Here is a 71,889-nt window from a genome sequence, read left to right as displayed (position 1 = left end):
CGTTTGGCGCGATTCGCGACGCGTGAAACGCTTTTGGTGTGAACGCACCTTTAGAAAGAGGTGTATGCAATCCCGTCGGAGCTCCGTGGACGTATATAACCTAGAGACCGCCATTCACTTCCTGAGGCTGCAGGTTAAAGACACCACCGAGTGTGAGGCTCGCTCTAAAGAGTTAGAGAGCTCTCTTGATTTTAATAGGGTTGAAGCTAGGAGGCTGAAAAAAAAACTCAGCAAGATGGACGACGCTCTCCACAAACAAAAGGAAGAAGCTCAGAAGACTGGAAAAGTACCAGGCGTCCCGCCATGAGCAACGTGAAGCAGAACTTAGGAAGGTCGCAGTCGCAGAAGGCTTGATTAAGGCAAAAGAAATGCTGGAGACTGAGCGCCTCCGCGTTAAGAAGGAGAACACCTGAGAAAAAGACAGCCTCCTTTGTGGCTCAACTAGAAAAGGAAATAAACAACATTCTTGGAGCTTCTTCGAGAAGACTGAGCAGCAGCTTAAGAGACATGGCGTTATGTGGCAGGATGACAATCCCTCCCTCCCGACAAGGAGCAGGAGTGGAAAGAGACAGAGAGGTTCCAGTTGGAAAGTCGTAAGAGCCAGTTCACCCAAAAGGAGGAGGAAATGTGATATAACAGCTCCAGAATTCCAGGATAAGGAAAGAAACAATGGGAAAATAGAGATGGTTGTTGTTTCAAATCCTTTTCGAAGATATGCTTCACCGCCACCGGCACTGGCACATGATCAATTTCAGGTAATTTCAATTAAATTTAAATCGGTTAAGCCATGTACTTTTAGCTGACAGTAATGTTGACTTCAGCTAGCTAACGTAGTCTGTATGGCTAATGTCATTGCATCATATCATAGTCATTTTTCAGCTGAGACAGGTTGGATGGATGGACAGACAGACAGACAGACAGCTAGATAGATAGCCCAAGTACCGTTGGTATATACAGTGTATATATATATATATATATATATATATATAATATGTAGATATAAGCCTATTCTCCCTAAGCTCCGCACATTTAACATTGTTCTTTATTTAACAGTTTTTCTTTTGCTCCTTTCCCTAAACCAGCCCAGACCCCTGTACTGCAGGATCAACTTGAGCGTGCCTGTCCTGGACAGATTTTTTAATGACCAGGACACAAGGCCTGACTTTCGGCTGAGCAGGGAGGCCCTGGCACAGCTGCTGGGCCTTCTGCCACAATTGAGACCCTGGTGTTTCTGTTCTGGCCGAGTGGGGCTTCCTACATAATGGTCGCCAGAGTGTTTGCGATGCCTCTATCTACTGTCCATCGCATCGTCCACAGAGTCACTGAGGAGGTGGTGGCTAGCTCATCATGTCTCATTCTAAACTCTATGCTCAAAAATACAGAAAGGAGTGGGAATCAAACCCTGAATTCAAAGGCTGGTTAATGAGTAAAAAAATGTATTCTGTAATAAAGGCTGAAGCCACGATGGCATTAACTATTGCCGAACACTGTTCCATGCTGCCATGTGATCACATTGGGGAAGCATGTAAAGCTGCTTTCTCAGACTCCACTGATGCTACTCACTTCAAAATGCACAGGACAAAGTGCACGGAAATGATGAATGGTGTTCTAGCACCATACTTTCAAAAAAAGTTGGTCACAGCATCCATTACAATTATGCACATTAGGTGATGACGACACCTTTTAGGACAGCCAATAGCTACTTTCCTTACTGAGGAGCAGGATGGTCCAGCAGCTGCGGCTGTGTGTATCTCACTCAAGCTTGGAATACACACATTTGATAGGCTGAGTAGCCGCTACTCCTGCAAGACTGGATGGGAGTGATATTGATTTTGAGTGCTTTTATCATTGTGTGTATGTCTAGGAAAGGGTCTGAGCCTTGTGCAGTCTCAATCTGAAATATTTAATATCTTATTGAAGTGGGCTAGGGTTAGACCTGTGTCACTGTGGTTTTATGTTTTGCCCAGGGACTTTGTTACCACGGCAGGCCTGACGGTAACAGTCAAACAGGCCAGGAAGAAATGGAATAATTTAAAGGACAAATACAAGGTAATCTCTGCTTTGTATTATATACTGAGATATACGTAATATGATTCCCCAAAAAGAGTAATTTGCCAGGCCAAATGTGAAACCTAACACAGACAACAGGGAAGCAGTGGGTGTTCTTTGGGACTGTGAATACATTCAAACAGTCAGCTTCACAGTGTAGTAAATAATACTATACTTTCCGGAGCTTAGGGACCCTCCAACAGGCAGAGGGGTGGAGGCCGGTAGTGTGACTGCTGCCACCTGGCAGTGGTACAGTGTTATGGATGCTGCACTCCAGGGGCAGCACTCAATAAGTCCGCCCCCGGTCGTTGCAGCTAACCTGAAGTGTCAGTGCACCGGCCTCTGCCCCTTCTGAGGAAGAAGCAAGAAGCCAGCCCACCAGGAAGAGGACCAAGGACAGAGAGGGTCTCCTGGAGTATTTGAAAGAGCAGGCAGAGAGGGATGAGGAAAGGGAAAGAGAGGCAGTGGTGAGAGAAGTTTTCTTATCAAAATGTTGATGATTACAAAGGGGTTACACCCAAATATAGTCTTTTGATAAAAGGCTTAGGCTAGAATATGTAGAAAAGAGCATTCATTATGGTACCCTTTTCTAATCTTAAATCAAGTTATATTGAAGAGCTTTAATAAAAGTTTGATAGTATTCAATGTTGATCAGTGTTGTGAGGTTTACAATGCCTATTTAAGGTGCTCTTTTAAGAACTTTTCAGCATTATTGCTCAGTTTGATACAATAAATAATGAAAAAGTACGCACAACATGCCTTGTTAAATTCACTCCCTCCCCCATTCAATCTGTTTTAGCCCCCCTCGCTTTCTGCAGTGTATTTACAATGTGAAATGGGCTTTACAATTATTGTATAGGCAACAGCAACAGTCCACAAAGCCAAATGCATTAGCAACACATATCACACGCATACATTAAAGTCTGGGAGAATGTTTAAGTTTATTTTGTATCCATGCCGCAGCACGCTACAAGCTAGCAAGCTAACGCTACAGCCTAACCCATATCATGTGGGCAGCATGAAGTAAAACAAATGGTTATAAGTTCAGGTTTGCTTTATTAAAATAGTCAACATACTTAGAAAGTATGTGTAGCGTAAAGCCTTGGGTTTATCAGCCCGTTCCTGACGCTCTGGCTTCGCAATTAAGTCTTGCCTGTTCTCTGGCGATGCAGTCGAAGCTCCAGACTCTAGATTGTAAGGACTTGTGCATGCCTTTACAGCTGTAAGCAAAATTTCATATTTAAAAGTAATGTATAAAACTGCCCGAATTACGATGTCCTGGAAGCGTATTGTGGCAGCAAACAGTCTATATAGTTCTATATTTCTGACATTTCGTTCAAATATGGTCGAAACGTGAACGAAATAGTCGGTGAAAAAACTTATTTTAAACATCACCGTATTTTAAACGTCGAAATGCTCACAATAAAATATGGAACAAATAAATATGTAGTCGTAATAACACATCGGTTTCCACATACAAATTAAAATTGGTTAACCCATGTACTTTTATCTAAAAGTAATGTTAACTTCAGCTAGCTAATGTAGTTTGTATGTCATTACAACTTCTATAATTTGATATTTAAAATTGCTTTACTGTAATCTAAAATAAAATCAGTCATTTTTCAGCTGAAACAGGTTGGATGGATGGACGGATAGATGGACAGACAGATAACTAGATAGATAGATAACTAGACAGACAGATAGATAGGTAACTAGATAGATAGATAGATGGATATATATATATAATATAAAGATATAAGCCTATTCTACCTAAGCTCCCTACATTTAATATTGTTCTTTATTTAACAGTTTTTCTTTTCCTCCTTTCACTAAACTAGCCCAGACCCCTGTATTGCAGGATAAACCTGAGCATGCCTGTCCTGGACAGGTTTTTCAATGGTGCGTTCACACCATTCGGCGCGTTAATCACATCATTTGCACCGGCGGGGACCATTTGTGTTCATTCGCATGAATCGCGCCAGATAGGGGGCGTGGCTTATCGCCCTGGAAGCCGTTCAACTGTCCGCCATTTCTTTCCACCATCAACCATGAAAGGAATAACCACTATTGCTGCTTTGTACTTGTTGTGGAAGTCCCTCAAACATCGGAATGCCAAACGCCGTCGTGTCAGGGTTCATAATAGCATCCGTAGGCACACACAGCTCGGTGAATTTCACCGACTTCTCCAGGACCTGCGTCTGGATGACTGCTGCTTCCAGCGCTACATGAGGCTAACCATTAGCCAGTTTGATGAGCTCTTGGCTCGGATTGGTGCCAGGATTTCTCGGTTGGATACCAACTACAGGCGTTCCATCTCAGCTGTGGAGCGCCTGTCCATCTGTCTGGACAGGTATGAAACTGCGAGTGGCAGTTTCATAAAATGAATTCATGAAAAAATGAAATAATTCAGGCTTTGTCTGTCTGTCCACAAGACGCGAAGCAAGCCACTTTAAATAGTTTTTCTGAACTCCAACAATACTCAAAATAAGGTAATCTTAATAAGGCATAGATACGGCAGCCATTTTTTTTTATACCCATATCCACATACTATGTAACTTATTATGTAAACTCACCAGCATTTAAGATGTTTATTATTCATGATAGCAGCGGTGCAGTCATATCAATAAAAAACTACTTATATTAGGACCTACAGTATCTTCAATATAACTCAGTTAAATTGAATGTTTTTCTGTGCTGCAGATATCTTGCTACTGGTGACTCATTTAGGACCAACAGCTGCAAACTGCTTCTGTGTTGGGGTCTCCACGGTCTCCAGCGTTGTACCAGATGTTGCCACAGGTATTTGGGACTGCTTTGTGGAGGAGTTCATGGCTGTGCCCACCACAGAGGAGTGGATGTCAATTGCTGTGAAGTTTGAGGAGCGGTGAAATTTTCCTCTCTGCTTAGGAGCACTGGATGGAAAGCATGTTGTCCTCAAAGCCCCTGCTAAATCCGGATCCCAGTTCTTCAACTACAAGGGAACCTTCTTATTAGTTCTCCTGGCAGCTGTGGATGCGCAATATTGTTTCCGGCTGATTTATGTTGGGGGCTACGGAAGAACCAGCGATGGTGGGAGTCTGGCCAACTCAGCTTTTGGTTAAGCTCTAAAATCTGGCACCCTCAAACTGCCTGCTGACCACCAAGGACTTCAGCCACATTTGTATTTGTTGCTGATGAGGCCTTTCCATTGAGAAAAAACCTCATGAGGCCATCCCCCGGCATCCTTCCAAGGGAGCGCCAAATCTTCATTTACCGTCTCTCCCGAGCTCGGCTGGTTGTGGAGAATGCCTTTGGGATCCTTTCTTCTCAGTGGAGGATGTACAGACGTGCCATTGAGGTCCACCCAGAAGTCGCAGAAAAGTGTTTGAAGGATACATGTGTTCTGCATAACTTCCTACAGAAAACCACCAAAACAACAGCAGTGAGCATAACAATTGGACAGGTGGAGCCACTGCCAGATCTGGGAAGAATTGCTGCCAACAACTCAACAAGAGAGGCCATCGGGGTGAGGGAGGCCTTCACATCCTACTTCTCTGCTGAGGGAACGGTCCCATGGCAAGACACCATGTAATGCCCACGCATATCCAAAACGGCTCTTTTAAGAGCCACCCACTCATTATTATTGAGCAAACCTCCTGGAAATATTACTTAATATATGAAGTAGCAGTGTGTCTAGGGCTGCAACTAACGATTATTTTAATAATCGATTAATCTGTCGATTATTTGTTCGATTAATCGATGAATCGGATACAAAAAACAAAAAAGCATTAATTTCCAACCCTTTAATCAAAAACAGAGCTGACAGTGCACATTCACAGAGCAACACATCTTCACAAAGTGCACAGACAGGTTGCTCGAACATCCCTGAGCTGTTAAAGTCATTATTTAAAAAAATAAATGGACTAATATCAGGAGTGGGGTTCAGCGGGTTTACCCACGCCTCTCAGTGAAGGGTAGACACGCGCTGATCCATCAGTGAACGGCTTTCAGGCCGATAAGCCACGCCCCCTCTCCGGCGAGTCCAGCGATGCACACGAATGAACACAAATAGTCCCCGGAGATACCGGCCGCGTTCATCGCGTGCATTCGCGTTCATCGTTCAATCGTGAAGAGGTGCGAACACCAAACGCGGTGAAGAGGTCCCCGGCGATCGCGTTTCCTGGCGATTGCGACCAAACGCGATCGCCGGCGCGAATGACGCGAAAATAATACAAATCGCGTAAATCAACTTCCGGTGTTGTCATGGCAACGTTTATGCGCCGGTCAGCGTCAGCTACAGAACCGGAGTCCTGTTCCGTTATTCCTGCTGCTGTGAACACTCAAACATCTCCGCCACTTATTGAGTGGCATAATAATCGCCGACACAACGAATCGATAATGAAATTCGTTGCCAACTCTTTTAATAATCGATTTTTATCGACTTTATCGATTCGTTGTTGCAGCCCTAAGTGTGTCCTTCACAATACAATCATCCTACACTATAATGTACTATATTCAGTGCAGTGATGGGTTGTTATAAAAAAAGGCACATATGGTTGTATCCTTTGTTTAAGAGTTTTCTTGTAAAACTACAATAAATTAACATGAAATAAAGTGCATTTATAAAAAAATATAAATAACAAAATAATTATTATAATAATCTTATAATATATGATTTTTATACAACAACCATAAAAATGCATATATAAAACACGTAATAACTTTTTTATATTCCTGGTTAGTTCCCTGGAAAGATTGTCCCCCAGACATTTACTCCAAATGTTCCAAATTCAGCACCAGAGTGCTGGCTTCATAAATTAATTTGTGAATTTGGAATTTAAAATATTCTTTTTGTTGGGGTGGCAGTCCGAAGGTGGGAGTGCTGGTGGAGCAGAGGAGGCACTTCTAAAGGCCTCAAGAATACGCTCCTCTACGTTCCTCTCCCTGTATGAAATGGAAACAACATATTTTGTGAAACTATTGCATCCCATCACTACAATAGCTTGTAAAGTTAATATTTGCAATAAAACAATTTTATAACTCAAAAGTGCATCTCGGGATATGCTGGGCCGCGAAGGATACATCAGTTGTGTCCTCCGAATCTCAAAGCAGAAGGCCGCATTCGTCGGCTGCATTTGAAGGAGTCTTCGAAAACATGAGAAATGGAACAGCCTAATCGCAGCCGCTGTGACGTAACCGGTCTACAAATGCAGCCTCCAAAGGATGCATTCCCCGAATTGAGACACACCTACAATCTACCCTGGCTCCACATCCACTCTTTGCCAGATCATTGTACAACCTCATTGTTTGGATCACCCTCCCGGTTCCCCAGTCTGCCTATCTTGCCATGTCCTGCCCGGTTTTCACCCTCGCCCTCTCGTCCTCGGATTCCCCACTGTTCCTTGACAATTTTTCATTTGTGTCCACCTTGAATCAAACCCTTTTGTGTTCACTCGGTATTCCCTGGTTATGTCTGCTTTTGGGTCCGCTACCACACTTTGTGACAAGCTAGACATTATTGTGATGTTCCGGACCTTTGCATGAGAAAATTCTCTCTAACTGGACCCCGTTGAACTTGAATTGAATACCCCTGCTCTACATTGTGCTAATATTAGTATATCTTAATTGTAGAGGTTTACAAAGAAACCACTTCCACATTCTCAGTTGAAAGCCATTATTGCAAATCCCGGTGAAATATATCTAAACGTGAACGTTAAATCGTCTTCAAATAGTCAGTGAAAAAACTTTTTAACATCTTTTAACATACCTGCAAAGTCATAAGAGGTGAAAAAGGTGATAAGCACCCGAATCCGAAAACCTGTCGAGGGGGGTGCGGGGGCATGCTCCCCCGGGAGAATTTTATTTTAAATGAGCTTTAAAATGTAGCATTCTGATGTACTTTGAGAAGAAAATTAAGTGATAAGACACTATTTACTTTAAGCAAAAAACTAATTATTAAAACTAGTTATTAATCAGTATTTCAGCTCTAGTTGAACAGCTTAGCTTCTTTCTTTTTTTTCAATCAATATTATTATTAACCTTTATTTAGACAGACCGATTTCTCATTTTCAAAGGTTTTAGTCATATAACAACAAAGATAGCAAGAGTAGCGAGAACCATTGCCTGTACAAAAAAAAAGTGATAGTTTTCATGGGTAAAACCTGTTACTGTATGGCTTAATATTAATGGGCTTCCACTGTTACTGTAAAGCTGTTAGAATTGTGGCCTATCTTCTATTTGCAATTCATATGCATTCAATCCAGTTCAATTATTTAAGTTAAAATTATATTCTACTCTGGCTAAAGTTGCTTATCAAGAGTAAAATAATAGCTGTGATTTAACTGCAAGCTTCTAATCTATACACACCTCTGCATTAGCAACCCGCTGAAATGAAGGTACAGGCACCTTGACACTCTCATTACTTCAGGGCCCTTGGGAGCAACTGCACTTGGGACTGGAAGTACACTGGCTGTGGTCATTACAGTGTACACCTTTTGCCGGTGCACTTCTGTCTGGCAGTGTGATGAGAGGGCATGTGAGCCCTTGTCGCTGTAGTCTATCTCCTTGGGGCAGAGGCTGCATTTAGCATACCCTGCCATATACATTTTTTTTAAATACTTTGAGAGCCGGAAGCTGTACTGCTCTCCCTTCACGTCTTTTTTGACCTCCACCTTTATCCAGCTCCACTCACATCTCAGCCCTGCGTCAAGCTGCGCTACACAAATAGCATCTTCTTCCTTAAGCTCTTTGACCACATCATCTTATCAGTATTTGGGCCTCATTTTTCGTAGTCATAAAAGTTATTATAATCACGAAATCGCCTCATTCTACTTTGAGTTAAAAAAAAAAAACCTGCAACCAGATCCGCCGGTGTTCCGGTTTAACATTAATGAGTACCTGCATGAACTGAACTGGAACACGAGGGGTTGCAGGTTTCATCACGTTACTTTTTTCGCGTTTTTTAATTTGCGATAATAACAAACGTTAACAGTCAACATGCAGTGGACGTTGGCCTTAACCCAGCAAGTCTGTGACTGTAATGGTACATAACGTAACTTAAACTTTAACGGAGGAAAATTAAGACTGTGTAGACATCTTAACGCTGATTGTCCAAGACTCGACACGTCACATCAAATATGTTTTATTGCAAAGATCACGACATAACCTTTCCTCCTTGTCTCACTCCAATTTGAGAAACGCTGGCCGGCTAGTTGCCCCCAGGCCCCCCAAAAAAACCTCTACACGATTCACGTGGATGACATATTTTAATTTAAAACGGCCGAAAAGCGACATGGTTGCAGGTCTGTTTTTAACATCACCGTCTCAAAATCATACGCTCAAAAGGTTCACCAACAGGAGGTATGGGTTTGAGAGGAGCAGGTGGTACCACTTGATTAGGCTTACCACCAATTTGGCAAACTCTACAAGTTCTACAGAACTTTGCTACGTCAGCCTTTACAGTGAGCTCGATGAAATCCACGGAGCTCCTCCGGACTATGTTATTAACCAGACATGACGGCGTTTAGTTTCCCGTGATATCTGGGACTTCCACAACACGTACTAGGCAGAAATAGAGGTGATTTTTTTCCACAGTTGATGGCGGACAGTTGAACAGCTTTCAGGGCGATAAGCCGCACCCCCTCTCCGGTGCGTCCAGCGCGATTCACGCGAATTAACACAAATAGTCCCCAGCGAGACCGGCGGCGCAAATCGCTTTTGGTGTGAACACAGCATTATTGAGTGCCGTAATAATCGCGTGACACAACGAATCGATAATGAAATTCGTTGCCAACTCTTTTAATAATCGATTTTTATCGATTTTGTTGAGTTGTTGCAGCCCTAGTCCAGACTGATACAAGAGAGCTGACTGTCGCTCTTTTCAAAATGTGATGATTCAAATCGTAAGCTAACCTATAAATTATCAAGTGATATTAAGAAAGCATGTCATAAATTAGCCTACGTCTCAGAGTTTAAAAATGAATGAAATTGCCAACATGTTTTGAAACATTATGGCTATATATCTTGCTTAGCAATCGGTATTTCCAAACAGAAGTCATCCCTCTTCCAGGGAACTGAAAGCACACTTTAATAGAAAAAAATAGTTTCTAATATTAATACGCCGAATAAAGTACACATATAATAATGAATAAACATTACAGGGGAAAAAGTATAATGGTAAACCCATAGGGCTCATCCTATAGGCCAGGGGTCCCCAAACTTTTTCCTGTGAGGGCCACATCACTGAACATATCGTTTGACCTAGGGCCCGATTATTGGGGGGGGGGGTGCTACGTGCGTGCTACTCGCAGGTGAGCGACTGTTGCATCGTGCGCGCGGATCGGGGCGGAACACCGCCGTGCGCGATACAGAGAGCAGGGGAATTGAAAACGCGCGACCATGTAGTGACAGACATGACATGCCAGCGTGTAAATAAATTAAGCACAAGTACTCGTCCTTCAAGCTCCCGTCTCTCGGCTCTTCTACTTCTTCTACTTCTACAGGGTGCGCGCATGACAGCTCTCATCTCGTTCGCCCCCTGGTGGTTGGCTGATTCAGGAAGCGTTTGATTTGATATGTAGCAGAGCACGTATTTTAAACGTCAATATCGCAGACGATCATGCTCATTTACTCGTGGCAGCCAAAATCTGATCGCGATTAAAATTCGATTAATTGTGCAGACTGAAAAAAAATCATAATGCGTCTCTGGTATTGTTCAGGGGGCCGGACCAAATGTGGAGGCGGGCCGCATCCGGCCCGCAGGCCGTAGTTTGGGGACCACTGCTATAGGCATAGTTTATGTGTGTTATGTGTATTATTTCATCACTGCTGAGGACAAAGCCTCCAAAGCTATATTTTAAACCCTCATCAATCCACTTATGTGTGGAGGTGGTTATACTATACAGAGCAGCCCAGGGTGGTGGCCTGGGAGTTTGACTGTACTGGTGTGAGACCAGCGTCAACCAAAAAGAACGTACTGGCCGCAATTTCGGACGGGAGGTCGGTGGCCAAAATTAAAATTTTTGAGGAGTTTGACACAAAATGTAAGGAGGGGCGGTATGCAGATGCGCTGCATACAGATGTATTCCATGACCTTCTCCAAGATAGATGCTGTTCTGGTTTTTCTTGTTGCTTTGAACAATAGTAAGTATTGGAATACAGACTGAGGATTTTGATAGCGACATGCTTACCTGTCAATGTTTAAAGAAAACATTTCACACAATCGTATTTTAAGAGTTAACCAATTGTATTAACAAATCAAGTGGCTGCACTCGTGATTCTTGCAGGGAATAACATGTAGCCAATATATTCAGTTCATTTGTATCTTGTTACTTTAAATACTATTAATTGTATATACTATGCAGTGAAGTCTGTTGACGTCTACAGTAAAATGAGATGTGATACACTGATACACATTAGAGAATAAGTTTAGTTCCTGATCTTTGTTGCTGTGGAGCTCTGTTGTTATGGTAACAGATATTTCACATTTCAAACTGTTGTTTACTTGACTAGTCTACATACGATTAAAGTAATACCACTACATACATTGTATTCATCATTTCCAAAGGCTTCTCAAACAAAGATGTGTATGTTTAGTACAGAAATGATGGGAGCCATTTGTGGACTGTCCATCACGAATACAAGATTCAATCCAAGATTATGAATTTAAAATGCAGAAAAGAGAGAAGCGATATCTCAATTGAACCTCAACGATACTACCGGTAACATCGGCGTGTGTATATATTGCGATGTCTTCGGGCAGTAGAAGCCATACTGTCAACATTTCTTGCGAAATGTTCTAGTTTGAGCTAATCTTATGCAGCAAGCTTTAAAATGGACAACATTTTCTTCCTGGTGACCATGCCCTCGTTGCCATCTTTGCATTTTGCAACCTAACATGGTAAATACATACGTATTCTGAATAAAATGTTTTTTCGGACCAAAATGTTACAATTAACTTTCATGAAGGACAACTTCCTGACAGAACAACGTCGTTGTAGCAGCCTGTCTATCACAAGATAGCCACCCCCTAAAGCAGTGGTCGCCAACCCGTCGATCGCGATCGACAGGTCGATCTCGGAGACTTTCCCTGTCGCTCTCCAAAATAAAATTTAAAAAAAGAAGAAAAAAAAATCCTGTGCTTTTATTTTGAAGGGGATTTTGTCTGCAGCCTGTCTGCTTATTATCTCCGCTTGTGTGCACGTCTCAGAACGCGCAACTGGTGGGCCCCACCGAGGCGGGTCTATGAAGCAGTTTAGCCAATTGCTGATTAAAGATATAAATGAGTGACATACAATTTAGCCAATCAGCGTCTTCAAATAGATTCAGAGTGCGGCCAAAACGATTTGGCCCCAAGCTGCGCGTTCTCGTCAGGAAAAGTCTCTACAGGCGAGCGCCAGCGCGAGCACTGCTCCTCCAAGACCCGTTTGAGAGGAGAAGTTTGGCGGAGATTCTGCAGTTAAAGAGCTGATCCCAGATCAGCCTGACCTCACAATCAGACAGCAGACTATCGAGAAAGGGAAGCAGAACATGAAGCTTCTCTACTAGCTGTACCAGACAGGTTTGGCTAGCTGGATGATGTCATGCTAATAACCTATTTAGCTTTTTAAAACAACGGGGACAGATCCAGCACGGACAGTTAGGGAGTGAGGGATGAGGAGGTAAGGAAACATGAGAACACCAGGGTAGGGAGTGAGGGATGAGGAGGTAAGGAAACATGAGAACACCAGGGTAGGGAGTGAGGGATAAGGAGGTAAGGAGACAGACACCTCACAGACTGCCTCAGACTGGCTGTCTGTGCTTATGAGCCGAACTACAAGACACTCACAGACAGTGTTCAGTCACAGCATCACACTGACTTGAGTCACATGACTTCTGATGGCATTGTGATGGGACACAGAGCTGAACTGCACTTACATTAGTTGCACTGACTGAGAATTGTGTCAGTGTTGTGTTGTAACGTCAGTTGATAAATACAACAGTTAATATTGGTCGTTCATCCATCCTGCTCATTGCAAATGTGTTTTTTCTTGTTCATATTGTGTGCGGTTAACAAATAATTTCCTTTTTATGTTGCACTGAAATGAAGTCATTTAGTGTGTTCTTGGTCACATCAATTTGAAAGCTGGACCAAAGTGTTTGATTTCATTCAATTACAATTAGGCCAAATAAAAAGCCTCAAGTTGTAAGTACAGTCTGGACAGTCTTTTTCTCTCAACGCCTCAATAAGTAGATCTTGCCGGTCACCAAGGCAGAGGTCAGGGATCTTGGGCTTAAAAAGGTTGGTGACCACTGCCCTAAAGCATACCCTGCTTCATGGTTTATTTGAATATTTTTTAAATGGGACCATATTTTACTAAATGAACATCATGCTGTATGGAAAAACACTTGAAACTAGCGATTGAGACCATAAACTCATGTTTACAATGTTTACTGAGGGAATAAATCAAGTGAGTCTTTTTTCCATCTATACAATCAGAATTATTTCTGCAACCAGAGGAGTCGCCCCCTGATGGCTATTAGAAAGAAAGCAGCCTTAACGCACTTCCACAGGTTCAAAGCTCGATGCCCCCCCACCATAAAACTTATTCCGGCACCACTGCTCATGAAAGTCTAACTAACATGTGCTAAATGGCTAAATCTGGTAACAGTTATTTAGCTTGCTGGCTTAAGAGGTCTTAAAAAGAGACATTATGAAATGTAAGCATAGTCATAGAGAAAAACAGATTTGGGGAGAAAAGGGGAATTCTTTTTAACCTAAAAATAAAAGTGATGAAATAACATTTTGCAATGAGTAGAGTAATTATATTTTCTTAAATGATTTCACAATTATTATTATTTTTCGGATATATTTTGCACAATTTCTCCAAAAATAATTATGAATAAACTTAAGTTTATTCATAATTATTTTTGGGGGTCCATTTTGTCCGTTGAAAAGAGCAAGGAAGGCAGAATGGAAGGAACTTAAATCAAAAGGTAATTCCCACTTTCTTTATTTCTTTGTAATGCCTAATCCACCACTTAAGGTTGAGCTGCAGTGAATCCTCATTGACATTGAGACGTGTTGACAGAATCTGTTGCTTCTACGGTGTTTAGATCTATTTTACACTGTCTGGTTTGGACGTGGGCCAATACAAGCATTATATGAAAAGTACTGAGGTTCAGGAATTAGTGGAGGCTTTTAGGGTTGCCTCACTAACTGTGCTGGCCTGAGTTCACGGGGGGGGGGGGGGGGCTCTTGAAGGGCTCTTGAAGAAGATTATTATTCACGTTAAGTGATTTGACTCCTTAATTTTGTATAGACACCCCATAAACCTCCAGTTACTCAATCTGTTGCTTCACAATTCAAACTACAGCCAGGAGTCAGAAGGGGGAGCTGCAGTGAGTGGAGCACCCGTTCCCAGTCGTGTCTCAAGGACACTTTTAAGCTGAGTCACTGTGTGTGTGCGTGTGTGAGGACATGGTCTCAATAAGTACTCTGTGCAGGCTTATGTGACATCATATCGTGAGAAAAAATAAGTACGGTGAAGCCAAAGACATGTTTGAACTTATTTTATTTCTGTCTATCGCTTCCACCTATAGCAGACAAGGCTAATAGTTTTCATTCCTGTGCGGGAACTTGTCAAATAAGAAAGACAAAAACAGACAAATGAGTGATGTATTGAACTCGGACAGACTAAAGAAGTCCATCGGCTGACAGTTAGTGGCAGAGAAAGCGTTTCCTCCCATCAAGGGTGATAAACTGTGTCCTTTCCAGGCAGCAGCAGCACCACGTGCTGGTGACAGGTGCAGCACCTGCTGCTGCTCAGAGTGCGTCACCCACTTACAGCGAGGACATCGCAAGCGGGGGAAAGGAGGAGCTATCAAAGAGACGGAGAGCACAACCGCATTCTCCTCTGAACTGATCCCAAAAAAAAGAAACGGGGAGAAAGAGGGGAAACTGTATCAGGACTCTTCTTTCTTCAGTCTGGCCACCTTGCTTGCACACACAAACACACACGTCTCCAGCATTGTCCACCACGGAGCACCGTCACGACTCATCTCTCCGTCTGGAATCAGAGGTGAGCCCTGGCAACCTTGGCGACAGTCGCCGTGTCTCTCCAGACAAGCTTTTGACATCACACCGTCCGCTGGCGTTCCCTCAGCACAGCTGGCCCGGACCAACGGTCAAAATGAGGAAGGGGTTCCAGAGTGGTGAAGCTCACACGGGGTATCAGCCCGGCGGCGAGGAGAGAGGGAAGGAGGTGTGCGTTGAGAGGGGGGAGAAGGAGCGGCGGCACAGGAGGGCCGAGAAGAAGCTGCTGGCTTTCTGGATGTCCTTGTCCCACAGGACCTGGACACTCTTCAGGCCCCGCGAGAGACCGGGCTTCCAGCGGTCCGCCTCAGCCGCCCGGCTGCTGAAGAGTGAGGCATGAGGAGGGAAAGTGTGTGTGTAAATGTGTGTGTGTGTGTCTATGTGTGTGGAGGTCTGTAGCAGAGTGTCAGAAGAGGCCTCACAGACCTGCTGTCAAGTGGACCCGTGTGTGTGTCTCTCTTAATATGTGTGTTGTCCATTTAAGTGGAGGAGAGCAGCTTCCTCCACCTATTCCACCATTTGTGTTGCTGCCCCGCCAGAGCTGGAGTCACATGTGAAGGGCAAAGCAAGCTTGTCGTCACATTTATTAAGCAAAACTTCAGTTTTCAGCAAAGAACTACCAGCTGTGACTTTTTGAAGATAACTTGGGAAGAATCTTCCCTCTGTCCAAATGGATTGACTATCTCAAATCAGCTTGACGGATTCAACAAAAACAAAGGCTTGGGGGCTGATTTTGGCGGCGGGGATGGGTTAACAGGGGATCGGCCATGGTGGTGACCCATCTCGCTCTGGAGCTGCGTTTCCAAGGGAAGAAGCTGAGGGGCTTCACGTGCAGACTGACCCGCTCGGCCCACGGCTTACTGCCAGAGAGCTTGTGGGTCATCGCAGCCCAGATCCTGCTGCCATACCTGGTGTCCGGCCTGGGCATGGTGGCGGCCGGGATAGTCATGGATGCAGTGCAAGTATGTGGAGAGAAAAGCAAAGTGTGTCTGTGCGTGTGAGTTTACATGGTTGTACCAACATTAGTTTTCTTTTTGAGTCTTTCGTTGTTCGATGCAAGACCGGTATATTTGATTCTAAAGAATGAATATGATAGGTGTTGTTTTATGATCACCACTTCCCATAGGTACAGTCTTTCATTTACCCTCCAGGCGGAGGCAGACGAAGGGTGAATGTGATGCTTATGTGATGAATCTGTTGTCTAATAGTTATGGAAGATTCTTACCAAAAATATACAAAACAAGCACTTGAGAAATGAAAGAGAAATCACAAAAGTACGGATATAAAGATGAGAGGATTTGTATCTATTGAGTTTCCTAGCCTTTGGCTAAAAACTGTGAAATTGAAGTCTGATCATATCTGGCCTTTTCATTCACAGAGAAGACATGACTGAAACAACAGAGCCTACAGGACGCAGCCGAGCACACAGCAGTATCAGAAAGAGAGTCGAACAGATCAGATAGATCAGAGCCCCCTCATTGCTCTCTCCCCGTTTAGCCTCTTGTAAATACCTCACCAGCGGGTCAGCCAGTCACTAGTCAAAGCATAGAGAGCTGTCAGCTCGAGTTCCATGGGTGGAAATACGGGCACTTATCAAATCAATCAGCACGCACATGGTCAAATAATGTAGAAATGATCTGCTGCATGTGAGAAGCAGCGTGAAACGTGATTAGCCATTTGGAGCATGTTTCAATTCATAGGCACCTATGATATATAATATTAATACTGTCATTTCTCATAAATATGCAATAATCAAAATCAAAGTTTTGAAAATATATCAACCTTAGCTGTTATGTATTCATGTGTGACAGATGTGATTGGGTAAACTCAAGCAAACAAGCAAACGGGTAACGGGTACTTTTAGATAGCATGTTACAATGTCGTTTTCTTATTTTTGTAAAGTCATAGCAAAGTATAACTAAATGATGTGCTTATTGTTCATAAACTATAAAGAATATAAATAAACTATAAAAAATGTTCTTATAAATGAAGAATTTCTTATTTCCTTTGGTATTGTTGTCATATACAGAAATGCAATGATGATTGCTGGATAACATGTATGTTGATGTTGGCCAATGTCAAGTCTCTATTTGATCACGTGAAGAGACGATATGACATGGCAGCTAGTCCTGATAGCTCTCTACCCAATACAATAGCCTAAGGAACTCATTCAACTGTAAAATCCAATATATATATATATACAGTATATATATATATAAATATATATATATATATATATTTCACCCTGTGTGTGTGTTTGTGTCTGGGAACAGAAGGTGCATTAAAAGACCGCTGTGGTGTTTTTCAGCACTGGGAGGTGTTCAAGGACATCTCAGAGGTGTTTATCTTGGTGCTGGCCCTGGTGGGGCTGAAGGGGAATCTGGAGATGACATTGGCATCCAGACTGTCAACAGCAGTGAGTGGAAACTCACGCACACATGTACAGAACACACACTCACACACATGTACAGAACACACACTCACTCACACCAGTCGCGGGCCGTCAGGGCTCTCTGCTGGCCTAAACAGAATCACAAAGTTATAGCTATTTTATAATTTCATATTTTTTCTTAAATACATTTAATTTTTTCTTATATGTATTATAAATTATACAAATATTTTTCCCATTATCTTATTTTCTCATTGCACAGCTACTGTGCTCCTCAGTTGTTCTGCTTCCAGTGCAGCTTGTTTTAAGTAGAGCTTTTATCCAATCAGATTTCACCTCTGTGTCTCTAGGTAAGAAGAGAGGCCCCAGGCCTGCAGACTCACCAGTGCCTCCATGTGCAGGTTAAGTGAATGGGGACGATATTGTTGATTGACATAGTCTTCAACCAATCAGATCTTTAATTTAACATTCTTTGACGCGCCAGAGCGGCTTGCAGGCCTACAGCTACGTCAGCATTATTGCAGCTCAGAATCCAGGTGCAGCTCTGCCACAAGGTGCATAGTGTGCTGTGATTGGTCAGTGGGCGAGCACGTGACTAAAGTGAAACTTATGCTTGCTAGCAGAACTCAGGTTGTAGCAGTCAAGTGGAACGATATGGAAGAAATTATGGCAAATTATGTTTTTTTTTACCTAGCTTTGTATTTTTAACATCAAATGGCGGAAGGAGGAGGAGAAACGGATTTAGTGGCAGAGTTACTGGGAACGCTTTTCTCAAGAAGGACATTTCCGAACAAACTGGACATAGTAAGAAATGACCCCACAGCTAGCAGCCCTGACCAGCCAGGAAAAGGATTTGTATGCAGCGTCGGAGAAGCGTTGCACATGTTATGGCTGTGAATGTGTTTCATTTTAACTGAGCGTCGGTACTTTTGGAGAGACTTTGGGATCTACAACTCAACGACCACGTTCGCAGGGAAACAGCTCCACAACCGCGGCCCGCCCTTCACCGGTCCACGGCCGAAGACGACCACCGAACTGCGGCGGAAGACGGACAACCGACCGGCGGCGGAAGACCGACGACGACTGGCGAAATATAACTGGGGAGGCTCGACTGTCATCACTGGCGTCGATGAATGGAGAAGGACTTCTTACTGGAACTGATGTACTGGGATTAAACTCTTTGTCAACAAAGAAAGGAGGATAGACAGCATTTGGTAAGTGAAGTTTGTTTGTTTACCTCTATAGTTACTACTGTTCATTTGTCTATCGTGTCGTTTTTATGAATAATATTTGAATGGCTCGTGCTGTGTGGTGGAATGCGTGGATCCGCTGCAGGTCTGCTGGATTGATTTGTTGCTTTGTTGTGATATGAATATATGCGACTGCTCTTGTGAGTTTGTCATTGTGTTACATTGATTTGGACTATATTGTCTGTTAATGACGCAGCGTCCCATCATGCTCGTATTCATGTATCTGCACTCTGCATTTCGTGTTTTGTATGCTAGGTGTTGAGCTTCATGTAACATTTTATTTCATTTGTCAAATGTTGCAGTGTTATGTGAATATGCGGCTTTTACATGAAACAAATAATAACCCGTAGCTGTGACGTCATAATGAGGTTATTAGAAGTGTAGAACAGCACTGAAGACCCAGGTATAAAATCCACAGCCCGCCACTGACTCACACACACGTACAGAACACACACTCACACACATGTACGGAACAAACAGTCACACACACACCAGCAGGCAGAACATATATTGAATATTGAACTGAGTCACTGAGTGAATGTTTACTCAAGTGGCAGCCAGTCAGAATCCCTTTTTTATTTTTTGCTAAATTCCACTTCACAGTAAATTATGAAAATGTAATAATTTACATTTAGTCTGCATTTCTTTTTTTATTTAAATTATAATTTTTTTTAGCCCAGAACAAGGTGTCCCAGCCGTCCCTACCAACTGTCCTAACCATACTAGGTAGGCCTACTTTTTTGCACACATAGCAAAATTGTGCCTTTTACATTTGGGTTTTGCTCTTAAAAAAATGGATAAATTGTTTGCACCTGTATCTGTTCAGTGATTACATTATTTCCATTACTACTTAAGTATTCTGTGAGTAATGGAAGATCACTCAGTGTCCCAACCAACTCCACTCGCAATTAGTGACCATTCTGTCTCCCAGATTTTAAAGCCAGTTCCACACAAACCATAAGCTTAACGAAGCAAGAGAGAGATGTAACTTCAGCATCCGTCGATAATGAATCATTATCGGTAGCACAGCGAGCAACCTCCTGACTGTAGCCTGAGTGGTAATTGCTCATTAGCTGTGCACCCTGTCGACCAATCGGGGCATTTGTCAGGGTTACTCTGATGTGATGTTGACAAGCGGTGGGAAATACATTTGCACAGGGACACTTGAAAACAACTACCACGTGATTGAGAAATGTGATTATGTGAACCCGTTTCCGTCCACAGGCCAATACGGGCCAGATGGATGAGGCTCAGCAGCAGTGGAGGATGGTGCTCTGTAATCTGGCTCTGATTCAGGTGACTCTCCATCCTGTTGATAACACACTCCATTACGGCTTTGCTGGCGTGATAAAATCGTCCTCTCACTTCATTAATGCATCTCAGCCAATTAAAAACACTAGATGACAGTTGGAGATGGTGTCCAAATGGTAGCTATGATAAGTTAGTCAAGCACAAAGAAAAAACATAATTAGGCCGATTCTTCCATTGCCAGCTAGAATTTCCTTTTTATTACTTAACTACCAGTTGTACATGCAGCAGGGTACATATTTCCTGTGTTTTACTTTTAAGACATTTCACCAATATCCTGTGAGGTTTTCAAATTAGTAGGCTATTATTTGTCTATATTTTTGGGTTCTGTAGGTGCAGGGCCATTTTGATATAAAAGTATCTATAGTGATGCGCCATACTGTGAGAACCACGCCCACCAGAGGGGGAAAACAATGTGCAACCGAGGGTTGAACTGCTAACGCTAAATGCCTGAAGCTAGCTATCCGGTAGCTATTTAAAAACATTAGAGTTCATCATGTTAAAGGAATGATTAGTTTAGCATTAGCACTATATGTTTACCACGGGTGCAGCTGATATCTAAAATGATGACGGGATAGGACAAGTTAGCTGTTAGCGAGCTAATGTTCGCTATGTGTCAGCAAATTACTGTAGTAGTTAGCTAAAACACATGCAAACATAATAGCCAACTGCGTAACATTCTGATATATAAACCACTATAACACATGTTGCATACTATCAAAATGCTTTAGTTAATTAAGAAATAAAGTTAGCTTAAAATGGACATTTGGACCAAATGCTATCGTTAGGCATATTAGGTGTCTGTATCTCCCCCCCCGGTTTTCAAATTCCTCCTGCCTGTAGCCTCAGTTTTTATGGGTTCAGCAGCTTATAAAAACTTAGTTCTGGGTAGTTTACCCTGTTGGTTGTGCATCCCACCACACAACAGCTTTAGGCACCTTTCTGTTGGCTGCTAGCAGACATAAGTGACAAGGAGGCACCTTCAAACAATACAAAGTCACTGGAGAGTGACAAATTGGTTGGGCAGGAGTCAATTTCACTTTGTCTCTATGATATCCAATACAATTCTGTAATTCTGTAATCAGCATTTTATAATACAGACTTGGGTCTTGAAGGAACAGTGTGTAGGATTTAGGGAGTTTTATTAGCAGAAATTTAATATAATAATTATAACAATGTTTTCATCAGCCCTGCAGTAGTCTGGCGACCTGTTCAGGGTGTACCCTGCCTTCACCCAATTGTCCGCTATGTTGCATCGACATGTTTCTACAGTAGCCCAGAACAGACAAACCAAACACTGGCTCTAGAGAGGGACATTCATGTTTTTACTTTGACTGAAGGCAGCTGTAGTTCTTATATACACTTGGAAAGAGAGGGTGAGTGGAGGGGTATTCAGTTGGATGCAACCTTTAACTTCACCACAAGATGCCACAAAATCCTACACACTGCTCCTTTAAAAATGTCTTAAATAATATGACATTTTGTTGATTTGGTTTGATTTCGTATCGAACACATATTGTTTTTCCATTTTCCAATCCTCTCTTTTATCATCTTACTCTAAAATTTGTATTCACTTGTTTTCTGTTCCCTCTGGGAGTAAACAGATACAGCAGATACAGCAGACATATAATGAGATGCATACTATGGATAGAAGAATGAGACTCACCTGACTCATCTTTGCTGTCCTTGGTCCGCAGGTCCAGGCTACAGTTGTGGGCTTCCTGGCAGCTGTTGCAGCAGTGGGTCTTGGGGGTCTGACCAGGGGTAGAGTGGATGTTATCCAGGCGTCTGTCCTCTGTGCCAGCAGCGTCACCACCGATTTCATCGCTGCGCTGTCTCTAGGTCAGAATAAGGCACAAACATCAGCTGATACACAGAGTACAACGTAGAGGAGGGTAGAGTTTGTGAGCTCAGTGTGTTGTTCAACTTCTTTGTCAGGTCTGGTGATGGTGGCAGTGATTATTGGATCCAGGAAAGTGGGCATTAACCCAGATAATGTGGCCACTCCAATCGCTGCCAGCCTCGGAGACCTCATCACTCTGTCTCTGCTGGCTGGTGTGAGCAGCCTCTTCTTCTGTTACAGAGGTCAGGGGTCACACATTACATCAAGAGAGTTCCTCAAGGAGGGTGCAATCAATCAGATTCTGTCATGCAAAATGGTCTTTAAAACAGATAAAGAGCAAAAGATTATCAAGATTTTTGCTTCTGCAAAGCAACAGTACCATTGTGGTTAAGGAGTATTAAGGGGTATTCGGCCAGATGAGGGCAGCATAGTCCACCTTTGATTCTGGCAAAAGTCTGCTAGCAGACTGCAGCAGGAAATCTCTTAAGACTTTCATCATCTCTGTCATGGAATCTCTTATTCGCTGTTTGTCCCAAAATATTCAAACTATTCAAGAACCGATTTCTATATCATGTGAAGAGTGTAATCAAAGATTTTTACAGATGTATTCTGGGCTACGTTGCTCTTCAGACACATGGTACCTGCCTCCTGCGGTGTGCGGATTCTTCCTGCTCCTTATCCCAGCGTGGGTCATTATTACCCGTCGCTCTCCGCCAATCACTGAGGTCCTAAAGTCCGGCTGGCAACCAGTCATATTGGCCATGTCCATCAGCAGGTGAGTCGATAGGGTACCCTAAGAAGGTCCAGCGATTTCAGAATGGTTCTTCCTCTGATCACAAGTGTTTTCAAATATTAAAATATATGTTCATTTAATTTAAATAAATCAGTAATGTTAGGGGATATTGTTATTGTATGTTTTCTTCTTTCCAGTATTGGTGGACTGATCCTGGATAAGACAGTGAGCAATCCAAACTTCGAGGGTATGGCAGTGTTCACTCCAGTCTTCAATGGTGAGTGGAAGATGAAGTTCACTGAACTCTTAAAGTTATAGTACAAGAAGGTTTTAACTGGGTATGAAACAGAATCAATTTAATACTGATGCCTCTATATCCTACATAAGCAAATTAAGACCATCAGCGAGAAGATTGGTTATTTCTATATTATACCATAGTGCAAATTCCCTGCAAAATAGAAAATAAAAAAGTGATTTATGGCACACAAAAGAGCCAGTGTTTACATAGTTTGACAGTGATTGGTACGCTAACTGGTTAAAAGGAAGCAGGAAGAGATTGTGTGCCCTTTTTTAACGTAATATTTTAGGGTTATGGTGGCTGATCCAAGTTTCCTCTTTCTTTCAGTCACTCCTAAAACAAATGCACACGCTAGCCAGATCAAGACTTCCACGCTACAAGGCGTTGGTGCTCATGGGAAATGTGGTCTTCATTTCTGTAAAAAAAGACTACCGCTTCTGTCCACAGGGGGTCACCAAAACAACACAAAAGGAGAATTCCTTGGAGTTGCTCTGAACTCTATTTATCATATATAAGCAGTGCATAAAAAGCAGTGGAGGACATTCTACTTAACTACAAGTTGCATATGTCAAAGTGCTTTAGCCTAACTTTCAGAAATATAGTTTGTTACCGTTAAATAATAATATAATACTGACAGAGTCCACTCAGCATAATCAGTACTTTTAGTTTAGTAGTATTTTTTTCTGATAATACTTTTTTTTATTTTTACTTGAATACTATTTTAAATGCAGGACTTTTACTTGTTATTGTATTTTGTAATAGTATTTTTAAATTGTGATTTTACTATTTATACCTGCATGTGCTTAAGTACTCCTTAAGTACATGATCCTTATTTTAGAGGCCTCGAGTGATGAAATTAGGATGGTAGCTCTGATTAATTTTGCCTCAGGTAAATATTATTGTGGATATAATCCCCTTAATTGAAGGGGAAACAATTTGTGAAATTTCTTCTGCGTGCTTTGAGCAAAGAAATGAACGCTGACATGTTTTCCCGAAGGAGTAAGCAGAGCTGGGATTTGGGGTTATGGTTTCAACAGCCTTAATCTTTTGAAGAATGACATTTAAGCTTCATAATTAGCTTAATTATTATCAGTAATGTCAACTGGAAATTGTCGGAGCATGCGGACGCCCAGCAGCTAATCCCATTAGTATTTAAAAGGGCCTCAATTTGAGCTATTAATCAATCATGACGTTAAAGTGCTGCTGAAGTTAAGCAGTTCCCCCCCCCCCCCCCCCCCCCCCCCGTCAGAGGAAGCTCAGAGAGGCATATAGGGCCAGATCTTTACTGACAGAAGTTAGCTGCCCACAAAGCAGCATACTAAGTAGAGAGCAATAACAATGGTCTTTACATAAACCACAAGCCTGATCAGAATGCCAACTATGCATTCACTGGCTCCTGTTGCATCTCTGCCAGCCCCAGTTCTACCAAACACTCCTGCATGGATTTGCCACCCCGGTACAGGAAGTGAATTTGCATTCCAATTCAGCGCTCTTCCCTCTTGGCCTGTTGACCAGAAACCACTAGTGTAAGAAGAATTCACATCCTTTGCCTAAGTAAAAGTAGAAGAAACATAGTCTGAAAATACTCCCTCACAAGTAAAACAATACATGTTTACTGTATTTACTCATAATGTCTTCTTTCAGTGTGTTATATTGTTATAGTACGTTCTATTATGCCGTTCTTATGACGAACAAATACATAGCATTTTAGTGTTGTAGTTCGTCAATCGGAGCCATTTTTACATACCTGATATACGACTGGGTAGATTGTAGTATGGCATCATATCATGTAAGTGTATCATATGTTTTTCTTTATATAAAATGTTAATCAGCAAAGTGACTAGTAGCTCCAGCTGCCGGATAAATGTAGTACAGTAAAGAGTACACTATTTCCCTCTGAAATGTATTGTAGATGTATAAAGTAGCAGAACGTGGGAATACTAAAGTAAATTGCTTCAGTTAATTTCTACTGTAGTACAATACTTACTACATGTATTTTCCTGCACCGCTAGAAGCACTGGTTTTGTCTAAATGATCCATGGGCTTCAAGTTTCTGCGAGCCAAGAGGTTTTGTTCTGCACCTAATGAAACCAGCCTGAGGGGTGAGCAGTGTTGCAATGAATAGCACAACATCCAAACTGCTTGTTCCAAGCCTTCAGAGGGAAAAAAAAGAGACGCTGTGATCAGGGATAACTGCTGGATAGATATCAAGCTAAATTGCTGTTTGGACAGTGACTCATTTTTCCAGAGTGTTTACCCTGATACTCTACAGTGACTTCAGCCTCTCGTATGACTGCAAGATGACACATCAGCAAATACAAAAAATGCATGCTGTAAAAATAATAAACATGTTATTCGCTGGAACATATTTAGATTTTTTTTGTCTTGGACAACAAGGCCACTTACTCCACCCGCCACACTGCCATGTTCAGTTCAATCTTCCAAGCTCTATTACATGTTTATTATGGAGTTGATCAGTGCTACACTTTTCCATGTCCGTGCAGGTGTAGGGGGAAATCTGGTGGCCATCCAGGCCAGCAGGATGTCCACCTCCCTCCACTACTGGAGTGTTCCTGGAGCTCTTCCATTTATAATGAGGGAGAACTGTCCTGGACCCTGTGCTACCCTCTGCTCCTCAGGTAACACAAAGAAAACAATACACGTAAAGGTGCCGTGTGCAGGTGTAGCCCTTCACCGGGAATTTGGAATCAGGAAATAATCACCAAGTCAAGCGTGTGACAGTATTATTAATGCCACATTAATCAATATTTTTTATATTAATGAATGAAATTAAATCTGCAACACTGTCTGCAGCTCTCCTGGGCTATTTAGTCAGTTTTAGCTAATCGTTTTGTTTCCAGCAGCAAACTTTAGCAAACTAGCTCCACAATAAACAACTATACGCAGCACCAGACAACAGCTCCATAAAGCTAACGGCTAGCTGGTGAATAATGTAGCGTAACATTTAGCAGCTAACAGTATTTCTCCCAAGGAGTTGATGGAGACCAAAATAGAGCTAAACAGAGAATGAACGTTAATCTGGAGGCCCGAGTGGCCAAAATAAAAATAAAAATATATATTTATGGCCTACTGCTTCAATAAAAAATACAGACAACTGTCAGGAAAACTAGCAGCCATCTTTAACCTGTGTGTTTGACCTGGTGTGACCTCAGGTTTGAGTTGTAGAGAATCTCCTAGATTGGTAATGACATAAAATAGGAGAATGTGGTTCCTCTGTAAATGAAAATAGAGCTGAAGCTGTCAAAGCGTCTCGCACTAACAGAAGGTGGAAGGAGTAAAAGGAAGAAAACAATAGTACTTCCTACTCATATAATCTCTTCAGTAAAGCCGAGGAGAAAAGACTGTCAAGGAATAGTTTGACATTATGTGAATAGTGTCCTTAACAGACACCAGCAAACAGCAAAAAACCTTGAATGTTTCTAAGAAAGAGAGGAACATATCTTCAGAACTGATAGGCTATATACAGCTTGTTACTTCTCTTTCTATGTTTATCTAGATGTGAACTCCAAATCAGCCAGAGTCCTGATCCTTTTCGTGGTGCCGGGTCACCTCCTCTTCCTGTACATCATCCACTTCCTGCAGGGAGGCCATACTGCCATGACGCCCACCTTCATCGTCTGCTACCTGTCTGCAGCTCTGCTTCAGGTCAGATGAACCGATAAAGGTTTTGTTGCTCATTCTGCCAGAAAAAAAGTGCAAGTTTCACTCCAATCTCAGATTACGCTCATTGAAAACACATCCATCCTTTTTCATTATCCAGGTGTTGATTTTGCTTTACGTGGCCAGCCTGATGGTGCGATGGCTGTGGCGGAGGGGCCTGGATCCAGACAACTTCTCCATCCCCTACCTCACAGCTCTGGGTGACCTGCTGGGGACTGGTTTCTTGGCTCTGAGTTTCAGACTGATTATGTCGGTCAGTTCTACTGGGACTTGAGTTTGACACAGACACGCGGTGCTGCCCACCCTGACTGTGCTGTTTATATGCAAGTGGCTGAAACACACTTGCAAAACTCATTGGATATAAGAAGGAAAGGGAGGGTTAATGAACACATGAGACGTATGGCGTTATATTTGTGCCTCAACACTGAGCGTCCAAATGGGACAGAAACCTATTCTTTTTATAAGCACACACATTTTATTTTGTTGACGGATTAATGCACAAAGAATAATGTAATTTGACCAAACAAAGAACTATTCTGTGCTCAGTAAATGCATTTGTCTGTTTGCTGTAACAGTATAAGGGCACAGTATAGCCTCTCACTCATTCCCCGCTCTGTGTCCTCTCAAACCCCTTGGACACCTGCTGTGTCTCTCTCAACATCTCTGCTCAAGGTAGCCTCAACCGGACAGAGCGTTACTGCGTCCCAGCAGCAGGTAAAGGCAAATTCAGCTAGCTAGCTTACAGCTAAAGTACAGTTTGGACATATAGTGCTGCAGGGATGACGCATTTTTGTAGGCTAACAGAAGTTAGCATCGTGCTGGTTCCCTCCACAAAAAGCCAATGAGATGTTTCCATTAGATTTGTGATTATTGCAGGAAATTGGCTCAGTGGCTAACAGTTTATGATACTGACACGTTTTGTTCAGCAAGATAATCTTCATGAATGAACACCACTTTTATAGTTTCTGAAGCATGAATGCAAATGCCAAAAATAAAGAACTAATGTTAGGCTACAAACAACCTTCACCTCATAACCACTAGGCTAAAGGCAGAGTAGTGTTTGGCGTGATGACGTTTAGTTTTTAGCCACGTTACCAACCGGCTTTTTTAAGAATGAACAAATTCACAACTACAATATTTACTAACTGTCTTCAATCCGATTGTTAGTAGGGTGACACTGGGGAAATGGTAGGGACATCATTAAAGCTGTTTTATTGTGTTGGTTACATAGCTAGTTTGAACATTTATAAAATTCTGCTCGTATGCTAGTCTACCTAGCTATCTAGCTATCTTGACAGGTTAATAAGCTGGCTGACAGATGGATGGCAGCTAAGCCGTCACTAAGCTAGCTGCCTAACCTCTTATTTGCCAGCTTCTCAGCAAAGGCATTATAATCAATGTTTCTTTTATTTTTTGAAAAGGTGCTCTTAAATATTTAGACTTAGCAGCACAACTGCATGTACAAGATGTAAGGGTAAAAACCTGAGTTGAGAGTAATAGCTAGCTGACATGCTAATTACTATAAACCAGCTGATAGCATGCCATTCAAATGAGATAAGGCACACTGACCAACAGTCAAACGTCATACATTAGATTTTTTTGATTTAAAAAAGGTACAGAAGTTTCTTGCAGAGGAAATTAGTAAAACAGGTCAACTTTGTTCTGAGATTTCTTTGTCTGAAAATAATTTCTCTGCAAAATACAATTTATGTGTTTGAAAAAAAAATGTTTTTCTCTGCTCAAAATATCCCTTCGAGCTCAGGATTTAGACACAAATCTAACATCGTACTGTAGATGCGGGAATGAACAAAGAGAATTGGAAACAATGTGGCTCAAAATAGAAAGAGTTGGACTTATTTTGCACTCACACAGCTCACGGTGGTCTGTAGTTGTACTGATCATTGGGGTTGCATTGGTCTCAATACCACGCAGCATGACTCTGTAGACACAACACCCACCTAAAATAGATACAAGTGGGATAGCATAGAACTACTGTACTGGTAGCTGTTGACACATCTGTACACCTATTGTTATCTCTTAATGTTAGAGGGCAAATGATTGTATTAGGCAATAATTACATATAACCGTGTAAATGTATATGAACACAAATGAATGCTGCACCGTCTTGATGAATGATAGATTTGATCTTGTTTATTTAGGTTTGTGCCTTTAGACCGTGATATGCCTTCAGTTTGCCGTTTCTACTGGTATTTATTTGTTTGTGCAGCACAGTGCCACCGAATATAGCCCGCTGTACTTAACTGTCTCCGTGTTAGTATGTGTTACAGGTATTGACAATATTTCTTTGTGCTCTTTTGGTGAACAAGTGATTTAGTATGCATCTCTCTGTTTGGGGCATTTTCAATTGTTTGATATGCACTTTTAGAAAAACGATTGTCTTTTCTGATCATGAAATAGCATCCAACGATGGTAACAATTCCATGTTCGCAGCGACATCAAGCTTAACTGGACTTGTCTCTGACATTTTTAAGAACTTCTAGATGACAGCTTTGCAGCTATGATTTGTAAATGAAATAAAAGACTGGCATGCAAGTCGCAATTGCTGTATTCTGAAAGATATCTGTACAGTGTCAAGTATCAGGAATGCTGCCTTTATCACCGCTCCAATATTCAAACCAATAAACAAACTCTCGCTGAAATGCATTTATTTGAAAATTATGAGAGAACCTATGGATCTATTTTGGTTTGTCTGACTTTGCGGAGTCAGCAATAACAGAATAAATAAAGACAATGTCATTGTTACACAAAAATCTCTTCCTACAGCACAAAAAAAATAAACATAGTCACAGTTTACAAAAGTTGTCCTCGTCTGCTGAGGTCGAAAATAAGACATCCGCTGTCTGAACACGATGTTAATACTTTCATTCAGCTACTGCAGATTACATTTATCGTGTGAAGTACACTTTTGAAACAGCAGATGGCGAAATTAAATGAAACGGTATTTCACACTTTCAAAGGCAGTGACCGACGTCCGCTGGATCACCATTTACAGTAAAATATAATTTGCCTTCTTTCGGCAAAGTGTCACTTTGTGATGACATGTCCTCTCCTGTTTGTATCTTCTGCAGAAGTTTTTCAGTCAGTAAAAATCGATTCACTTTGGAGCTCTAAGCAGTATACATCTTCAACAGTATCAGCAGTGTCAGTAATAAGGCCTGCACAGAAAAACAGCTCAACAACTTTTAGAAGTCCAGGCTCCACATGTTCAAGTCCAGTCCGTGGACGAGCGATGTCCCAGCAACATCTAAAACGTGAGGTAGGCTGGTATTGAGTAGTTGAAGAGCAGGAAGTCCATGCGATAGAGGTTGTACAGCTTCTTCTGGTAGAAGGGGCTGATGTTGTGGAAGAACTGGGCCGCCATGTCTCCGGTAGTTCTGGTGCTCTTGGATGAGGCGGGGAAGCTGACCTGGTCCTCCACCCCGGCCAGCTGTAGCACGTAGCGGGAGTCCTGCTCCAGCGTCTCGTATTTACCCACCACGTCGTAGTGGATGAGGCAGGGGTGGCACAGCGAGTGCACCCGCTCCCAGTGCTCGTTGAAGGGCTCCTCGCGCTGGGTCGACGGGTCCACGAGGTAATACACAAACTCCTCGAAGGAGACGTCGTTCCCTCTCTCCAGAGCCTCCGGCTGTGGGTCCGGCCTGTGCCGCCGCACAATCTTTGTGCCGTATCGTTTATGAAAGGCGGTATTGTAGCTCCGCGTGAATTTGTTGCGGTACGCGGACACCAGCCGCTCGAAGGGCTCGCGCACGAAGACGAACTTCAGGTAGGAGCGCAGGCGCTGGTTGATCTGCGAGGTGGAGTACTCCGACAGGGTGCGCAGGTTTCCCGGGATGTGGGCCTCGTTGGCGGGGATCGCCAGTGGGTCTCGGAGGGACCCGGTGACACCCGTCAGAACCATGAGCACCCGCTTCCAGTTGGTGCAGGCCACTTTGGGGACGTAGCAGTACAGCAAGCCGTGCTGGTCGTCCACGATGACGTGCTTCAGGTCCTCGGGGATGAGGACTCTGCGTTTGCGGGTGTAGGAGCGGCAGGCTTCTTCTAACACCTCCCGTCGGCCCTGATGGATCGCCTGTATTGCTGACTCCACCTACAGGGAAAAGGAAAATAAGAATTAAACATGAAGTACTAATTATCAGTAACAACCTGAATCACTAGTCTACTTTTAAAAGGAAAATTCCGTAAACTTGCATTCTCTAATGGCCAGCAGGGGGAGACTCCTCAGGTTGCAAAGACATGAGAAAATGACTCTACTTCTCTCTTGATTTATTACCTCAGTAAACATTGTAAACATGAGTTTATGGTCTCAATCTCTAGTTTCAAGCCTTCTTCAATACAGCATGATGTTCATTGAGTAAATGATGGTCCATTTAGAGTCAAACAGACCATAAAGCAGAGTATGCTTTAGGGCGGGGCTACCTTGTGATTGACAGGTCGCTGCTGCTGTGTACGGCTTCTCTACATCAATCCTTTGCAGTCCAAATATGATAACTTGATATGATATATGATAATAATCACTGGTTGCAACAAACCAAGATGGTGACGGGAGAAATCAAAGACAGCGATGGCCAAAATGCCCAACTCAAGGCTTCAAAACCACAAGTCCACAAACCAACGTCGCGACGGCTTTGTCCACTTCTTATATACAGACTTTGAGTGGATCTCAGGCCTGGAACACAGGGAGTTGTAGTCTGGCCTCTCTTAAAAGTGCTACACCCACTTAGCATTGCACCATTGTCTTTTCTATTCCACATTTTATTCTTCCTGATAAAAACATGCAGCCTACATTAACCGTAATGCAGCTGAACCGCTGACAGTTCTATCGGAGATCCTGTTGTGTTGTGCTGGTAGCAGCTAATGTAGCCTGGAGCCGCTAGCTTCTAACAGAGATGAGGAGCATGCTACAGAGGTCTGGTAATCTCATGTCTTTTTAACTCCACACCCCAAAATCTTTTGTAGTCTCGAGCCTGAACCAACGCTGACTTAAGTGACATCCCTTGAGGCAGTTCATCTGACTTCACACAGCTCCCTATGGAGACACTAAGGGCTTTATATGACTTTGTCACATATGCAGTAGTACTCCCCGAGACGTGTAAACAGACTTTGATCAAACTCTGTGGATTTTAAGCAGTTGCGACAAGAGAAAAGCTCATGTAAGTTAAGTCAGCCTTTAAAAGTTAGCCAAGTGGAGCAGACACCCTGCATATTGCCAAGAACCTACTAAGTTCCCAGAGTAATTATATAGACAGATACTTCTCTAGGAGGTCTTAACGTCTGCATCCTGCCTCGATAAAATCACGGGTCAGCCGGTTCAGCTTGGCCTCCTCGTGGCACAAACGCTTTATTTACTCCTTTCATTTACTCAGCCTGGCTCACCACTGCAGCGGTCGGAGCCCTGAGTCTCTCCGTTTGACTCGGTGCCCGACACGATGTGTGGCTCTGTGTTTAGAGGCAGACATTGGATCATCAAGGATACACCGGGACCGGGCCAAAGACTGGAGCGCCCACACTGACCCCTCTCGCAAGCAGCCTGCTGTGTACTACTTTACAACACTCTCTGAACTTTAATCCCTTCATGTGAGCAATAGGCAGGATTCTGTATTTTTTTTCCGAGGATATTAAAGAAGCCTCCAGGATGCACCACAAGACAAAACATGCCATTCAAAGAGAATGCCAAAGCCTTCTTGAGAATGTTGAGCACATGCACATGGGTCAAATGTAGCGAAAAGCTGCACTTGAGCCATGATTCACAAGGAAATAAAATCCATAAATCCTGCTTGCCCTGGAGTATAGTCTGTGCAAGACCCTTTGAAAGCAGTTAAAGAAAAAAAGAATCGATTTGAAATGAGATTAAAGAGCACTCAAATCAAAATGTACAAAATGTGACAGTTTTATTTGTCTGTTTTGGTTTAACGACCCAAACTTTTCCATTTTAAATTCACTTTCATTGTTCTCCTCAACATTGTTTTCCGCTGCAGCAGCTGCTGTAATAGATCCACTGCACAGGACCAGCCCAGCACCAAACGGCACAGACTAGTGAACACAGCGGAGCATTTAGCAGCTGAAGAGCCAAATATGAGAAAGGAGAAAAAGCTAAAAGAAGAGTGGATATTGGACTTCATTTCATTAGGTGGCCAGCAACATGACTCCAAATAATGAACGCTGCTTCTGGTTGTTTTGCTGACATAACCAATGAGATTATCCGGTGATAACATGGTCACTTTTTTATCTACAGCGTGTTCCGCTGTCCCAAAGTAGCCAAAAATATCAGTGAAGCAACTGAGATGCGAGATTGGAATCTGAAGGGATACATAGGGAGGGGGGGGGTTTAAGTGGAAAGTAAATATCACAAGCAATTAAAAAGTGAATGATGCCTGCTGGAGCTGGTTTGTTTGCTGGCGTGCACACCTTCCTCCTCCTCCTCCTCCTCCTCCTCCTCACAGGGAGATTTAACTGGGAGCAGCTGTTGCAGCCTTGCAGCTCTGTGCTCTGCGGGTTTACAGATGGAGGGATAAAGGGACTATTTGGAGCCCCACCCAGGGGCGTTTTGTCTTCTTTAAACCCTCTCATTTTCAAAAGCTAACAGTCATTTTGCGCGGACAACAAAGGCAACTCAAAACATTTGTTGATGTTGAGGAGTAACAAATGTGCAATTCCATCTATTTTCCCCTTTTCCCGTCTCTGCCAACTCGTGACAGACGTGGAAGTAGTGTATTAACATGATGTCGGCTGATCGGATTTCTAAAAGGAGTCCAGAGGCTTGTATAAAGTCAGTAGTGGTATATAAAATCTATACTTTTCTCATAACTTTCACTCCCAGTGAAACTGTATCTTTAATGGTCACCTTGTGCTCTTTAGGAGGAGCAATTAGACCAATCAAACATTCATCTCAACATTCCTGCCTCTGCTTCTCCAGTAAAATCTGTTTCTCTCTCCCTCCCTGATAGCTGATGTTGGATAGGACAGTAGAAATCAGCAAAACAAGGCTAACCAGTATAATTCACCTGAACTGTCAGTTTGTCAGATCATCCTTCTCGTAGCCTCCACAGACTTACACTCTATGCTGTACTATACAATACTGAGGTCACTTGGTAATCCATTCTTTATGTGCCCACAGTAGACAACTGCTCATGTCATTGTTTTTTATGAGCCTGTATGTTATCTATACATGAGAAACATGCTTCTCTTGCTCACATCAAAGGCAGCTCTTAAATCACGCAGCTCTAAATTGTCTAAAGTCAGACGGTGCCCGTTCAAGCCAATAAATCTTCCTCAATAAATGTCAGAGGTGTAATTCAACAAAGATGGCTGACCTTTGTTTACATTCTTTCTGCCAGATGAATCAGAGCAACTGTACGGATGAAGACATCACAACAATTAGGGACTGTTTGTGTATCACACACTTAATTATTAATACATTTTTTTGGAATGAGTGCTAACGGAATGAGTGCTTAACACCCACCATGAACTGTACGCTTACTAATAGTTCATAGTACAGCTTACATTAATGAAAACAACTTACCCCAAATCTCAAATACTGCACTAATTTGCCACCAGGTGTGCCGTTTTCTCTTCAGCTCATGGTAACTACGGTTGGTAAGGTCATACTGCTCTGCATATCCGGAAAAGGTCACAACGATGAGAAAGAAAACGCTTATAACTTCGGGCACTCTTCCATTCAGCGCTGCAAAACGCTTCACTCTCATTGAAAACAATTACAATAAAAAACGCGCTCTGTCTAATCAGGGCCTGAGAGTGCACAGCCATGCTAGCATCTCTGCGAGGCTGCACGTACTCAGTGCTCTCATCGCCGTGCTAACATGCTCTCAATATGTTTGGTAAGTATATTTTTTGGACCATCTTAGTTTAGTTAGCACTGATGGTGGCGCTTGATGAAAAGTCAGGGGATCAGTGTTTTTACAAATGATCCTCTGGGGACCATGAATGTGTGACCAGAGGAGCAGTCGGGGAGAATCGCCAAAGTCATTAACATACATCCATGGGAAACAAAAGTTGGTGCCAATCCATGTTGAGATATATGTACATGTTGAGATATTTCAATTAAAAAGTGAAAACCTTGACTTTTCCTCTAATGCCACCATCAGGTCAGGAGCTCACCAATGTCAGAAGGATTCATCCTCCCCGGACCAGCAGATCCCACCAAAGCAGATTGACACTGTGCAACACCAGAAGCTTTCATAATTACTGAAAATGCCCATAGTTAAGCTAACATGACACTGTAGGAACATGTTTTCTTCATTCAGTCATATGGCTCCAGCTTGCTGTAGCAGTAGCATGTTACACCTGCACATGATATCACACATTTTAGCAATATAGTTCCCATCTATTGTCTAGGCAGATCTTAAAATTATATACAAAATTCAAAAGGTGATTCAAATTCACTTGCTCAAAACTCCACAGGAGGTCCAAATGCTCGTCTGTCTTAGACGCAATGCAGGAGGAAATTAAAACCTCTTCAAGCCTACTGTACTTAACATAAAACATTTCGCCAGGCTTGCTGGTGGTGAAGGCTGTCCTCCAGTTATTGTTTGGGCCTTTCCAGGCTCTGTCCTTACATACCAGGAACACACACGGAATCAGTATCACACATTGTCCATCCTTCATTACCTTTGCTGTTGCTCGTCTGAATTTATCAATCAGAGCTTAAATTGAGTTTATCATTCTAAAATATATACCACTTTTTGTTTTTAATATGCATGAGTGAGCCATGATAAAATAGGAATGAATACAACTTTGGGGCATGATTTCAGGCCTGGGCGTAGTAATGAGTTGTACTGCAGACTGTTTGTGGTTAGACAGGACTGACCTGGTCTCCATCATAAAGCGTCTGTAGAGGGCTCCTCCGAGACTTCTGCCCACTGCTTCTTTCACCGACCGGCTCCGAGGCTGAGGAACCAGAACACATCTGTCATGAAATCGGACTGAAAGAGCTTCCAAAGCAAATTCCTGTTACCTTAAAGCAACAATCAAACCAATCAAACTTAACGTAACGTAATGGCCCATAATAGCGCATTATGAAATGATAGCACTTCCTGTTTATTCAACTTAACAATGCGGTCCACAAAGAAGAAAAACACAAGTTAAAGAATAGGAGAGAAGTTGGAAGACAAGAAAATCTATAAAAATGCAAATATGCACAAACCATTGACTATCAGGCAACATAGTGTTTTTTGAGTTAAAAAAGAAAAAGAAAAGACGTGATCTTAACAAGATATATAGATGCAGGTCATGTTTGGAATCCAGGTAACATGAATCCAAATTGACCACAACCTCACATCCACCTGTCAAATCTATAGGCAACAAAGATAGATATTGCGAGGTGTGCCACTTTAATACTAGAAAAGGGTTCATATTAAACAGTAGGAACATATAGAGAGCAAACTGCAGTAAAGTCAAGAGTAAAACATCTAGCATAGATTTTTATTGGTTTGTTGTTTCCACAGTTTTATTCTGCTACAGTGCTTTTGGGCACTTCACTACCTGAACATATAAGCACATTTGAGAAACAGGGTGACACAATGTGAGACTGCAGCTTTGTAAGTGAAAGCAGCGGAAACTTCACTCCAGCTCAAACCTTAGGTTCACCTTAAATGTAGCTTGAAACTAAATGGGATGTGACCTCTCTGAAAGGTCAGCGTCTACCAACCGCTTCTTAAATTGCTCTCCATGTCACGAAGGGTTGTTCTGTTTGCTGCTACACAATGGAACAGGGAAGAGAAGAACTTACTTCTGTGTATCAATTTATATTGAAAGGAATAATTTGGGATATGCATTTATTTGCCTCCGCACCAAGAGTTGGATGTGAAGATCGATATGACTCTTATATCTGCACATTAAATAATTACTAAATGCCTACCAGCACCTCTAAAGCTCACTAGTTATCACTAACTAAACATTTCTTAGTTAAGCTAAGCTAAGCACAAACCAGCTAATGGCTGTACTGTTATATCGAGCGGTCAGACACAGGACTGGTATCAATCCTTTCATCTGGCTCGCGACAGGAAACTGAATACCTGCATTTCCCAAAAATGCGGAGGTGGTCTTTAGACAAAGGCCTTGTTCAAAGTGCCAGCCCCTGCCAGTGGTTTCACATCGTCATTAAAATAATAATTTCACAATGATGAAGTGATGAAACACTTATTCAGGAAATTGCCAAAGTATGTCCTTCAGGTGTATTGCAGCAATTTACGAAATATTTAATATGACTCATTTTCCGATACACCCCAAGCCAATCCTCCACCAAGATGACTCTTGAATGGACAACATATTTGGTTCTGGGACTGAGGCACAATTCATAGACGGTAAACACACACATGTTTCAGAGCATGCCTTGCCAATGCTTACACAATGTAATTGAAGAGATATCTGCAAAACAAGGACTTGAAACTGCAAGTTGGGAATCTGCAACGTTTCAACTGCTCAGTTCACAGATCTTTTGACGGTCATTCTGCAGTGTCATCATTCAAACTAATGTAAAAGTCCCATTAACTTCAGAATGTTTTCAATGCTTTCAAGTAGCCTCATTAAAAAATCCATATCCACGCTGCACTTTATGCAGACATTAAGTTCCAGATTTGCAGAGGCAGCAATAACATTTGTCATCTCTATGCAACTGAATTTACAAGTACTTAATGCTAATTAGAGACATTCATTCAGGGGCCCAATAACGACAAGAGAGGGGTGTCACAATATTGAGCCTGCAGGAAGACTCAGCACAGTGACCGTGTGTGTGTGTGTGTGTGTGTGTGTGTGTGTGTGTGTGTGTGTGTGTGTGTGTGTGTGTGTGCGTGCTTCTTTTCACACTAAGGTGGGATCGAGCCAGTCATGTGTGCCAAGCAGCTTATGAGCTGTAAACCCACTGACACACTCACGGTGGAGCCAATGAAACATGTACAGTATTGAATGTGCAGTTTATGACCAAATTACTGAGGAATAAATGAGTATATGAGGGAAACAAAGTAGATCTTATATGTGAAATTTCATGCTGAGTTAGTGCCACTTAAAATTACTGACAACTGCTTTCTATTCATCACAGTGGACAACTTAGTGTAAGTGGACACTACGTCACTTCTGGGACGTAGTGTCTATAATACCAGGCGGCAACCTCCGGTTGCAAAAAGAAGTCAGATTGTATAGAAGTCTATGAGAAAATGACTCTACTTCTCTCTTGATTTATTACCTCAGTAAACATTGTAAACATGAGTCTATGATCTCAATCTCTAGTTTCAAGTCTTCTTCAATACAGCATGATGTTCATTTAGTACATTATGGTTCATTTAGAGTCAAACAGACCATAAAGCAGAGTATGCTTTAGGGCGGGCTTACTGTGATTGACAGGTCGCTGCCACTATTAGAGCCGTATCTCTCTACGTCACTCCTCCACATTCCAAATATGGTAACTTCGGTTGCAAAAAAAACAAGGTGGCGACGGCTGCGAAATTGCCGCACTCGAGGCTTCATAACGGCAGTCCACAAACCAATGGGTGACGTCATGATGACTATGTACACTTCTTATATACAGTCTATGGTCTAAACTTACAATGTTGGTGGGTGCCGCTGTAGCTAGCAAGCTGCTAACATGCTAAATATAGCCGAGCTAATGCTAGTCATGTCAAATTCCTTGTATGTGCAACATACCATGGCAATAAATGGTTCTGATTCTGATTCTCTCTGGGTCTCTTCTTGGAAAGTTACACCATGTTATTCAATAACAATGTTTTGAAAATGGAAAATACTGTAAAGCTCTCCAAGCTAGCAAGCTTGCTAACAGTCAGTTAGCAAACAGGTTACCTCATTATCTTAGCTCGGTCACTAACGGAACGCTTAGTTCACACGTTTATTCAGGTAGTTGGACCATCAACACCTGTCTTATAACTGTCTGCAAACCTGTGCTCTATTAGGGTTACGTTTGGGAACCTTTTTCTGTTTTTCTATTGTTTGAGGCATTGTTGGCAACGGAGAAATACATAGGCTCAGCCTTGGTCATGGACAAATCATCCAAAATGTCCCTCACAGTTTTTAGCCCTAAAACATTCATTGTGATTATCTCAGCTTTTGTTCTTTCTCATTGCATTTGAGTCACGAAATATGACTCAAATGCATGACTGAAACATGAATTTCTGTGGAAGCATGCTGAGTGAGGCACAGATCATACAGAATGGCCTAAAGCGCGAAACCATTGTTTTCCTAGTTTTCCTATGGTACGGCGTGCCTACCGAAGCTCCTCTCCTGCGGCATGCGCGGCATTCGCCAGGCGCTGAGTTGCACCACTCGTCAATGTCACACTTTGCCCAGTCAGCCAATCACATCAAGCAAAAGGCAGACTGTTCTACTTTACCCCCGCCTTTCTGTTTCAATGCCGGTAGATTTTAGCAGGAACAGACAATGGCAAATGCAGACAAAAGGTTGAAACTAGCGGGTTTTAATTACGATTAACAGAATTTTCAATAATGTTTTCCCTCCATATCCAACAGCAGACAAACAGTAAGAGCTTGACATCTGCTTGAATCCCTTTTCTTCATTTCAGTTATATTTGCCATGTTGAGCACGCACCCCCCTTGTACAGGCTCATCAGCTGTTTTGCACGAAGCGGTTTGCCATGGGGCGTTCTTGAAGCAGATGCGACTGTTGCACTGCTTCTTGGTGTGATCTGTGCCTGAGGTCATTCTCACCTCCGTGGCCAATTAAGCATTCCCGACAGCATAAAGTAAGGAAGGCTTTTGTCGAGTCACTGCTGACGGGCTTAACCGTCCTCAACACCTCTAATCTGCACACACCCCCAAGAGTACCACCTCTGGATTACACCTGGCTTCAGCTGATCTAATCGCAGTCACTCCAGACGATGCTTGTGATTCCACTAGACTTGCCGCAGTGTGTTCCAGAAGTCAAAAATACAGGCATGCAGCGAAAGCTCGACCGTAGAGGCCAGGAACACAGCAATCCAACGTTAAAGATCAAAGTAGGCACTCTGCTACTACAACTACTACTATTCCTACTGTCAGCTTTATCGACGAGTATCTTCTTAAGTAAAATGTGTAATAAAAATGATTTATTAACCGGTGGGAATATTTCCTCATCATGGCATCCCTATTGAGTAGCAGTTTATACTTTACACATATCTACATCGTTCCCACAAGAAAATCCACTAATCGCTGCGTTGTTCTTGAGGTTCACAGTGTGAATGAGGTTGGCAAATGACGCCTTAAGATCGGACTGAACAGAGTCAGAGATGCTGCTACCAAAGTCAAGGAAGCATTCTGCCACAGTACACTGCTTTATTGACCTGTTTTTCTGAAGATCTTACCACTTCCTATTGGAAACTACCAGCGATTCAGGAAAACATTTCCAACACGACCACTCCCAAAGCCATCTCTTCTGCCCCTCTCAAATGAATCGCCAGTCAGCAGAGGTAACGTCTGACATAACTTTGAAACTGACAAATACCTGGCAACAAGCCACAAAAAGCTGAGATGGCACATCGCCTGGCCTCAAAGAGTGTATTGTGTGTCGTCACTCCCCCTGCTCATGTGGCATTACTCGGCCAAGAGAGGAAATTTATAATCCCCAATTTTCTTATTGGGTATTTAACAATGAGCCAGATGGAAATACCAGGGAATTGAACGGATTCAATTGTGAAAGCTGAACAGCTGCTGGATATCGGGTGAAGCAGAGAACGGGACAGCGCGCATTGTGAAGACGTTGGAGGGGAAAAAGGTAGGCCTGTATTTTTTACACTTGCAGAAGAAATGAAGTGCCTCCACAAGTGAAGAAAAATGTCTTTGTAGACAACTTCTAAAGATAGAAGAACTTCAAATCATGAGCTATTCTAGCCGAACACTGTCTCGGCTGTTAGCTCAAATTCCTCCACTGAGGAGATTCACCAACCCCACCTACGGCCTATTCAAAGGAAGGAGCAGTCCTGTTGGTTTAACCCAGTCTAGACCCAAAACCCTGCAGCATTCCTCCTGGTTCGCACAGAACCGAGGCCTTCGGAAATGTAAAAGATAGAAAGGCCGATGTGTGTTCCTCCTGTCCGGGCCATAAACGGAGCTCTGTGTTTAGGTCCCACTAGGGAAAACTGACCCCTCCCCTTTGGCCTCTCCTGCCAAAGAGCAGCTTTACTGAGAGACACACTGTACAAGAGGAAAGCCTGATCCTTTTAGGCCACAAATGTGTGTGTAAAGGGTGTAAAGGCAGAGTCGTGTGGGTGGTGTAGTGTTATAGACTCTTTGATGAATGCATGCAGATGTGAGATATGAGCCTTCCTGATCCTGATCAGACAATGTGAATGTTAGTTGGCTTGTTTTAGTATTCAGTTGCATGTTCCGGCACACCTGCAATCAAAAAGTTGCAAGTGCAAAAATATCTCTGCAAAGTAACATGGTGACGATAAAAAGAAAAACTGACATATGCAGCTGTAAGACAAGCAGAAGCGGTGTCCTTTGCTCTTTCTGGATCCTTTCCAATGTTTAAATAATTAACTGGAGATTTGATTGCATGCCAAACTCTGCTCTACTCTCTGTCAAGTGCCAAACATGTCCCATGAATCCCTATCCCACTTTAAAAGCCCCTTTACCGCCTGACAAAAAAAACAACCAAAAAACATCTGGCTTTTGTCTTCAGTGAGAAAAGCTTACAACCGGTATTCATCACCCAGGATAAATGACTGTGCAGTAGTCACGGGTATTCATCGGGTCCAGCTCGAATCAGCAGTGATGGAAACGTGACACCCGGGCGGTCGCGCTTATTTTCGCCTCTATTCTGCTGCGATGCCATGTGACGTGCCTTGGGGATTTGGACAATTTTTATGAAGTATTAACTGACAAAACATATGTTTTATCTGCTCTCCTAAAAGCCACGAGACAACAGTGATTTCACCACGCTGATCATCAACAACACACTTCATTCATACTTGACAGAAGCCATATCAAATTAATTTTCTGTCTTAGTCCTTCCAACGTTCCAACAATCACCAACTCTGGTTTGAGAGTTTGAAAGAGAGGCCGAATAGGTAACAGATATTAAAAAAGAAGTAAACACCAGCAGCACTAATCCTGCTTCCATTCCCGCCCAACCGCAATGTCAAACTTGACACAACAAAAACAAACAAACAGAAAGGCCACTGAAGTGCAAAGGAAAAGGAGTCCATCTCTTCTCTTAAGTGTGTTTTACCTGTGTTTAAAAAAAACGTGCATACTCGCACTCATTTTGGTGGGAAAAGGGTATAAGGGTTTAGCAGCCCTGTGAGGAAGCACTTAGGCACAGTGGTACTTTTAGCTAAATGCTGACGTCAGCGTGCTAAAATGCTTGCGACGTTGTTAACACACTGATGTTTGTTGACCACCTCAGTTTATGTTGTATTCACACTCTGCCAACACATAATTGCAATCAGAGTCAATGAGTTGGGAGCCATTATTACAAGAAGGTAACTCCCCCAACTGCTAACCTTGTCGTCACTCCATTTAAATTGCTTCCACTAGCTTTATTTGTTGCGTTACGTGTTGGTAGCATCTCGTTAACAAGTGAAACCATATGAAAGAGTGTATTGTTCATTTTCAAATCTTATAATGTATTAGCACCACATTTTTCCTAATGTGGGACATATTGGGGACTTCCAACTCTTCCAACTTGGAATTACAACAAGGAGGATGACGTAAACTGTGGTTCTTATCGAGGAGCCACAGCTGCCTTTGTACTGGATACACGCACAAGTACAGCTGAGGCTGATGGGTATGTGTTTAGTTTTGCAGGTATTTGGTCATAAACCAAAGTATTGGACCAACTGAAATTCGAACTTGACGGTGATGTGTGCTTATGAATCAAGCCCATATTTGACTGGATAACTGAATACTCTGACCTAACGGTGGTGCTCGGAAGAGTCAGAGGATCGCCGAAGTCATTAGGGTTCCTCCTCTGGGGAACTTGACTGTCTGTTTCTAATTTCATGGCAATGCATCTGATATTTTTCAAGATATATTTCAGTCTGGACCAAAGCGGTGGACAAACTGCCATTGTTTGAACCACAGATCATCCAGACTTAAGTAAAACAACATAATTCTGTAGAGCCGTGGTCTTATTGAGCAATATTAATAGTGAAAAAGTCAAAATCACTTGAGGATTTTGGCTCTGAAAGCAGATGGTGTCCGTGAAAACAAAACAAAAAACTCCAGGGGTACTTGCTGGAATCATCAGCTCCCGCCGCTCTGTGTCATGAATATGCAGCTGGCCGGCTGGAGAACGGGTCGGAACGATAGCTGAGGATCTGACAGGAGTTTGGACAACTGGCAATGGCAGGATCTGAAGATTAGGTCACACTGTTCCTTTGTGGGTGTTTAGCTTGTTTTTAATTGGAACAAAAGTCACGTCCACAAGTGTTCATGAGACTTCAGGGACGGGGACTGATGCCATGTTCGAATGACTTCCTAAGAAGCCCTGGAGCTAATCTGGTTAGTGCGCTGCAGGAGCTCCAACGAAGCCGGAGTGCTGATTTATAAGGCTCGTTTAGGGCCTTGAGTCAAGCCCAGACAAGGAAGGTATGAGGTGTGGGTACCTCTCCAGTACAGTAGCTTCAAGGAACAATAATAGGTTCTGCTTGTAATTATATAGCAGGAACTAGCTGCCAGATAACCATCAACTCACATCTGTATTTGTAAATGTTACTGGCAACATGTACAGCAGTGTTCATGGGTTATATTCCCAAGGGGGAGCACAGGAGAAGATCCTGACAATGCAATAAAACATACCACATTCCAGACTGTGCCGCCCCATGCTCCCTCCTCAGTCCTTGTGTCTGAGTAAACTTTTATAGAGGAAACACAGCTGCCCTCGTAGTTAGGACGCCCCACATTGGAAGAAACGCTCATCTCGATGATGAGTCATGTCTTCTAGGACAGAAGAAGAGTCAGAAATCCTTGGAATTCTCAAACAGTGTCAAAAATCTCGCAATACGGTGCGTCACTCTGTAAAAATCAAAGATGAGTCAAGACAATGACTGTATTGGAAATGACGTCAGACCAATGGGGAGATTTTGTACTTGAGAGGTAAAAAAACCCAGATGTCACGACTGGTCAAAGAGGTCGTTTTTGGCATTGTAGGAGGCGCCTCATTTTCTGTAAAAGTACTATTTGCATCCTCGGTGTCCATGACAGTGCAGCATACACGACATGTAAAGTAAACCCACTCTGCAACTATGCAATTATCCTAAATTTAGATTTGCACTGCGAATGCTGTGTGCAAAAAGAGTACTAATTAACAGACAAGACAAAAGAAATTACTGCAAATCTACAACTGTTTGTTTTATACAACGGTGGATCTCTGTAACATTGTACCTCAGGGTTTAAACAATTGAGATGGGTTGTTGTAACAAAACTGTGATGTACTACCAGGACTAGCATTGCTCATCTGAAACTAATCCTGCACTGATACAAATGCCACCCTTTTTCATTCATTGTATTTATTTAATTTTATTTCTATTTATTTATTTAATTATATTTTACTTAATTTGTATCAATCTCTCTCTCTATATATATATTGTATAAATGTATGTGCATGTACAGTGGGGGAAAAAAGTATTTAGTCAGCCACCAATTGTGCAAGTTCTCCCACTTAAAAAGATGAGAGAGGCCTGTAATTTTCATCATAGGTATACCTCAACTATGAGAGACACAATGAGAAAAAAAAATCCAGAAAATCACATTGTCTGATTTTTAAAGAATTTATTTGCAAATTATGGTGGAAAATAAGTATTTGGTCAATAACAAAAGTTCATCTCAATACTTTGTTATATACCCTTTGTTGGCAATGACAGAGGTCAAACATTTTCTGTAAGTCTTCACAAGGTTTTCACACACTTTTGCTGGTATTTTGGCCCATTCCTCCATGCAGATCTCCTCTAGAGCAGTGATGTTTTGGGGCTGGCGCTGGGCAACACGGATTTTCAACTCCCTCCAAAGATTTTCTATGGGGTTGAGATCTGGAGACTGGCTAGGCCACTCCAGGACCTTGAAATGCTTCTTGTGAAGCCACTCCTTCGTTGCCCGGGCGGTGTGTTTGGGATCATTGTCCTGCTGAAAGACCCAGCCACGTTTCATCTTCAATGCCCTTGCTGATGGAAGGAGGTTTTCACTCAAAATCTCACGATACATGGCCCCATTCATTCTTTCCTTTACACGGATCAGTCGTCCTGGTCCCTTTGCAGAAAAACAGCCCCAAAGCATGATGTTTCCACCCCCATGCTTCACAGTAGGTATGGTGTTCTTTGGATGCAACTCAGCATTCTTTCTCCTCCAAACACGACTAGTTTGAGTTTCTACCAAAAAGTTCTATTTTGGTTTCATCTGACCATATGACATTCTCCCAATCCTCTTCTGGATCATCCAAATGCTCTCTAGCAAACTTCAGACGGGCCTGGACCTGTACTGGCTTGAGCAGGGGGACACGTCTGGCACTGCAGGATTTGAGTCCCTGGCGGCGTAGTGTGTTACTGATGGTAGCCTTTGTTACTTTGGTCCCAGCTCTCTGCAGGTCATTCACTAGGTCCCCCCGTGTGGTTCTGGGATTTTTGCTCACCGTTCTTGTGATCATTTTGACCCCACGGGGTGAGATCTTGCGTGGAGCCCCAGATCGAGGGACATTATCAGTGGTCTTGTAGGTCTTCCATTTTCTAATAATTGCTCCCACAGTTGATTTCTTCACACCAAGCTGCTTACCTATTGCAGATTCAGTCTTCCCAGCCTGGTGCAGGTCTACAATTTTGTTTCTGGTGTCCTTTGACAGCTCTTTGGTCTTGGCCATAGTGGAGTTTGGAGTGTGACTGTTTGAGGTTGTGGACAGGTGTCTTTTATACTGATAACGAGTTCAAACAGGCGCCATTAATACAGGTAACGAGTGGAGGACAGAGGAGCCTCTTAAAGAAGAAGTTACAGGTCTGTGAAAGCCAGAAATCTTGTTTGTATATAGGTGACCAAATACTTATTTTCCACCATAATTTGCAAATAAATTCTTTAAAAATCAGACAATGTGATTTTCTGGATTTTTTTTTCTCATTTTGTCTCTCATAGTTGAGGTATACCTATGATGAAAATTACAGGCCTCTCTCATCTTTTTAAGTGGGAGAACTTGCACAATTGGTGGCTGACTAAATACTTTTTTTCCCCACTGTACATAATAATATTATCACTGCTATTATTTTGTCATGTGCCTTGTTTTTTGAGATCGTATGTCAGGGAGTGTTCTATTTTGTTAGAAATGTAAAAAATAAATAAAAAAAAGACATGACAAATTGACACTGTTACTCTAACCTGGCGGTGCACTCCTTTGTCATGTGGCTGCTCACTTGCAGCTTAAATATAGTCTTTGAACAAACACGACCTTTAGCCCAGATGGAGGGAGAGAGGGGAGGTGGAGGTGTTCTAAATGCAAATAGGACAGAGCGGCTGCATATCTGAAACTAATTTAAACTGATTTATAGCTTTAATGGCTGAAACATGAGATACATTTAAGCCGCTCGACAGTCCCAGAGGCAACCTCTTAAATGCTAAATAATCACCTTCAGATGTTTCATCATGCTCTTGTTTAGCACCGATATACCTGCTTTTATTTATGTGTGTGTGCCCACGATGGCTAACCCAATTATCCTCACAGCACAGCCCCTTGTCTTGTCGCATGCATTGGTAAAAAGAGTTAAATACTTGTCTTAATCAGGCCCTGAACATCCAAGAATAGAATATAACTTAAGTTAACTTCAACATGAGAATTCGCTCCATCGACCAACTGCTGATCACATCCACGGTGCTGACCTTTGAGGGAAGTCCAAAATGGAGGAAGCTGTAATATTAGCTGTGTCGCAACATCTTATTTTCTAATAACCTGCTCTGCTGGATTATAAACTGCTACACAAAAGATGTGCCACATTTATCATAGGTTTCCTTGAATTAACTAGCTGATTTGTTGGCCACTTTGGGGCAGCGGACACAAGCAGAAACACAACATACGACATACTACTTTTTTAGGTGATATGGAAAACCTATTTCCAGCAGTCACGCATTATTATTGTTCATTCGGAGTCGGGTTTCTGGCCTCCTGGTAAATGTGATGGCATAGGCACAGGGGGTGTTTCAGTATTCACGTTTTTTAGTTGTCACTCTCACGCAGTTCTGACGGAACAGATACACTTTTATGTTAATCAATCCAGCGGTCTACTCAGGCTGGGGAACGGCCCAATTCAAGATGCCAACGGCAAAATTGACGAACTCAAGGCTTCAAAACGGCAGTCCACAAACCAATGGGTGACGTCACGATGACTACGTCACAACTTGTGAACTCGGATATTGCAGGACGTTTACCATAAATGGCCGGCATTCACGTGGACTGTTGTGGTGAATGCTGTAAACACGACCCCATTAGAAGGCACCATTTGACGTGTCATAGCAGGAAAAGCACAGGTGCGACTAGACACCAGTGAGCCAGGGCCTGAATGCAAGGCAGCCATTGATAACGCCATTAACTACACCTGTGTTTTTCCTGCTATTACATGTAAATATGTCTTTAAAAAGGACTTTTCTTATTGACTTAAAACTTTTAAATGGCTCTCTTATCAGAGAGAAAGTGGTGTGTTCAAGTACCATTTAAAACAGAGGAGGACAATAAAAGGGAGGCACATGGAACTGGCAAAGCATCAGCACACAACAACTCCTGGAGTGCATCGAGCATGGCGGACTGATGAACAGTGCACAACCATCCCGAGGGATTTGTTATTTAACCGTGAATGTTTCCACAGCCCCCAAAATGTACTTCTGTGGTTTAACAGCACATTTCAAGCGAATCCCTTTTCCGCGGTATGATGGGATGGAATCTGCCTCCACATGAGGCTGGTCTTTCATAGATTCCTAATAGCCCTAAACAGCCTCACATCACACGTATATCCAGCACTGACTGACCTCTCTCTTAAAAAAAAACCAAAACGCTCCACACAGTATGGGCTATATGAGCTCTTTTTTGGCCCATGGTGTAGCTTGGCATGTCTGAATGAGGCCATTGTATGTGGCGGAGAGAAGGGGGACCCTGGAAGAGGTTGGAAACAGATCTCGGCGAGGGCCAACCGACTGCCGCTGCCAGCCAGCTGCAACCTCTCCGAGCCTTCCTCCGCGGAGAAGAGGAAACACTCCACTAATCAGTTTGGTGATGAAATTGTTCCCCCACCGAGGTCTGTGGATCTCTGTAAAATCCAGAACACCCGGGTGGGAGTGTGGAAAGGACGAACATGATTGGAGGGGAAGGGGGGGACGTACTGTACTGGGACTCAATAAAGACACACAGAGACAGGGATCCCTTGATTATGATGTGAATTGACTTACAATGCAGCAGTTCTCACACTTCCTCCATTCAAGCACACACAAATCTGATTATTGCTGTAGTACATAACATTAATAAAAACATATATATAACAACACAATGACAACTTTTTCTAATGGCCAAAGCAATGCAATTTTTTAAAATATTTGTATAACTTTAGTTCGGTTGGGATATGTCTGGTATTCGTACATGCATGTGTTTCTACATCCTGAAATAGATCTCAGCAGTAACTCTTGCTGTATTCAGTTGTAAATAGAAGGGAACACTTGGACTTTAATACTTGTTGGCAGAGGGCTGGTGATAAACTAATGGAATCAACTGTAATATTTAAACTTCTTGACTGTATTTTGGGTGGAGGTCTTTTCCTTCTCTATACTACTGAGGCATCTGTGTTGATTTATTTCAGAAGAAGAAAATCAGATTTGTTGAACAATAGTTGTTATATAGAATAAAGTGTGCTCACCCGGCTTCAGGCTGCTGTTAAAGTAGAGGAGGACCATAATGAAACACCCCAGACTCAAGGCGAAACCCACCCGGGTGACTTTGGGTTTCCTCATCCTGACTCTTGGGGGACGACCGAGGAGCCGAGCCGGATCCTGCCAGCTGTGTTCATGCGAAAAACAAGCAGGTTTTTTGGGGGGGCTTAATCACTGATAAGAGCATCGATCCGGCTCGCTGACCATTCCCGCTCCTTATCTCGCTGTACATCCTCGGTTGTCCAGCCTGGCGGAGGGAAAAGAACACGCGAGCCTCGCTGCAGACTTCACCGGTCTGCCGTGTTTGTATTATTTTGTATCTTTTAGTTACTGTAACGTGACTGTGCGCCGGCTCGGAGAAACTGGAACAGGCTGCATATTGCTGTCAGTGTAGTCTGAGCAGAGGCCGCCGCTCTGTTTGTGTAAGGGGGGTGGCGGGGGGTGGCGAGGGGGGGGTAACGTTTGGTTGTTAACCCCTTTCTCCCCAAACACTACTTACAGCGCTGCAAAGAGTCACTATTTAAAAAGAGAAAGTTCCGGTTGGACCTTTCAAGGTAAAACTCCTATAGGTTTTATATATATAAAGTAGGGGAACACGTCTACTAAGTCAGTATTTTTATTTTGCAAGTGCACACAAAGTCCTGTAGATTTTTAGCCTTTTTTAATGTAGAAATAAAGACCGTGGTCTAGAGGTAAAGATTAAAGAAGATTCAACTGAACAGGTTGATAAATGAAAGCCCATTTCCGCCACTGTGATAAAAATAATTAAGAAACTGTCATTATCCTGTCTAAGTCATTATGATGAGAAACTTAACTTATGAAAATAGTAAGTCATATTTATGAGATACTGTCATATTTATGAGATAATATGTCATAATTATGAGATAGTATGTCATAGTTATGAGATACTAAATCATAATTATGAGATAGTTTCTCATTATGACTTACAGGAGCTTTATTATTTTCATCACAGTGGCAGGAATGGGCTTTCATATAAATAAATTAATACAAAAAAAGAAGGTCCTGAGAATGTGTAAGGCGATGTCACGCTTTTATTTTGAAAGCCGAAATCAAAGGATATCCGTTGCTATCCCGTTCGTCTCTGGTTGTAGCAAGCAGCCACATGTGTTAGTCCAGCACGAGACACTCTCTGATGGATGGGTCTGTAGTGACGTCATCTGCCGTGGATTTCTCCCCTCATCTTCTCCACGTCACTTCGTTCTTCACTTTTAAAGCTTCGTCTCAGATTCTGGATGGGATGGATTCTCCAGCAGACTGTGATAGCACAAGGGCCATCCCACCACACTCCAACACAAACAAACGGTCAAAGACAAGGGTCAGGTCACTGTGCCCCCGTTATAAAGCACAGCAGGGCTACATGCTCACAGAAATACTAAGAATTGCAATATTCCTGCAGTATTTTTATGTTTAGGTTGATATATTCAGACGTTTCAGAGATTCCCCTGACAAATCAAGTCATAAATCTGATTCGAGCATCAATAAATAAGAGACTAGAATACAGAGTGACTCGTAGAATGACTCGTAGAATACAGGAATGTATTTACCCTCCACAGGGGAGAGAGCACATGACCGCGGCCTTCAGAGTTCATCTTTAATCCGACGTGTGATGCGACGGCTCCCATCCAGGGTGCTGAACCGGACAGCGTCTTGCTGGGCCAAGCGTCGCAGGGGCAGTAAGTCATGTTTGGCTTATTGGTGCAGGGAGGACTTCCTGAAGCGCTGCTTTTGACCTCTGACCTTTTTTTTTTCTTCCACATTCCTCATGTCCATCTTCCCAGGCATCGTGGATCAGATCCCTGAAGTGAAGTGAGTCTGGATGGGTTAGGAGCCACGTGACTGATCAAACCACTATGGGCCCGATGGCGGGGCGGTGTGAAGACCTGTCAGGGTTTACTGTGGAGTGGGATGATGGGTAATCGTCTGGGTGGGGGGGGGGGGGGTTGTTAAGGCCGGTCAGGAGTCAGCGTATGCATTCTCTCAGTGGCTGACCAATCGGACAAGAGGTGAAAAACTGCTGAGACGTGCTGTTTGGCATGGTGATTGATTAGTAGGATATTATCTGTCCTTATCTGAAACGGAGTCATGTGGTCTGGTTACGTCATTTCCTGTAAGAGTCAGGAAAAAGTGGATTGAAGCTGGAGGCTCTCTCTGTTTTTAAAGACAAGTACAGGAGAAATTAAATCTATTTAATCTATTAAATCTATTAAAACACTATATGACTGGTGCTCCTGCTGTATGAATGAGGACGCAATGATGATCTCTGTGTATCTGACACCACTCCAAGGCTCAACTCCCAACTGGAGAGACTCTGGAAGATCCTCTCCTCCCTCCTCTCCTCTCCTCTCCTCTCCTCGCCTCTCCTCTCCTCTCTCCTTCTACAAAACCTGCCCTGAAGACTGATTCTTAACACATTTTGTGCAGCAGGAGAGGAGGAGGGACGGGGACACACTAGTTTGAGGGGAACATCGTGTCCAAAAGGAGCAGACTGCAGCAATGTTCAATGTTCATCAATGCAAAAGAAAAAGAAGAGATTGTAAAATAAATGATGCCACGAGCATGTGAATAAATAGAATAAACTGTAGTTTTAAACTCATTTTGATGCAAAAAAAAAAGTAGGTGTGGTAACTGAAAACAGCAGAACGCATTCTTCTGTGGTTAGGAGCGTCACATTTAGACGAGGTAATGAACTGGGGGACATGATGGTGCAACGTCTATCATGCTGCAATAAAACATACTTTTCAGTGTGGGGGCAATTTATCATGTTGTTCTTTAGATGTAACTTATCGCTGAACCCTGAACAAATGCAGACGAGGCCATCCGAACTCGCCAAACCCAAATAATAAATGTTATCCTATCCAAGAGGTTTCATGTCTGACTTGCTGTGGGGTCATCCTGATCTCACTTAACCCTCTTCCAGAGACAGCAGCACAAAAAAAAGTCAAAGGCCTGGGAGGAGGACGCCTGCAGGGGGGGGGGGGGGGATAATGTGCACATATACTCTGTTAAACCTTTTTCTTGTGGTTAGACCTCCAAACCCGAAAGAGCTCCATCCATTCAGCTGAATTATTCTAAGTGTCTGTTCAATAAAACAGTTAAAGTAATTTCAGAGTTTTCTAATCACGGTTATTTCTCCCAACATTCATTTCCACCACATTCAGCCCAGAGAGAAGAAATGGTCCTCACACTGATCACAGGTCCAGAACAAAACTCAGTGAGACTGTGCTGCCCTCTAGAGGCCAGAGGCTGTAAGTAACAGAGTGTACAACACGCTGGAGAGAAGTTATTTTGGTCAGGATAAGACCAAAGCATCATGTAAACCTACCGGAAGCTAAAGATCACTGACATCTAATTATGGATATATGTTCTGGGTTATTTCATCTTAAATGAACCCAGTGTACCATCTTTACTTGTTCAGGGTTGCTCTCCATGTCTGACCCAAATCTTGTTCTCAATGCCACCGCACATCATAATAAAGTGTCTTAATGTGAAATGATTATAATATAACCAAATGCCACAGGATCATATAAGAACATTTGTCTTGGCTATATTCTAATTCTTCATTTAATCAATAATGTTTATGGTAATTAAGGATCAATAGATGCCAGAATTTTAGATTTAAAAAAAGATCATATTTGTATTAATCAATCGCCATGTTAAACAACAGGTCATTCAATGAGAACTGATGTATTTGAACCTCACAGACTGACTTGAAGTCCTCCCATTTCTTATTTCATGTAGGTTAATCATTTCCAGCGAACACAACACAAAGACATTTTCCGGTCAATATGTTACGTCCACTGTAATACATGGAGGCTTTCACCAGTAGCTCAGTGATAAGAGCGTTGTGAAATCTAGCAAGTCATTGTGAGACAGGGATGACTTTAGACTTCTCAGTAGTTGCACTTCAGTTTCCTTCTGGCAACTTCCAGCTTCTCCAGAACACTCAATCCTGCACTACATGCTGCTGTCTGTTTTTAGATGAGGGTTACACTGATGTCAAACATAATTACAAAGGTCTTAATGATATTGTCCATAATACAGGTGATTTAAGTAACACGAGAGAGGATGAGCCAGTACAGCTCTTTCAAATACTCTTCCTTATTGGACCAACAAGGCCGAGATCCTCCTTGCACTGGCACCGCAGGGACTAGTCGGTGGCAAGCGTCAGTCAGGCGTCAGTCAGGCGCCACAACAGTGGCAGCGAGCGGCACTCGTTCGCCACCCGTCAAGAAGCTGCCGAGTTGAGTGGGCGGAGCCACATTTCCTGAGAACACCCATTGTTGTCACCATTGGTCAGCTACCATAAATCAGTTTTATGATCACAGTATGGATTTTAGTTAAGTCACCCGAGCCACCCGTTCTCTGTATACATCTCCACTCTTCCTCTGCTTATATGTAGGTGTCAGTAGGTGCCACAAGCTGCCAGTGCCGCCACTAGGCAGAGGAGTGTGCCCCCCTGGGGTCCCCGTGTACGTTATGATAGTCTGTTTTATGGTTTATTTGTTTTTTCTTTTGAAGAGCGACGCAAAGTAAGAGGTAGTCCGAAGTAAGAATATGTCAAAATAAAAGTCAAGGCAATAGAATGACCGTATGCAAGAAAACTCTTAGTCTATGATGCAAGCACATACCAGAGTAATGTTAGAAGAAATATAAATAAATAAACGTGGGCCGATGGGAGTATGTTAGCAACAATAGTTGACTGCATGCGATTTAATATTATTTATCCATGTACACAACAAGAATCAACTTTTCGATTAATCTGTGGATTGTTTGATGTAATACAGTTCGTAATACAGTTTAATCAAAATCCTATCGTAACAACAATGGGTGTTCTCAGGAAATGTGGCTCCGCTCGGCAGCTTCTGGACGGGTTCCGAACGAGTACCGCGCGCTGCCACAGTTGTGACGCGGGACTGATGCCTGACTGACCTGACTAGTCACTGAGGTGCCAGTGCCACAAGGAGGATCTCGTTGTCTCTCTATTGGAGGGTCGTTGAGTAAAAGGATTTCGTTTTTGCAACAGCTGGTAGCGCATTACAAAATCATCTGAATACAGTGAAAACTTACTGGTAAAGAAACTGAGAAATGTGTGTACTCTGTTAAGATGTTGATAATCTATTCTCTAATATATCTTCAAAAAACGTATTGTGTATATTGGGTGGACATTTGGTAACAGAAAATGTTGCACAATGACTACAAAGAGACAGAAACGGCCACAAAGAGATGTAAGGCAGACACAGACACCAAACGACCAGAAAGAGACAAAAAAAGACCACAAAGGGACACAATAAACAGACAAAACAACCACAAACAGACAACAATCAAACACAAAGAGACAACAAATTACAATGAAAAGGGGCATAGAAACAACTAAAGAGACAAACATATCTTACTCTGATGCAGCTTCTCCTCCTCTGTAAATACCACCTGAGTAATTTGACTATACAATAAAAACCTGTTAAAGAACAACACATTAAAAGGGAGCCTGATTTATTTTAGGCCAATACCAAATATTAGAAATGCACTATGAATGCCACCGGGGGACAGTGAGATCTCATGTTGTTCTTACACAAGAGTTGCAACTGGAGCAAATGACAAGAGAACTGTGGTGTATGAATTTAAGTCACACGGAATCACAATCAGCTGTTAATGGACAATCAACTTGTCAACACAGGTGAGAGACACATGAATGTGTTTTTCAAAGACAGGACCATCCTGATCAGTTGGCAAACATACTGGTTCTGTAGCAGGCTCGGCCCCTCCTTCCTCATTCCTCTGGTTGTGTACGGATATAAATAAACTAAACAGAGGGACTTGGCTGAGCATCACAGGCAGCAGGAGCTCGGCTTTGAACCAAGCCATTTAATAAAACAAAAACCAACACCAGTGAATCAATTAGCTCGATTGTCCTCAATCAAAACGGGTACCATCCAAAATGAAACCTCATCAAAGCCCGAGTCGTCATGGCAGCGCGTGCAGGTGACAGTGTTCTCAGATGTGAGCCCGACAAAGGCTTCACACCAGCCCAGACGCTATTGATGAGGACCGCTGGAGGCTGAACAGTCCCAGAGAGGAAATGATGCCATTCTATTCTCCACAGCTCTGTGATGTGGATGAATGGGCGTGATGAGCAGCACTCGTCCCGTTGTTAGTTAAGCGGTGCCATTGTGCTATTAAGACAAAGCTGTGAACCCAAATATATAATGAAAATGACAGCATGGAAAAAACGGTGTGAAAAATACTTAATGAACCAATTCATTCTGAAATAATTTAAGAGATTTATGCTCATCAATTCTGAACAGAGGAGCTACGTTTTATTTCATGACAGAAATGTTAACAATTCTGCCGTTTAGTCCTCTGTTTTAAAGAAACCTTCATTCTGTCACATTTGATGTTTCACGGTTAGCAGACACTAACGGCCATGTGATTGGCTGAGAGGTGAGAGGGCGGGAAACACCACAGACATAAAATGTGACATTTAGAGATAAAATGCGACATGGAACATGCCGTTTTGTAACGGTAAATTCAGTTTCAATAATTCGACTATTGATTCATTTTTATAATTTGCTGTAATCATTTGAGGTGCATTCCTTAATGTCTTGTGTATTTAGCATTGAGCACGTTAATACTGGTCTCTACAGCCCAACAGAGACCTGGTCTGAGCGGAAAAACATGATCAGAACTTCAGGGAACAATAAAACTCACTTCTATAGTAATATATATATATATATATATATATATATATATATATATATATATATATATATATATATATACACACACACATACACACACTGCCTGGCCAAAAAAGAAGTCGCCACCTGGATTTAACTAAGCAAATAGGTACGAGCCTCCTATTGGATAATTTGAGATGTTTAATAAAGAAGAATGTGAACCACACTGCCTCAACATCTGGAGTAAACTAATAAGGAATTTCTGTCCTGGCCCCACAATGGTGGAATGAACTCCCCACTGACGTCAGGACAGCAGAGCCGCTGCCCATCTTTCATCAGGATGAAGACTCATCTCTTCAGTGCTACCCTGAGCCTTCCACTCAGGTCCAGACCTTAACCCCATTGAGAATCTTTGGGATGTGCTGGAGAAGGCTTTGCGCAGCGGTCAGACTCTACCATCATCAATACAAGATCTTGGTGAGAAATTAATGCAACACTGGATGGAAATAAATCTTGTGACATTGCAGAAGCTTATCGAAACAATGCCACAGCGAATGCGTGCCGTAATCAAAGCTAAAGGCGGTCCAACGAAATATTAGAGTGTGTGACCTTTTTTTTTGGCCAGGCAAATGGTGAACTCTTTTTTTCCAGTTTTGGACTGCTGTTGAAACAAATAAGAAAATAAGTTCATATCAGGAAGACGAGTGCTCTGCGGGTAAAATAAGTAAAAAAAACACTGAAGGTGAATTCATCCTTTATTAAATCTTGACAGAGCAGTAATCTACAGTGGTTTCATTTGTACAGAAGACCCAAGTCACTGCCAGAATGAGCTCCTTTAGACGATTGAATATATCTTTCACATACACGTAGAGCAGAAGGCAAACAAACGACAGGCGACAAACGGGCATTAAATTAATTTAGTAAAAACCTGTAAAAATGTCTCTTTTTCTTCTTCTTTCGCAACAACATTCAGCACAATTCAGGTTGTATTTTACATTCAATTTGATCTGGAAGAGGTTTGAAAGGATCTGCTCGGCTCTTGATCTCTCAGCAGAACGGTTTAAATACTTCAGAGGGAGATAAAGGGAGTTCCCCTTAAAGCAGAACAACCCTGCAGTCTGCTCGCAGCAGAGACAGCTCCATGTATGGAAGAGCAATGATGGAGGATTGAAAGAAGAAACCATATTTCAGACACACAGAGATCCGGTTAAACATCATCAGCTGCACCAGAGTTCAGAGCCGTGCGTCCCTTCAAACCCTGGCTGTGTGCCAGTTTTAATCTGTCCTAATAAAGCAAATGTCAGTGTGTATACTGTGGCTGAATGACAAGTGTTTGAAGTTGGGGGATTGGACGAAGGGGTTTCGGGTCCGCCATCAGGCGCTCCTGCAGAGGGACATCGATCCTTGCCCACCTCAGTAATTTCAGGTTATGGGCCAGGACGTCACAAACAGCCCAAACACACAAATACGTATGTTTGGTGCTCCTCAACAAGGACACACTGGTGGAGCCCGGGGGGGGGAATATCAGCAGAGTAACCCCGCTGTTCAGCAGTGCTGCACTCACATCAAAACTACCTCAGCCTCCGTCAGTCACCTCTAAAGCTCCCGCGGTGTCGGGGTTTGTCCTGAGAACGGAGCAGCCGGAGGTGAGGCTGAACTAAAAGGTGGACCGCCGGCTGAGACCAGAGTCCTAATGTGAGAGCAGCCCGCTAAACGAGCAGGGTTTAACCTCAGCAGCCGCCCTGGTTGATGTCTCCGCCGGAGCTCTTGGTCACCTCCAGCGTAGTGAAGATCTAAAACGACGAGGAGAAACACTTTTATTATGCAGCTTGTTTTCAGGAGCACACATTGGGCATTTTTAAAAAAAGGCTAACTGGAATTAAATAATTCACAACTCATTGTTTGTGAAAGCACAAGATGTTCCATTAACGGCGTCCCACTCGGCTGAGCTGTAACGTTAGCTAGCTCGCTGGCGCTAGGTGAGCTAGCTGTAGGCTTCTGCGCGGTGATATGGTTGGCAGGTGTAGTTCGGTAGAGAGAAAATAGTTCTTACAACAAGGTCTTAAAGCGCCACAAGCCGAGTGGCATCTAGTTCCATATTATTGGAGAGAAGGCAGACCTCTCTACAGCAGATACCTCCAACACTCAACAAAACCAGCCACACTGATGAAGAGCACCACAGGTAAGAGGACAAATATGGATTTTGGATTTCCGGGGTGAACTGTCCCTTTTTAAACTATAGCGCCATGAAAGAATAATAAACTCGGACATGGGCACGACATGAGGAAGTTCACAGTGTGGATGGAAATGTGAGTAATGTAAAACATCAAACGGCTGAGCGGCTAAACGCGCCGTAATTATCACCGTCCCTCATTAACAGGAACGTGTTATGCTGAGATCTGCAATTAAGTTAATTGATGCACATTATGCATCACAGCGGACAGACAACTGAAATATTCATCTGGTTTACAAAAAATTGGAGTCGATTAAATATATATCACACGGTGATACTTTAAGTCGTGGCTCTACGTGTTCTGACTGAACGCGTGCTCTGGCACAACGCCATCATTCACACAGATATAGAGGGAGAAACTAGCCCAGTGAGGGAGCACGACATCTTCAGTCAAAGAGCAGAGGTTTGTTTTGTCTTTAACTGCTAAAGACAAAACAAAAAGCTCAGCTTCAAAATAAATGAAATAAAACTCATGACATTTTGAATCTGTAAGCAGCAATGTGACCAAAGCCAACACAGTGAAGCCAACCAGCAAGTAATAAATAAAACGCTGATATCTAGAATGACCGGAGTGGACTTCTACCTCGGCACAGGTCGGGTGGATGCCGATGGTGCCGTCCAGCTGCTCCTTGGTGGCGCCGCATTTCATGGCTATGCCGAAGCCCTGCGTCACCTCCCCGGCATTCGGCCCCAGATAGTGGAACCCGATGACTCGGTCCTACGGTGGGACAGCAACAAAACACGGTCAGTGGTGTGACGAGAGAAGGGGGCGCTAAAGGCCTACATCTGATTGGACTGTGCAGAAGCAGCGGTAACCTTACGTTGTCAAGTTTGTTGCAGATGATCTTGGCGTAGCACCGGTTGTTGTCTCTGCCGGCCACAGTGAACTCCAGGGGCCAGAACTGACTGTGGTACACCTGAAGACCACAAACACAGCGGTGGTTTGTTACAGTGTGAGCAGCATCAGATGAGCAATGAATAACAGCAATCCCATCAAATACATTTTTAATGCTTGTCCAATAATATAAATCCACCATGTCTGCAGACACGAGACAAGATTCAAATTAAAGAGACATACTGCAAATGTGTGTGGAAACAAATCTACTCATGGAAGAGTACTACATGGATTTTAGGAACACAAACTACAAAGTCTCAGAGATGGACTTTACTCCAGCATGTCACAAGGTTCACTCCCAGGTGAACCAGACAGAGAATACATTATTCAGAGAGTGAGTGAGTGACCTCGAGGTTGTCCTGCCCATAGAGCTCCATGGCCCTCTCCTCTGACAGACCACAGGCGCCGTACTCCAGTGGGGTGAAGACCGTGGTGGGAACGTTGACGTAGTCACACTGCACCGACAGAGAAAACGTTTGTTAGGGAAATAAAGCCTCTTGTTGGCACGCGCCACGCCATGTTCTGGTGATTGTTGAAGAGTTTGCGTGTGTCGAGGTCCCGAACGGGGATGAAAGACGTCAAAAGAAAAGACGGGCAAACTAACCGAGCCTTTGTTTTGGCGGTACGTGTATATACTAGGCATTACGGTAGGAGCTTTAAAATAAAAGCGACCTTCCAATGCGAGGTTAAATAAACAAAATGAATAAATATAAAAAAACAAAACTACTGCTTCAAAACTGTATTTCAGAGAAAAAAATGATTTAATTTGTGGGAATAATTAGTCAGTTAATAAAGAAAACATTTTCAAAGACTTCAATAACAGTGCCCCCCCCTCAGAGCGCCATTGAGACACTTCCTGTTTCCACATGGCAATTTCATTTCAAAATAACAGCAGACCAACATCAGGACATTCGGATGTGGAATTTCAGAATCAAAGTCTAAAATGCAGAATGAGAGCTCTAAATGTTCCCTTAAATTATGATGAGTTCACTAGAACGACCATCAGATCAGATCAATCAAACAGCATTTTCATAAGCTACTGTAAATGAATAGACTGCCACAGCTGGAATCAAAAAGGGAAACTGAAAACTTAAATTAAGTACAAATAAATAAAGGCACAAAATTGCAAAATATTCTTGTGTTTTACTGTTTCACAGCTTAATCATTGTTTTTGGCTTTACTTTAGTGATACTATACATATTTATACTATACATTTTATACAAGTATTCTCTATTTTGAGGCATCTTGATCTATTTCCCCCCCGTACATTTTGTCACTGTATGACCACGTTAAAAAAAGCATCATCATTAATCTACATCAAGGAACAACAGAGGGATTTACTTCCTCTATTATTTACAGACTGGCTGTTTCGCTGTTTCTACAGGTCATCATTGTGATGGTGTGTGTGTGTGTGTGTGTGTGTGTGTGTGTGTGTGTGTGTGTGTGTGTGTGTGTGTGTGTGTGTGTGTGTGTGTGTGTGTGTGTGTGTGTGTGTGTGTGTGTGTGTGTCGTACCTTCAACGTGGAGCCCTTGTAGAGGCGTCGTGCCAGCAGCTTGCCGGCCTGGATGGCTACAGGCGTCAGCTCCCACTTGCCCTCCAGGATGTCTCCGATGGCGTAGACGTGGGGCACATTGGTCTGCTCCTCATCGTTCACCGGGATCTTCCCGTTCCTGCACGGTGGGAAACCAAGCAGTCACATTTTTAATCAGGCCCGATTCTGAAGAACGATCTGTGCTCATGTACTCGTAAAACTACTCCTGGTACAACTACCTCTGATGAGGCTCATCTTTTATATTCTAAACGTCCATACTGCAGAGAGCTACGCTCGGTTTGTGTTCCTGTTTCTCCGTTGCTCCACTTGTGACACGCTCATAATGATTTAGATTATTAGATCAACAAAATGATTCAAAAAAGGTTTTGGCCTTCCTTTTTTTTTACATTTTAGTAGAGCAGTTAAAACCTTTTATCTTCAAATTGTGATTGCCAAAAACAGAAACACTTGTTCAGACATATTAACACTACATCACAGTTCACGCCTGCACGCTGTGGTCTATTTACATTTTTTCCATCAGTTAGCTCTGTGTCACATGTTCCGCTGTCCAGAGACAGAGATGCCTCTCGGGAATCGAAAATGAACTGAAAGCTTCTGGACTGATTCACATTCGGTCTGGTGAGGTCAGGCAGCACCACGACAGCTCATTTAAAAGCAGCAGAGGAACGTCTATCCATCACAAGGCAGGAATGGAATGAAGCGAGCCTGAGAAACAGAACTGCAGTAGTATTCTGATAAGCCCTCTGGCTCCATCAGAGTACTACTGAGGTCATAAGACTGGGTCCATGTGACCCGCCGAGCGCTCTTCTAATCCCTGTTGGTCTCTGACGTTCATTCACAAAAAGTAGAGACACTACATCCTCAAAGAAAAGGCTTCATTCCCCATGTTTCCAACATTGCAAATAATTAGAGTGCAAACATTACGACTTCAAAAGGACTGTTTTAACTTTAACTCTAGTTTTCTAATTCCTAAAAAAACAGTGATGTAGTGATTAAAGACATCAACCAAACGCGAGTCTAATAACATACGTACTTAAGTGCAGACAATGAAACACAAGGACACCAGCTCACACACACACACACACACACACACACACACACACACACACACACACACACACACACACACACACACACACACACACACACACACACACACACACACACACACACACACACACACACACACACACACACACACACACACACACACACACACACACACGAATTGCTGAGTCACCGTGATTGTCCAATGAGTCTTAAAGGCACAGGCCACCCCATGTATTGCGATGGACGTATGGAGGAGGAAAAGAGAAGACACACAACAAGATAATAAACTCACTTGGGGTTGACTTTGACCCCTATCTTGTCCAGGCCGACCTTGTCGGTGCATGCGTCTCGGCCCACTGCTATCAGCACCTGGAGGACAGAGAAACGGCTCGTGGTTAAAAAAGGGGGCGGTCCTGCAGCAAAAATGATGCTATTCTATGTGCTAAATGAAGGCCTTAGGCCAAAAGGAAGATATAATATATAATAATTGAAGCTCACGAGCGAGCCTAGCTAGTTATCTGGCTAGGTTGGTAGCATTAGCCTTATTTACGCTAAAGAGGGGAACTGTATAGCTTACTGTGTCTTTGTTTATTTACAGCAGGAACCTCTAGTTGGTTTGATTGAGAATGTTTAGCATTATTGTTGCTCTGGCTAACAGGAGCTACATGGCTAAAGAGTTTGCTAGCGTAGGAGAGGTAGGGGTGTGTGATTGGCTGAATGGCAATGACGACACCACTGTCGAAAAATGCTATCAAGATTTTTAAAAAATACAAGAACAAGAATGTCTATAATTAAATAGATCTTTTTTTGATTTTACTAATCATATTTTAAATTGTCAGTTAGTTTACTAATGTTTTATGATCCAACTGATAAACCCAGCCCAGTGTTGCCCAATCTTTCCAAAGAGAGTAGCTGGCAGCAATCTAGAAAGTCACTCCCCCAAAACGATCATTATGAATGTAAACAACGAACACGGACAATCTTTTTAATAAATAAAATGCTTTGTTAGAGCATTTTATTTATTGATTGCTGTCGGGAAGAGAATTTCAACAAAAAATGCTTCTTAAATAAATTACCCACCGTAGCTTTTATTCATACAACTATGTATTTATTAAATATTGCACAATTCAGGACTCCCTATAAAAAAAGTCCCAAAAGGAACCACACACAGAAAGTTCCTGTGTTCTCCAACAGTAACAGCAGGAACAGATGGATCCGTACGTACCGTGTTGTACTCCCCCTCGATGACCTCATCGGTCTCTGTGGACTTGGCCGTCACCTTCAGCCTGCCGGGAGAGCCTGCCTCTAGCTCCTCCACCTGACACACACAAAAACACACACACACACGCACACGCACAAAGTCAATCTTTGTGCGACTGCCAAATGTCCTGCTGAGCGGTAAAAACTTATGGTGTAAGATGGTACGACAATAAATCTTCTGACGCTGCGAAATGTCACGGTTAAAAGTCTGCAGACTACCAGATGCCTTTAAGTGAGAGGACATTGTCAAATCAATAAATGAAATACATGCCTTAAAGCACGTGCTTTTATTTTGATGGGTTGCTTCACTTTGCTGCGAGTGAAAGTGCTGCCTCAGCTAAAACGCTGTCTCGTCAGTCCAGCGGACGCTCACCTTCACAGGGACGTATTGGCGGAGGAACTTGATGCCGTGCTCCTCCATGTGCTCCCCGGCACGGTTGGCCATGTCCTGGTCGAAGCCCCTCAGCAGGATGGAGCGGACCATGATGGTGACGTCGAGACCCAGGCCGGCCAGGAAGCCGCCGCACTCCAGCGCCACGTACGACGCCCCGATCACCAGGGTCTTACCCGGGCAGTGGGGCAACGAGAAGAGGTCGTCGCTGGTGGACAAAGCGCAGACGGACACGGAGGACGTCAAAGGCTAAAAATAACTTCCAAATGTCCATTTGATTTCTGGTTAAAAGACTGTAAGAAGGAAACATTGCCCAGGATGGGGTTGTGTCTTGTGTCACACAACAACCTTTGGTCTGAGGTTTTTGTGGGACTAAGTGAGCAGCATGAGGCCATGTGTAGGTTGCCAAAACTCCAAAGACACCCGAGGATAACCTCACATAACATTTACACCGCTGGGAGATTAATGAGCGCCCTGAGGAGAAGCCATCCGAGGAGGACGCAAGCAGCCAGGTCATTCAGAGCGTTTTCAGAGAGCACACACTTCAGACATCTGCTGAACCCTTTGTGGTCCTAAATGTGAGCTCTGGGATGGGGCTTCCAGACACACAGCCTGTCACTAGACACAGCCACCATTGTGACCGGCCCAGCACTCTCACCTGGTGATGCAGTACTCCTTGTCTCCGGGGATGCCCAGGTAGCGCGGCCTCTCGCCTGTAGCCAAGACAAACCTAGCTGCTGTGTGAAGCGTCTCCTTCCCTCGTTTGTTGGTCGCCTGTCACACAAACAGAAACTCTGTTGACAGCCACAATGACTCAGTGAAGGGCGGGGTGGTTTTGATTGAAATATTTGCTTTGGGTGCAGCTGGAGATGTGATCGCTAGTATGAGAGCCAACAACAACAAGGCTGAACTGATTAGCAAAGCCTGTTCAAGACAAACAAAAACAACATAAGTTGCTGGAACAGGCTAGACAACATTTCAAAAGCAGACGGCTTATCAAGATTTGTTGCGTATTGTGGTTTTGGAAAAAGCCATTCGTCAAGTCTACGAAGACTGGAACCAAGCAAGTAAATCAGTTAAAGGGATAGTTTGGATGTTTGGAGGTGGGGTTGTATGAGCTACGTATCCATAGTCAGTGTGGTACCTATCAGTGGTTTGGAGAAACAGACAGGAGTACCAGCACGAGAGCAAAGCAATGTGCCTCTGTCGACAGCTGCAGCAGCAAACCACCATCAACATCACTTTGAATAATTATCCTCAAAAAGCACAAGACTCTATTGAGGAAAACAGTAACTTTACCTTGCAGAACACAGGAGTTGCTGGTCTAGCGCTGCCTTGATTAGTTAGATGTAATGGGGTGACTGAACTAACCATCAATGTCACACAATAACAGACAAACTAACCGATCAAGGCAACAACTGCTGTGTTCTGCGAGGTAAAAAGGAGTCTGGTGACAAATATTCTAAATATATTACACACTTAAACTGAACTTAAACGTCCACAGCTGTACATTGCTTTGCTCCTGTGCTGGTGCTCCAGCCTGTGTCTCCATCATCTACTGTAGGTGATACACAGACTATGGATAAGTGCTGCATACACTTAAATCTAAACGTCTGTAAAAGTACAGTCACGGTTCCTTCATAACAGAGGCACTTACCTTGATTTTGTGTGGTTCGATGAACTCTGCATAGGCGTTGACATAGTTGACGTCCTTGTCCCTCAGAGCCACCCTGTAGCCCCAGTTCAGAGAGCCGATATAGTTGTTCACCGCCGTCTTCATCGTGTCCCAGTTGTGCGTCACTGAGTGCAGACAGGCGGCCGTTAGTAGATATCAGTGAGATGCTAACAATTAACTGCTGACCGGGCTCGCCTCTGATTTACCGGGGCAAACCGGCGCGATGTCCCCCCTCCGCGACCTCCGAGGTCGGCGCTCTGAGCCCTCACCTGTCTCGCTGAACTCCCAGCCGAACTTGCGCGCGTCCTGCATAGCGGTGCCCAGCACGGCCGTCTGGTGCATCAGCTTCTTGGGAATGCAGCCCACGTTCACGCAGGTCCCGCCGAGACCTGAACGGTCACAGCGGTTACGCATTAGCAACTTAAATATGTACAGTGCATGACGAGTATCTTACCAAGTATCCTGACGCGTCTTACCCCAGGTGGTTCCTTTTGGTGTGGGCACAACATAGTCCAGTACCATGACCTTCTTTCCCAACGTAGCAGCTTCCTGTTGTCAACAGAGCCAGAGTTACTGCCACGTTACGTAAATCTGTCATTTCCTAACACCCTTCTGTGGAAAGTGGAAAACGGTTAAAGGCGGCGGTAACCCTGTGTGTCACCTTTGAGCAGGCCAGGCCTCCAGATCCTCCTCCGATGACGATCAGGTCGTACTCGTAAGCTTCGTTTTCTCCACTCAGCAGCTGCTTCAGGCTCCCGTCTTCATGAGCCTGACGGAAACATTAACACAACGTTGTATCAATACGCCACTCGTGTGCGTCGTGTAGGTACGGTAGTGACCGTAGGCTATGAAGCTAATTTCAAATACAGCTAGAAAGACACCGTGTCTGTGAACAAGTCACTTGATGCACAACAAACAAGAAAATCCCCTCAAGACAGTCAACTAGCTGCACACTGGTGCTCCTCACCTGCATCGTTTTGTCACAGCCGCCGACGTGCATCTTGTTGATGAAGACGTTGGGAACGCTTTTCTGCCCCGTCATCTCGAGCAGCATCTCCTGGTAGTTGGTTCCATCCTCTGGACGGACGGTTAATGTGTTGTCAGTGCAAAGTGAATACTGTTACTGTATACTAGTAACCGCTCCTTCAACACATCTACTTGTCATATGGCAATCAGCACGACTAATGCACAAAGAATGGGCAAAAATAACAAAAAGGGGGGAGCATGACATGGCAGAAAATGTGTCATAATTTTCTGTCTCTCTCTCTGTGCTCACACCACGGCTACTTCACTTCAAGCACAAACAGGACTACTTCTGTAGCCAGTTTAACCTTCGGTTTGGCCGGTCAGAGTAACTAACGGCACAAAGCAGCACTGTTGCTATGGTGGCCTGCAGTTTAATAGCCACACTAATCTAGACCGGAGGTCAGTCTGATCACATTGCAACATATCGACAGGAGATTCCCTGAGCTGAAGTCACGTCGGCTTGTAATATATTCTGATCAATCATATTCTTGAGTGTTAATCATTCCCCGATCAATCATCAGCATCCCTTTGTACTTCCCTCAGCATGCAGCCCACAGCGTGACATAAGTACCTCCACGAGACTGAGCGGAGAGGTTAGAGTTTACTGAGATATGGCAGGAGGCCAGAGTATCTTCAGAGAGTGACTCAGCATGTTTTGAGCTGCTGCACAGGCCAGAGGACTTAACAAAGTTTGGAGAAAACAGTGGATTCAAACTCTACCACGAAAAGTGCATTTTATATTTACATCACAATAAATTACGCAAGATAATACTGGTAGCGTATTAGGCATTCATAAGCATTATGTAAACTATCGTTTTAAATGGTTTATAACACTAAAACTTGTTATGCGTGTGAGCAGACATTTGTAAACGGTTTATTAATGTACAGTAACATCTCCATCTTACCTATGAGATCCAACTCCACCACGTTACACTCGATGTTCAACTCTTTGAACAAGGCTTTCACCTACAAGAAATGTGAAAAATGATTTATCAGTTTCCTCATAGCAGCCCAAAACACCGTTTCATATGAGCGAACTGTGAAATACTCCACATCAATAAAAACGGTGACTGCTTTGTTTCAATAGAAACCCTTTGGTGCTGTTAATTGTTAGCTAACCCCTCTGTGCGTCAAGTACAGAGGGAGGATAGGCGGAAGACATTTAGCTAACTTAACGTTACAGGAAACTACATTTTAAATAGCTGCAACTTCAGAGATACACGCGCTAACGTTGCTTTGTAAACTGCCGATTAGACAGTGCGTCTCACACTTCACGTTAGCTATGAACTCCAATTATGTGACTAACTTTTCTAAGAAGTGCGACCACATTCAGATAACAGATAACAGATAATTATCGTCACCAAATACCAGTCGACGAGAATTCTGTTAAACGGTTCGACGTTTATTTGACTTGTATGTGATGTACAGTAAGAACCCGCATTCGGCTTCCAACGGAGCGAAGTCGCTGGTAGCTTTAACGTGACAAGGAAAAGCCAGCAATTAGACGGAGCCCGTGTACTTCGTGGGAGAAGATGGAAGTTTCCGACCGGCGAGGTATCCCTCTTCGACATAAAAATCACTGCCTTACCTTGACACAGTACGGACAGTAGCTTTTACTGAACACCATCACTTGATTGGAGTCGATAAGCTGCTGTATCCGAGACTTGAGTTCATTCTTCCCGGTATCGGTGTCGATGGGAGGCATTTTCGAGCTGTTTCCGTCTGCCTGCGCAGAGCAAGCTTCGATAGACGGCTGAGGAGAGAATGTGGGGAGACCTGGAATTAAACCACAGCGAGTCTCTCTTAGTAAATGTACGAATGTCTCTCGGCTCTTTCTCCAAGAGAAGAATAGAACACAGATGAACCGCGAGGTTGACCTCAGCTCTTCTCCCTCCGCTGTCAGCTGCTAGTCTACCAACCGCGCCAAACGTCTTTTGCCATTTCTTGTCTTGCTACTTTGGGTGCGCTCCATCTGTGTCAACTTGGTCGCCGCATGTTTCGTTGCTCATCGTTGTCAAAAGGAGACTCCACCCACGCGAGCAACGCCGAGCACCAACACGTGCGAACCCACACAAACGTCACAAGGGTTGCCTATTTACATGCCGTAAAAGCACAGGAACTATTATCGCGTGAAATATTCTTATTGATTGAACCCCAAAATATTTAATTAGGCGCGTGTTTAGATCGAAAAACAACACATCGTGCGGGTTGGGACGACGATGATAAAAAGAAACGGACCCACAGGCGCCTCTGGAAGACAGCTCATCCTAAATTATTTAAACAAAAAAGTGAAGCGAAGAAGAGCATGGAGCATGTATTGCAGTTTAGCAAACGAATGCTAATGAATCGATAATTGACAAGGAGCTCAGAGCATTCCAGATTTATACCCCTACATTACGTTATGAGTGGTGGCCCAACAGCAATTAGTTGGTTATCTAGCGCCATCTGCCAGTGAAAAGAGTCTATGGCAAGACATCAGACCCAACAATGCAGACGAGCTGAAGGCCCCTATCAAAGCAACCTGGGCTTCCATAACACCTCAGCAGTGCCACAGGCTGATCATCTCCGTGCCGCATTGATGCAGTAATTCATGCAAAAGGAGCCCCGACCAAGTATTGAGTGCTACTGCATACTGTACATGGACATACTTTTCAGTAGGTTAACATTTCTGTATTAAAAATGCTTTCTTTAATTGGTCTTATGTAATATTCAAATTTTCTGAGATACAGAATTTTGGGTTTTCATTAGCTGTAAGCCATAATCATCAAAATTAAAAGAAATAAACACTTGAAATATATCACCCTGTGTGTAATGAATCTATATAATTTATGAGTTTCACTTTTTTAATTGAATTACTGAAATAAATTACCTTTTCGATGATATTCTAATTCATTGAGATGCACCTGCATAGGTTTACGCTTCTGACGTCTACTCAAGGGGTCTCCTCTTTTTGTCCCCAACACGGTACATTAATGTGTCATCATAGACTATCCCCATTATCATTTCAGTGTTCACTATCTTAAACCAGATTTGCAGTCAGAGCCAACTATACTATAGACCAAATGTGATCTGGAGACACTGAGTAGATCTTTACCTGAGGTGATTCAGACCACTTATCAAATGTACTTTATGTAATAGTGATGGGGAAATTATGAATCATAAAGACTTACTTATAAAAACTACAACTGCTCTTTCAATTTAATTTACATACACGTTTTTTTGTTAAACTCCTTTCATCATGCTTTTTCTATATCGGTTTAATTTTAATTGAGATGCATAGTACACATTTTAATAATTTCTAAATATATATATATATTGTACATATTTTTGTATTTTTATTGTTATTTTCTGCAATTCTATATTCCTGTTTCTTGATTTTTGTGCTTACTTTTATTTTTGATTTCATTTTCTTCATATTTCTGTCATGCACCAATACACCAGAGCGGATCCTTGTACGTGAAACCACTTGGCAATCAACCGGATTCTGATTTGAGTCAGCAATTATTCCAGAAAAAGGGCTCTCCAGCATTAGCGTTGCAGTTTTATAATGAGGCACTCACAAGAAACAGGTTAACAAAAAGGAATCATCAGTATCAAACTACTACTACTTTTACTCAAAAAACATTTTATAAAATAAACATACATTGTACTGATGTGTGGATAATGTAGGGCTGTAGCCAGGAGACCATGAGTCCATATCACCTAGAACCACTAAATCACCCGAAGAAAAGTATGACTGACCACAGAACAAATCTGTATTTTTTTTTCTTGTCATGTAAATGTTTTTACATTGTATTTCATATTACTGGATTTGTTCATTTCACTTTTCAGTAGTATTTTCTGTAGATTGTATCTCCCTACATGACAATGGTTAATGCCATTGGAACACATGGGGATAGGCCTTTACAGGCATGGACAGATTACGAGACAATGGGCCTCTGATCACAGAAAAGTAAGAGATCCTCCACCCTTGGTAGAAAGTAAGTCACCCAAATTACAACTACAAGCAGGATGTAACTTTTCATAGTCATGTTGTGTCTCTTTGTGGTTTTTGTAGTCAAGTTGTAGCTCTTTGTGGTTTGTTGTGTGGCTTTCATGGTTGCTTTGTCACTTTGTTGTCGTGTTGTGTGTCTTTGTTGTTGTTCTGTGTATTTTTGTAGTCACGTTGTGTCTCTTTGTGGTTGTTTTTTATCTGTTTGTAGTCATGTTGTGTCTCTCTGTGGTTGTTTTGTGTCTTTTTGTTGTCATGTTGTGTCTCTTTGTAGCCTTTTTGTAGTTGTTTTGTGTCTTTATATATAAATCTGTATATATATTTATTTGATCATGTAAATGTTTTTACATTGTATTTCACGTTAATGGATTTGTTAATTTAACTTTTCAGTTATATTTTCTGTAAATTGTATCTCCCTACATTCATCTCCTCCCCAGGCCTTCCTGGAAACAGAATGGAGGACAATAATTAATGCCATTGAAGTCAATAGAGATGGGCCTTTATAGACATGGACAGATTACGAGACAATAGGCCTCTGGGCACAGACAAGTAAGAGGTCCTTCTCCTATCCTAGATAGTAAGACACCCAGATGACAACTACAAGCAGGTTGTGACTATTTGTAGTAATGTTGTGTCTCTTTGTGGTTGTTTTGTGTCTTTTTGCAGTCATGTATCTCTTTGTGGTTGTTTTGTGTCTTTTTGTAGTCTCATTGTGTCTGCTTGTTGTTGTTTTGTGTCTTTTTGCAGTCATGTGTCTCTTTGTGGTTGTTTTGTGTCTTTTTGTAGTCTCATTGTGTCTGCTTGTTGTTGTTTTATGTCTTTATACAGTAATGTGTCTCTTTGTGGTTTTGTGTCTTTTTGTAGTCATGTTGTGTCTCTTTTGCTTTTCCATGCACAATTAAAAAATGTGTTTGTCAACATAACAAAATAATTGTGTCAGGAGGATGGGGAACTAAGGTTTAATGACACAATAACTTCTATGTTACATAATGACAACAAATAAATGAAATAATGTTAGTTACTCAGTGTTAAGTAGGCCACATTGGGTTGGGACATATGTTAGTCATATCACTATGCGGGAAGCGGAAGTGTCAACAATGGCCAACTCAGCAAACAGTAGCTACAGCTTACTTCACCAACAAGCTGATCAGAAATCAGAGATATGAAATCGACATATAAATCAATATCAGACAGGCTGCTGTGACAGCGCATGCGTCTCAAATGTCATTTTAATACAAAGTTGTGTTCCGTTCAAAGCCTTGTGCAATACTTTATTTCTGATCTGTGAACTCCACAAAAAAAACCTGAACGTTTGAGGCGCATTTGAAGGCGGCTGATCCGCGGCTCCCTTGTCTACGTCACGTCGCTGAATCATCAGGTATACGCATCATCGCTGTGAACGCAATCTACTCACATAATTTACAGGTGAGTGTCGTTGGATGACTTCCACCTTCCACCCGACGGGGAGTGGAGTGCAGTTTTGCAACAGTGTTACGCGATGTTTGTTCGACAGGTCGGGACGCGCAGAAAGAGTTGCCGGTAACTCTCGACGAGCTTGAACAAGAGCAGACTCCCTTTAGCAGCTGATGGTGTAAAGAACTTCATTCCTCGGTTTACCACCGCCTGTTTGTGTTTGTGAATGTGTGGGTGTGTGTGTGTGTGTGTGTGTGTGTGTGCGTGTCCATGAGTCTTGACACTTGCATTGTTGCTCCACCTCCGTCGCCGCCTTGAATTTAAGACGCTTGCAAAGCTGCTGCGAGGCAGTTTATCAAGAGGAAGCAGAAGAGTGGGAGGTGGACTACTTCTAGTGAGGAGAAAGACAAAAAGAAAGGAAAAAAGTTCACAATGGCAGAGAATAAGATGGGCCCGAACCTCCAGGCTGGAGCCGGATTCCTCGCCAAACGGGTCCAGAAGTCTCTGAATCGAGCCCAGGAGAAGGTGAGCCAGAGCACTCAAGTATTGTTAAGTTCCAGTTTGACTTTAGAACTGCACACCAGAAGCACTGTCATTAGTTAGGCGAGTTGTGAGATGACTTCTTAAAGTTTGTTTTTGTCACCCAGCCTCATCCTGCTGTGGTGTTAACTCACTAGATGCCCTGCTGTAGCAGCTCACAGACCTTCAAAGGGTCTTAAAGGTATCAGAATGTGAGGCATGTCTGAGGGGGGTTTAGTTTCCAGCAGTAGATTTACAACACACGGGGGGCAAGCTGCTCATTCAGAGAGGATTACTTCAATACATGCAGCTTTTATGTGCTTTAGTAGAAATATGGAAATACGGAATAACTTGTGAAACGCGTTGCCTTGAAGCTTCTCTTACTCTCCCAGGCCACAGTCCCGTTATCTAGCTCCGTACCGAGATGTAGCTGAAAAGGCAACGCACCCAAGTGAGAGGATAAGAATAATGTAACAAAGTGTAAGAACCTGTGATACTGAGCGTGAGAGAAAAAGCTGTCTACTCAGGGAGGGAACTGCATGCTTTGTTTTCAACAGTCTACATTTGGATGATCGGCCCTTTTTTTAAAAAAATGTATAAACCAGCAGCGTGGACTTTCCCTGTCTGTCTGAGCGTCTCAGTGTTGTTCGCTGCTGCACATAAAGCTGCCACTTCCTGACTCTGCACTTCCTCTCTCGCTGGCTGAGCCTTTTTCTCACT

General features: G+C 42.9%; 4 protein-coding genes across 6 annotated transcripts in view; 2 read left to right on the top strand and 2 right to left on the bottom strand.

Annotated features, from left to right (window-relative positions):
- Positions 1-15,867: 15,867 nt before the first annotated feature.
- LOC306715792 (solute carrier family 41 member 3-like) lies at positions 15,868-26,876 on the top strand (the record flags this gene model as incomplete). Its single annotated transcript, XM_079186268.1, has 10 exons — positions 15,868-16,062; positions 17,409-17,516; positions 19,964-20,035; positions 21,745-21,889; positions 21,986-22,132; positions 22,521-22,665; positions 22,821-22,900; positions 25,426-25,560; positions 26,439-26,587; positions 26,703-26,876. 10 exons carry the CDS (start codon positions 15,868-15,870, stop codon positions 26,874-26,876), a joined length of 1,350 nt encoding a protein of 449 aa, XP_079042394.1.
- Positions 26,877-29,271: 2,395 nt separating this feature from the next.
- Positions 29,272-48,799, bottom strand: LOC306694047 (carbohydrate sulfotransferase 11-like). Its single transcript, XM_079156752.1, has 3 exons — positions 48,456-48,799; positions 35,448-35,527; positions 29,272-30,710 (listed from the first exon to the last, which is right to left on the bottom strand). Exons 1-3 carry the CDS (start codon positions 48,547-48,549, stop codon positions 29,868-29,870), a joined length of 1,017 nt encoding a protein of 338 aa, XP_079012878.1. The 5' UTR covers positions 48,550-48,799; the 3' UTR covers positions 29,272-29,867.
- Positions 48,800-55,906: 7,107 nt separating this feature from the next.
- Positions 55,907-67,185, bottom strand: txnrd3 (thioredoxin reductase 3). 2 transcript variants are annotated; one of them, XM_079156748.1, is made up of 16 exons: positions 66,835-67,185; positions 66,152-66,212; positions 65,188-65,297; positions 64,882-64,989; positions 64,697-64,769; positions 64,427-64,609; positions 64,203-64,345; positions 63,204-63,319; positions 62,528-62,753; positions 62,120-62,212; positions 61,187-61,263; positions 59,806-59,962; positions 58,639-58,746; positions 58,218-58,313; positions 57,980-58,114; positions 55,907-56,956 (listed from the first exon to the last, which is right to left on the bottom strand). In XM_079156748.1, exons 1-16 carry the CDS (start codon positions 66,949-66,951, stop codon positions 56,894-56,896), a joined length of 1,866 nt encoding a protein of 621 aa, XP_079012874.1. In that variant the 5' UTR covers positions 66,952-67,185; the 3' UTR covers positions 55,907-56,893. The 2 variants fall into 2 exon arrangements, with proteins under 2 accessions (XP_079012874.1, XP_079012875.1); XM_079156749.1 differs by having other exon boundaries at positions 64,490-64,609; positions 66,835-67,179.
- Positions 67,186-71,001: 3,816 nt separating this feature from the next.
- Positions 71,002-71,889, top strand: part of bin2b (bridging integrator 2b) — an 11,049-nt gene continuing 10,161 nt past the window's right edge. For both annotated transcript variants that reach the window (XM_079156751.1, XM_079156750.1), the window contains exon 1: positions 71,002-71,175. In XM_079156751.1, coding sequence (XP_079012877.1) covers positions 71,083-71,175 — 93 coding nt within the window. In that variant the 5' untranslated portion in view covers positions 71,002-71,082. The remainder of the gene's footprint in view (positions 71,176-71,889) is intronic.

This window comes from Pholis gunnellus, assembly GCF_910591455.1.
Source record: "Pholis gunnellus genome assembly, chromosome: 3".
NCBI classification, from domain to species: domain Eukaryota; kingdom Metazoa; phylum Chordata; class Actinopteri; order Perciformes; family Pholidae; genus Pholis; species Pholis gunnellus.
Note: the sequence above shows the minus strand (reverse complement) of the source record. Positions and strands in the feature narration are given on the sequence as shown.

What these genes read in the sequence shown, in the direction of transcription:
- LOC306694047 (XM_079156752.1), bottom strand. Translation starts at nt 48,549, where the DNA reads ATGAGGAAACCCAAAGTCACCCGGGTGGGTTTCGCCTTGAGTCTGGGG. An exon ending in TAACAGCAGCCTGAAGCCGG is followed by an intron (nt 35,528 to 48,455) that starts GTGAGCACACTT and finishes CTGGTTCCTCAG; the next exon opens with CCTCGGAGCCGGTCGGTGAA. An exon ending in CGCTTTATGATGGAGACCAG is followed by an intron (nt 30,711 to 35,447) that starts GTCAGTCCTGTC and finishes TTTTCCCTGTAG; the next exon opens with GTGGAGTCAGCAATACAGGC.
- txnrd3 (XM_079156748.1), bottom strand. Translation starts at nt 66,951, where the DNA reads ATGCCTCCCATCGACACCGATACCGGGAAGAATGAACTCAAGTCTCGG. An exon ending in ACCAAAAGGAACCACCTGGG is followed by an intron (nt 64,610 to 64,696) that starts GTAAGACGCGTC and finishes GTGACCGTTCAG; the next exon opens with GTCTCGGCGGGACCTGCGTG. An exon ending in TCTGCAACAAACTTGACAAC is followed by an intron (nt 58,115 to 58,217) that starts GTAAGGTTACCG and finishes GTCCCACCGTAG; the next exon opens with GACCGAGTCATCGGGTTCCA.